This window comes from Salvelinus fontinalis, chromosome 4 (genome assembly GCF_029448725.1).
Source record: "Salvelinus fontinalis isolate EN_2023a chromosome 4, ASM2944872v1, whole genome shotgun sequence".
Taxonomy (NCBI): domain Eukaryota; kingdom Metazoa; phylum Chordata; class Actinopteri; order Salmoniformes; family Salmonidae; genus Salvelinus; species Salvelinus fontinalis.
Window position 1 is genome coordinate 39,098,326 of NC_074668.1, and position 65,485 is coordinate 39,163,810.

General features: G+C 43.6%; 2 protein-coding genes and 1 non-coding gene across 4 annotated transcripts; all 3 read right to left on the reverse strand.

Moving 5' to 3' along the window:
• Positions 1-13,378: 13,378 nt before the first annotated feature.
• Positions 13,379-29,753, reverse strand: LOC129853740 (calcium-activated potassium channel subunit alpha-1-like). The gene is made up of 28 exons (XM_055920101.1): positions 29,526-29,753; positions 28,779-29,074; positions 28,530-28,625; positions 28,378-28,439; positions 28,169-28,259; positions 27,950-28,061; positions 26,425-26,503; positions 25,875-25,950; positions 25,275-25,445; positions 24,693-24,784; positions 24,335-24,445; positions 24,121-24,226; positions 23,559-23,641; positions 23,328-23,397; positions 23,065-23,220; positions 22,695-22,804; positions 22,502-22,570; positions 21,481-21,567; positions 21,280-21,365; positions 20,775-20,841; positions 19,952-20,087; positions 18,591-18,815; positions 17,866-18,136; positions 16,786-16,884; positions 16,367-16,497; positions 15,641-15,835; positions 13,693-13,796; positions 13,379-13,623 (listed from the first exon to the last, which is right to left on the reverse strand). The coding sequence occupies exons 2-28, from the start codon at positions 29,058-29,060 to the stop codon at positions 13,494-13,496; spliced, it is 3,297 nt and encodes a 1,098-aa protein (XP_055776076.1). The 5' UTR covers positions 29,061-29,074; positions 29,526-29,753; the 3' UTR covers positions 13,379-13,493.
• Positions 29,754-30,516: 763 nt separating this feature from the next.
• Positions 30,517-49,442, reverse strand: LOC129853741 (cytotoxic granule associated RNA binding protein TIA1-like). Of its 2 annotated transcripts, XM_055920102.1 has the most exons (12): positions 49,181-49,442; positions 47,573-47,669; positions 38,852-38,950; positions 37,891-37,945; positions 37,547-37,634; positions 37,283-37,358; positions 37,020-37,128; positions 36,706-36,801; positions 36,527-36,611; positions 36,263-36,404; positions 36,024-36,175; positions 30,517-31,835 (listed from the first exon to the last, which is right to left on the reverse strand). In XM_055920102.1, exons 1-12 carry the CDS (start codon positions 49,216-49,218, stop codon positions 31,697-31,699), a joined length of 1,176 nt encoding a protein of 391 aa, XP_055776077.1. In that variant the 5' UTR covers positions 49,219-49,442; the 3' UTR covers positions 30,517-31,696. The 2 variants fall into 2 exon arrangements, with proteins under 2 accessions (XP_055776077.1, XP_055776078.1); XM_055920103.1 differs by lacking the exon at positions 49,181-49,442 and having other exon boundaries at positions 38,857-38,950; positions 47,573-47,663.
• Positions 49,443-49,794: 352 nt separating this feature from the next.
• On the reverse strand, positions 49,795-49,865 carry trnag-ccc (transfer RNA glycine (anticodon CCC)). Its single transcript has one exon. It is a non-coding gene; the product is annotated as a tRNA-Gly (tRNA).
• Between the last annotated feature and the right edge of the window lie 15,620 nt (positions 49,866-65,485).

Consider the following 65,485-nt stretch of genomic DNA (forward strand, 5'->3'; position numbering starts at 1 on the left):
ATCTGACCAGAAATCAAAGCCTTGCATATTGAACATTTTTGAGGATTGAAAATAGTAGAAAATGTTTATATGGCTTCATTTTTCAGAAGAATTGACTCTTAGCTTTCATTTGACACCCAATTTGACATGGTCCTATGAACTTCACGTTGTTGCTCGTGGGTAATTTTACATGGAAATACCCTATATCATCCCCATCTATTTTCCTTCCTCCAAATGAAATGTCTCTCTCTCCATCTCTCCACTCCACCTTTATTCTCTCTGTCTCTTTCTCTCTCTCTTTCTCCAGTTTTTCCTCTGTCCCCTGCTCGCCTCCCTGCCGGAGCTTTTGTTTTTTAACAGATTAATTATTGACTTAAACAGGGCCAATTAATCAGCAAGTAATGGGGCTGCTGGGAGGCCCGTGAGAGAGAGACCATGCACACACAGCCCTCCTCAATCACTCCCACATTAACACCACAGAGATGGGGGAGGGAGGGATGGCGAGGAGAGTAAAGGGAGGGTGAAAAGAGAAAGTGAGGGGTAGGGGACATTAAAAATAGAGAGAGGGATGGAGTCTGGTAAAAGTTGGAAGCTCAGTTGGTAGAGCATGGCACTTGTAAGCATGGCACACGCATGACGAAATTGCTTTAATGGCGCCGGAGAGGATGGTAGACGTTTCACGGGCTCCTGACCAATTGTGATATTTTGTGTGTTTTTTTTGTACTGATCCTAACTTTTTTTTTTTTTTACATAATGTTTCGTCCATTGTTTCATATGACCGAAAAGAGCGTCTGGACATCAAAAGAGTAATTACTAACCTCGATTTGGATGAGGAATTCCGATTTCAAAGAATCGGAGGCGAGGGTCATACTGCTCATCCCAGACCAGGCCCAAATCCCTGTCCCTCGGTGGAGCCGGCGCTATAGGGATATCTAACGAGAATGCAACAGCGAGTGGATAAGTTGCCATTACCCTCTGTTCTATTGGTGAACGTGCAATCACTGGACAATGAACAGGATGAGCTCCGATCAAGACTATCCTATCAACGTGATCTGAAGAACTCTCATATCCTATGTTTCACAGAGTCGTGGCTGAACAAGAACATGGAAAATATAAACCTAGTTGGTTTTTCTATACATAGGCAGGACAAAACAGCTCCATCCGAAAAGCAGAGGGGGGTAAATCTAGCTGGGTTTTCTATACATCGGCAGGACAGAACAGCTCCGTCCGATAAGCAGAGGGGAGGGGGGTGTGTTTCTTTGACAACAACAGTTGGTGCGCAATCTCTAACATTAACCCTCTACAGTCTAAACCCTGTCTAAGACCCTTTAAGCTACACTATGCACATGGACACCCCTTCACATTATTGAATTCGGCTATTTCAGCCACACTCGTTGCTGACACCCGAGTGCGCTCCAAGCTCATCAGTAAGCTCGGGGCCATGGGTTTGAACCCCACCCTGTGAAACTGGGTCTTGGACTTTCTGAAGAGCCGACCTCAGGTGGCAAAGGTAGGCAGCAACACCTCGCCACGCTGATCCTCAACACAGGGGCCCCACAAGGGTCTGTGCTCAGCCCCCTCCTGTACTCCCTGTTCACCCATGACTGCGTGGCCAAACACGTCTCCAACTCAATCATCAAGTTAGCTGACAACACAACAGTGGTAGGCCTGATTACCATCAGCGATGAGACATTCTACAGGGAGGAGGTGGAAGCCCTGGCAATGTGGTGCCAGTAAAATAACCTGTCCCTCAAAGTCAACAAAACGAAGGAACTAATCGTGGACTTCAGAAGGCAGCAGAGACAGCACGCCCCCATCGACATAGACTGGGCTGCAGTGGAGAGGGTGAAAAGCTATACGTTTCTCGGCATGCACATCACTGACAACCTAAAATTGTCTATTCAAACAGACAGTGTGGTTCACAGGTGCAACAGCTCCAATCTCAAGAGGCTGAATAAATTCAGCTTGTCCCCTAAGACCCTCACATACTTCTACAGATGCACCATTTTTTAATGTATTTATTTATTTAACCTTAATTTAACTAGGCAAATCAGTTAAGAACAAATTCTTATTTACAATGACAGCCTACCGAGGAACAGTGGGTGCAACTGCCTTGTTCAGGGGCAGAATGATAGATTTTTACCTTGTCAGCTCGGGGATTCGATTCAGAAACCTTCCGGTTACTGGCTCAACGCTCTAACCACTAGGCTACCTGCCGCCCCAAAATTGAGAGGATTGAGAGCATCCTGTCGGTCTGTATCACCCAAGCCACAACCTGTTCACCCCGCTACCATCTAGAAGGCAGAGACAGTAGAGGTGCATCAAAGCTGGGACTGAAAGACTGAAACACAGCTTCAACCTACAGGCCATCAGACTGTTATCAGTCCAATACCCTGCACTGAAACTAAGTCACTGTTATCACCCGGTACTCTACCCTGCACCTTAGAGACTGCTGCCCTGTGTCATTGAACACTGGTCAGTTTAATAATGTTTCCATACTGTTTTACCCACTTCATATGCATTTGTATTCTAGTCAAGGCTCATCCTATATAACTACTGCTGTACACACCTGTTCTATTCATATACTGTCTGTACACACCATTATATACATACAGTGCATTTCAGAAAGTATTCAGACCCTTTGAATTTTCCACATTTTGTTACGTTACAGCCGTATTCTAAAATGTATTAAATAGTTTCCCCCCCCCCCTAATCAATCTACACACAATACCCTATAATGACAAAGCAAAAGCAGGTTTTTAGATTTTTTTTCCAAATATATACAAAATTAAAAACTGAAATATCTTTGGCATCAACTACAGCCTCAAGTCTTTTGGGTATGACACTACAAGCTTGGCACACCTGTATTTGGGGAGTTTCTCCCATTCTTCTCTGCAGATCCTCTCAAGCTCTGTCAGGTTAGCTGGGGAGCGTCGCTGCACAGCCATTTTCAGGTCTCTCCAGAGATGTTTGACCGGGTTCAAGTCTGGGCTCTGGCTGGGCCACTCCTGCATTCAGAGACTTGTCCCGAAGCCACTCCTGAATTGTCTTGGCTGTTTGCTTAGGGTCGTTGTCCTGTTTGAAGGTGAACCTTCGCCCCAGTCAGAGATACTGAGCACTCCGGAGCAGGTTTTCACCAAGGATCTCTCTGTACTTTGCTCCGTTCATCTTTCCCTCGATCCTGACTAGTCTCCCAGTCCCTGACGCTGAAAAACATCCCCACAGCATGATGCTGCCACCACCATGCTTCACCCTAGGGATGGTGCCAGGTTTCCTCCAGACGTGACGCTTGGCATTCAGGTCAAGGAGTTAAATCTTGCTTTCATCAGAACAGAGAACAGAGTTTCTCATGGTCTAAGAGTCCTTTAGGTGCTTTTTGGCAAACTCAACGCGGGCTGCCATGTGCCTTTAACTGAGAAGTGGCTTCCGTCTGGCCACTCTACCATAAAGGCCTGATTGGTGGAGTGCTGCAGAGTTGGTTGTCCTTCTGGAAGGTTCTCTCATCTCCACAGAGGAACTCTGGAGCTCTGTCAGAGTGACCATCGGGTTCATGGTCACCTCCCTGACCAAGGCCCTTCTCCCCCGATTGCTCAGTTTGGCCGGGTGGCCAGCTCTAGGAAGAGTCTTCGTGGTTCCAAACTTCTTCCATTTAAGAATGATGGAATCCACTGTGTTCTTGGGGATCTTCAATGCTGCAGACATTTTTTGGTACCCTTCCCTAGATCTGTGCCTCGACACAATCCTGTCTCGGAGCTCTACTGACAATTCCTTTGACCTCATGGCTTGTTTTTTTCTTTAACATTCACTGTCAGCTGTGGGACATTATATTAACAGGTGTGTGCCTTTCCAAATCATGTCCAATCAATTGAATTAACCACAGATGGACTCCAATCAAGTTGTAGAAACATCTCAAGGATTGTCCATAGCTTATGCCTACCCATACCATAACCTCACCATGGGGCACTCTGTTCACAACGTTGACATCAGCAAATCGCTCGCCCACACAACGCCATACACGCTGTCTGCCATCTGCCCGGTACAGTTGAAGCCGTAATTCATCCGTGAAGAGCACACTTCTCCAGCATGCCAGAGACAATCAAAGGTGAGCATTTGCCCACTGGTCGGTTACGACGCTGAACTGCAGTCAGTTTTAATCAGCTTCTTGATATGCCACACCTGTCAGGTAGGTGGATTATCTTGACAAAGGAGAAATGCTCACTAACAGGGATGTAAACACATTTTTGCACAACATTTGACAGAAATAAGCTTTTGTGCATATGGAACATTTCTGGGATGTTTATATTTTTGTTCAGTATATTTAAATTCTGGACTCTTGACATTTCTCGTTCTGATATTTCTTAATATTTGTTTTTTATTCTGGGGGGATTTGTGTGTGTTGTTTTGTATTGTTAGATAATACTGCACTGTTGGAAGTAGAAACATAAGCATTTCGCAGCATCTGCGATAACATCTGCAAAATATGTGTACGCAACCAACAACACTTGATTTGATACATAGACCACACATAACACACATACATAGACCACACATAACACACATACATAGACCACACATACAGGAAGTGAATTGAAAACTGCCCTTGTTTAATTTTCAGAGAATTTTCCAATTCTTACTGAATTGTTTGAATTGATAACTGTATTTACCGTAACCCTGATCACATAAATCACATAGGGACCACACAAGACCATGTAGACAGGATGGCTTGTCAGATAACACTGCCAGCCTGTGGCGGAGGGCATTTGTGTGTGTGTGTGGTCTGATCTGATCTGATCTTGTCTGGTGTCCAGTCAGACAGACAGGGTTCTCTCTCTGTGTGTCTGACTGGGTCCCAGTGTTTCGTGTCTGGGTCAGATGAGATCACACACCCGGCTGTGTCAAACACCCAAACACAGCATGCCAGGGATCAGGACGACATCACAACAGCACAGATAACAACTTCTCTGAGCCCTCCACTCAGACTTACACACCAGTCAACACACAGCCCGGAGCAACACGACTTACAGCTAGGCCAGCAGCTTTCCCAAACTAGCCTGGTTTGAAAATGGGGTTGCGAGAGAAACTAGCTTGGTTTATAGAACCTGGGTTACGTCAGTAACCTCCGGTAGCCGCTAGATGCGGTTGAAATAAACAGAGAGGTCTCTGTTTTCTTCCAACAAACGTGGCTCTATCTTTTGAACCGTTCAAGATACAAACTGTTATGACCCCATCACTGACCCCTGAATATTATGACCTCATCTGTTTCCCTCTAAAATGTCCATAAGCCTCATTAGAACAGAGTGGACAAGACAAGGCACTAAATCAGACTGGGGGGAAAAGAACATCATCAATGATGATGTTCTTTTCTACACAGAAGATCATACAACATTATTGCCTGCGGATCTTCGGAACTTCCCAATCGCTTTCTGATGCATTTCAGTCACTTCAAAGCATACTTGAAGTACTGTCAGACTGATTTGAAAATGTACTGTCAAATCAAAATTGTATTAGTCACAAGCGCTGAATACATCAGGTGTTGACCTTACAGTGAAATGCTTACTTACGAGTCCCTAACCAACAATGCAGTTTAAAAGAAAGAGAGAAATATGAATAAGAATAAGAAATAAAAGAAACAAGTAATTAAAGAGCAGCAGTAAAATAACAACAGTAAGACTATATACAGGGGGGTACCGTGGTAGGTACAGAGTCAATGTGCGAGGGCACCGGTTAGTTAAGGTAATTGAGGTAATATGTACATGTAAGTACAGTTATTAAAGTGACTATGCATAGATGATAACAACAGAGAGTAGCAGCGGTGTAAAACAGGGGGAGGGGGGGGGGCAATGCAAATAGTCTGGGTAGCCATTTGATTAGATGTTCAGGAGCCTTGTGGCTTGGGGGTAGAAGCTGTTAAGAAGCCTCTTGGACCTAGACTTGGCCGCTTGCCGTGCGATAGCAGGGAGAACAGTCTATGACTTGGGTGGCTGGAGTCTTTGACCATTTTTAGGGCCTTCCTCTGACACCGCCTGGTATAGAGGTCCTGGATGGCAAGAAGCTTTGTGTTCTTGGGCACAGGGACTATGGTGGTCTGCTTAAAACATGTAGGTATTACATACTTGGACAGGGAGAGGTTGAAAATGTCAGTGAAGACACTTGCCAGTTGGTCAGCGCATACTCGCAGTACATGTCCTGGTAATCCGTCTGGCCCTGCGGCCTTGTTGACCTGTTTAACTTCTTATGGCTGGGAGCTCACTCAGGCGCGCCCCCGTGAGAGGTAGTTGTGTTCCTTCTCCTTTCTAAAGACAAAGGAATTCTCCGGTTGAAATATTATTGAAGATTTATGTTAAAAACATCCTAAAGATTGATTCTATACATCGTTTGACATGTTTCTACGAACTGTAATGGAATTTTTTGACTTTTCGTCTGGACTAAGTGAGCCTGCGCGTCGTGAATTTGGATTTTTGAACTAAACGCGCAAACAAAAAGGAGGTATTTGGACATAAATGATGGACTTTATCGAACTAAACAAACATTTATTGTGGAACTGGGATTCCTGGGAATGCATTCTGATGAAGATCATCAAAGGTAAGTGAATATTTCTAATACTATTTCTGACTTCTGTTTACTTCACAACATGGCGGGTACCTGTATGGCTTGTTTTGGTGTCTGAGTGCCGTACTCAGATTATTGCATGGTGTGCTTTTTCTGTAAAGTGTTTTTGAAATCTGACACAACGGTTGCATTAAGGAGAAGTTTCTCTAAAGTTCCATGCATAACACTTGTATTTTCATCAACATTTATGATGAGTATTTCTGTAAATTGATGTGGCTCTCTGCAAAATCACCGGATGTTTTGGAGGCAAAACATTACTGAACATAACGCGCTAATGTAAACTAAGATTTTTGGATATAAATATGAACTTTATCGAACAAAACATACATGTATTGTGTAACATGAAGTCCTATGAGTGTCATCTGATGAAGATCATCAAAGGTTAGTGATTAATTTTATCTCTAGTTCTGCTTTTTGTGACTCCTCTCTTTGGCTGGAAAAATGGCTGTGTTTTTCTGTGACTAGGTACTGACCTAACATAATCAGATGGTGTGCTTTCGTCGTAAAGCCTTTTTGAAATCGCACACTGTGTTGGGATAAACAACAAGTTTATCTTTAAAATGGTGTAAAAAACTTTTACACCATTTTTTTTTTACACCAAGGAATTTTAATTATGAGATTTCTGTTGTTTGAATTTGGCGCCCTGCACTTTCACTGGCTGTTGTCAAGTCAGTCTCGTCAACGGGATCTCAGCCGATCTCAGCCGGTGCTCTCATGCGTGTTTCTGCGTTATTTACAGTAGTTTAGCTGGTAGGCTCGTGTCACTGGGCAGCTCTCGGCTGTGCTTCCCTTTGTAGTCTGTAATGGTTTGCACGCCCTGCCACATCTGTCGAGCGTCAGAGCCAGTGTAGTACGATTCGATCTTAGTCCTGTGTTGATGCTTTGCCTGTTTGATGGTTCGTCGGAGGGCATTTCTTATAAGCTTCCGGGTTAGATTCCCGCTCCTTGAAAGAAGCAGCTCTAGCCTTTAGCTCAGTGTGGATGTTGCCTGTAATCCATGGCTTCTGGTTGGGGTATGTACGTACGGTCACTGTGGGGACGACGTAATCGATGCACTTATTGATGAAGCGAATGACTGATATGGTGTACTCCTCAATGCCATCGGAGGAATCCCGGAACATATTCCAGTCTGTGCTAGCAAAACAGTCCTGTAGCTTAGCATCTGCTTCATCTGACCACTTTTTTATTGATCGAGTCACTAGTGCTACTCTGGCCCCTTTTCTCCGCCTTCTCTTCACGCAAATGACGGGGATCTGGGCCTGTTCCCGAGAAAGCAGTATGTCATTCACGTCGGGCTCGTCGGACTTGTTAAAAGGTAAAAAAGGATTCGGACAGTTCGTGGTGAGTAATCGCAGTTCTGATGTCCAGAAGTTATTTTCGGTCATAAGAGACGGTAGCAGCAACATTATGTACAAAATAAGCTAAAAGAATAAGTTACCATCAACGCAAAGAAACGAACAAAAAAAACTATTGGATAGTAACACATAACACGTCAACCTTCTTCTCCGGCGCCATTGATTACATCACTTTTTTTGCATGGTGGGGTCGCACAATTGTTTTATATCAAAATGGGGTCGCGGGTCAAACATTTTTGGGAACCCCTGATCTCGGCCTACTTTATTGTCCCACAAAGAGAAATTGGTTTGCGACAGTTTAAAAAAGACATGATAACAGCAAATACATATCAGAGTGAGTATTTAACAGAACTCATTGCCATGACCGAAAGCTTGAAGGTTAGTATGGCTAAAATCTTAATTTGAGCCGGTTTGCTACAGAAAGAAAATAGTCCTGCAGCAACAGAATATTCAAATTATTATGTAGATTAAAATGAATGGACATTTTTGTAGGGGTTGCTAGATTTTTTTGTTAGGGCAAATCAAGACTGAAATTTCAAAGTGCAAATTACAAACTTTTGAAACCTTTTTAAAACTACTTTTGCAGGAAAATTCTGGCCAACAATAGAGTGATCAAATTAAAATCCTACATCTGTATGCTACTTTTCATGAAAGATAACTTCTAGGGTCAGTTTCCTGGAGCCAGATGAAGCCAGGCTATAGAACTGTCAATGGAGCTCCCCATTAAGCTTGCTTTTTAGTCCAGGAGTATAGGCCTAATCTCAGCCTGACAAACCGGTCCCTAGTGCCTGATTGCATCTTGCATACTGAATACATGGTATTTTGGGTGAATATGTCAATAATGATCACAGTATCTCATGTATTACTGGGGAAGGGTCATACAAGATGCACCGTTGCTCTCATCTCACTTTGACTATGTCAGGCACACATTATTCTGTGAGATTTACTTATCTGAGCCACGTTGGTAAAGTCTTTACAAATACCACCGACATGTGTCAATCACTGGAATTGGACTATCAGGCAACTGCATGTCAAATAATAATCCTTCCGCCAAGATACCGTCACGCTGGAGTAAAATAGCCACTTAATATGCTGTCCATCAATCTCTATCTCCGTCTATCCTCTACTCCTCTCATCCTCCTCTCTCTCTCCCAGACAGTCCATGACAACCAGCAGATGAAATAGCCTCTGAAAAGTTTTTCTTTTTCCTGCTGATTCAGTCTAAGGACTGCCACAGAAATACAAATAGGCCTAGCTAGTAGAAGTTCACATCACACACTTTCTCATCACTCACACTCCTAATGCACTTCTGTCAGACTCAGCAGTAACTCTGTCTGTACAAGGGACGATCAACGCCTTGATAATCAATCAAAACCCTGAACCACAACCCAGGACAAGAAAGGGCTGTGAAAACTAGAATACTAAACTCTGTGTATTCAACTGCAGCAAAGCAAAGCAAGCCTGTCGAGCCTCAGCTACAGTTTATATGCAAAACACCTCCTCTCCAAAACTCAGAGATCTTTGTGTCTGGTGGAGACTGTCTGTAGTGTTTTGTTATGGACAGGGGCTGGAGACAAGGTTAAACTTGAGAGAGAACTCTAAAGACAAAGAGACACAGAGAGAATGAATGACACAGAGCCTTCGTTCATGGAGCTATTGTCCTTGGTGCAGCTCTCGCTCATGTGCCCTTCCCACTTTGGCCTCTGTGTGTGTGTGTGTGTGTGTGTGTGTGTGTGTGTGTGTGTGTGTGTGTGTGTGTGTGTGTGTGTGTGTGTGTGTGTGTGTGTGTGTGTGTGTGTGTGTGTGTGTGTGTGTGTGTGTGTGTGTGTGTGTGTGTGTGTGTGTAGCAGAGTGAGATGTGTGTGTGGGTGAGCTCTGTGGGTGATACCTTATCTGTCCTCATGCTCAGTTATCCATCCGTCCTCTTTCTCCCCGTCCCCTCTTTCTCCCTGTTCTCCCTGTCAACCCCCCCCTCGCTCTGTGTTCCCTCTATTCTGAGTTATGACAGGGTTGAACGAATATACAATATCTCTTCATACATCTTCATTAACAGACACACAAACAGCACACTTTCCTTCCCTGTCTGTCCCCCCTCTCTGTGTGTGTCAGTCAGTCAGTCAGGGATTGTTATGTGAGTACAGACATAGTCTAGATGTGTATATTCATTTCCCCGTTGACAGAATGCTTGACTCAGTGTACTCCTGTCCTGGCTGCCTGGGCCTCATGCCCTCTACGCTGACAGACGTAGGAGGTATGTATCCCAAATGGCACCCTATTCCCTAAATAGTGACTACTTCTGGGCCCTGGTCAAAAGTAGTGTACTAGATAACGAATAGGGTGCCATTTGTGACGCTCCCACAGACCACAGGCAGCGAAACGTCTCCTCATCTCTCTATATCTCTCCGTGTCCAGCCAGCCGTCACTCTCTGCCACACACTGTGTGTGTGTGTATGTGTGTGACGTGCCAATGTACACTGTGTGACTGTTTTTTGTTGTGTCACTCACTGCGGCAGTAGGAAATGGAGCTGAGAAGACTGATCCCGTCTCCTGATAGGGGGTGACTGACAGGACAGGACAGGACGAGGGGGGTAGAGGAGGTGATGTGGCGCCCCTGGCAGACTGATTGGGCAGGTAGCAACATGTGGGCTTCATTCCCATAATCCACCTGGAGATCTGAGCTCTGACTGCTCCACTTACACACACACATGCAGACAAAACCAAGGTCTTCACGTCACTGTGTCCAACCACAAAACGCTCAGACAACACAAAACACACTGAAAACATCCAGGCAGAGAATATCCATATAGAACACCTAGACAACATCCAATAGAACATTCACTTTAACTAAAGACTACTAGAGGCTCCAGAGAACAGAGCACATGAATGCAATGCTAACATTAAGTATATTGCCTAGAGAACACAGAATACTCAAGAGCAGCACTTCATAAGCCAGTGTGGTTTTCTGTAAGGCAGAGAGGCCATGTCCTTCCAGCTGCTCCAGTAGTGTTATAACTAAAGGTAGAGAGACTGAAGTTGGAGAGACTGAAGGTGGAAAGAATGATGTGTGCAGGGGAAAGAGGGGGAAGGCAACAGCAGGAAGCAAGCTCCTCTCTAGTCCCCCCGGCCCGCTCCATTCCCCCCTCTCACAACTGTGTGTGTGGGTAATGTCGAGTGACACGTGTAAGCGGGCGCTGTCAGCCCTGTGTATGTCACCCTGAGTGGCAGTGCTACTGAGGTCCAGAGACAGGCAGGCAGGCAGGCAGGCACACATAACACACACACACACACACACACACACACACACACACACACACACACACACACACACACACACACACACACACACACACACACACAGAGAGAGAGAGAGAGACACCATTCTATACTATCATTTCACTGGGATATACACTCTTAGAAAAAAAGGTGCTATCTAGAACCTTAAAGGGTGCTTCAGCTGTCCCCATAAGGGAACCCTTCAAATAAAAATGTTTGGTTCCAGGTAGAACCCTTTTGGGTTCCATATAGAACCATTTATACAGAAGGGTTCTACCTGGAACCAAAAAGGGTTTCCTATGGGGAAAGCCAAAGAACCTTTTTGGAATCCTGCTATATGTATCTGCTATACATTACACACACCACCAATACATTCACACCCACGCCACCCTGTTTTCCTATTCAACATAGACACACACTCCTAGACACTCTGCAAATACAAATGAACTCAAAAATGCATAGGCACACTCACAAATGAAAACCCACTGCTCACACAAACTCACACTCACAGCACTCTCTCGCAGGTACACACTTGCATGCTACATGGACCCGTAACATAGCTGGGACCGTTCTGTTGCTGCATGGACCTTGCTACATGGACCCGTAACATAGCTGGGACCGTTCTGTTGCTGCATGGACCTTGCTACATGGACCCGTAACATAGCTGGGACCGTTCTGTTGCTGCATGGACCTTGCTACATGGACCCGTAACATAGCTGGGACCGTTCTGTTGCTGCATGGCTGAGCAGTGTGTGTCAATGTTTCTTTCTGACGACTGTGTGTTCTGGGAACAGCATCTGTGTTGTCATCGGCCACTCTCTCACACTCTTTTCTCTTTCCCTTTTATCACCGTCCAGCTCTCTCTCTCTATATATATATCTCAGTCTCTCTGTTTCAGCACAGTACAGCCATAAAACTGTCAACAGCTCATCTAGAGCAGAGTGAGGAAAAACTCAAGCATGAAGCACTGTCAGAAATATCCCCTTTCTGGCATGGATTTGCACATCTCATTTTTCTGAGTGACAAAGTATATAAACATGCTTGGAGGAGCTGGGGCTGGCTTGGCAAGTGATCCTCACTACTCTGGTTTAGTTGGGTGGAGGAGTAGGGATTTGAACATTACTGTTTGATCTACAGGGTCCACAATCTCTTCTGGTGGTGATGAACGATGAGTCAAGTCAGATGGAGGGATTTTCATTTGCAACGCTATAGTCTATGATAATTTGGGGTTAGCCAGAGGCAGCTTTTGTCCTACATACACGTAAAGTTCTCTGAAGACTGTGTGTGTGTGTGTTTTTGCAGACAGACAGGCGTGTGTGTGTGTGAGCCCAGACAGGAAGTGGGTCAGCCTGAGCGGAGCGGCAGACGACTGGTGTCCTTCAGCGTCTCATTTTCTCCTCCTCCCGGGCAGGCAGGCAGTGGTGACAGGTGACTGATGGGGTGACACACACCTGTCAGTGCTTAGTTTCCCCGCACTGACAGACACTGACAGGAACGCCACCACCACAAACACATACACTGACTGGGACGCCACGAGACAAACACACAGCCCTTGAACCAACTCAAGTACAGCACAGTGTGTGTATAGAAAAACTTGCCGCAGTTCACCGAAGTTTAAATATAGTTCTATTTTTGCATGTTGACTTAAACAAACCATAAACAAACAAACCATTGGGGTGGCAGGTAGCCTAGTGGTTAGAGCGTTGGACTAGTAACCGAAAGATTGCAAGATCAAATCCCCGAGCTGACAAGGCAAAAATCTGTCGTTCTGCCCCTGAACAAGGCAGTTAACCCACTGTTCCTAGGCCGTCATTGAAAATAAGAATTTGTTCTTAACTGACTTGCCTAGTTAAATAACATAAATAAAAATAACAGTATAGGAATAATAAACCAGACATGTCAACCTAAAGCTACATTATAAAAACATGTCACCATCCCTATGCAAACAATAATAGCCATTGTCAAACACTGCCATGTCTCCTACTGTACGGCATTGATATTCATAACCAGTACAGTATAGAAGAAACACTCACAATACAGGTTGTAAATCATCTCTCTCCTAAACTACCACCATTGTGCCCTTGAGCAAGGCACTCCCAGTGTGTCGTGTGTTTGCTTGTTGGTGTGGTTGGGTACTGTGTCAGCAAAAAGAAGAATTTCCATTCAAAGATGTATAAAGACTTTATTAAGAGATTTACGTCAATCAAATTGATCGTGTTCCGTTTGGAGTAATTCATCTTGTGGTGTCCAAGCAGAGGGCGGGGGTGTAGCGGAGGTTCATAGGCGGTGACTGATGGTCTTGGCTCTCCTCAGGGTGAGCAGGTGACTCTGGTGGAAGGGTACGGAGCAGAAGACTCTGTCTGAAGGCAACAACGGGAGCTCTGCTGACGGGTTGGTGATTACAAACCTGCAGAGACAGTGGTACAGTAAGTGTGTGCCAACAGCAGAGGGAAGAGCAGCAGCATAGGTAATGTACCTCTTCATGGAGGGGTTAGGAGGGTCCAGCAGGCGATACAGCCCAAAACACAGGATCTCCAACGAGTCCAGAGCCTGGCAGAACAACTCCTTGAAGTCCTCACACTGCATAGGATATGGATGATAGGGAATCACTAGGACATTTGTGTAGGTTGGCCTGTTTCTAGAACCGATGCACTGTGGGTTAGTGTGTGTGTCTATATGCACTGAGAGTACAAAGCATTAGGAACCCCTTCCTAATTTTGAGTTGCGGGGGGCATGGACTCTACGAGGTGTCGAAAGCATTCCACAGGGATGCTGGCCCATGTCGACTCCAATACTTCCCACATTTGTGTCAAGTTGGCTGGATGTTCTTTTGGGTGGTGCGCCATTCTTGATCCACACGGGAAACGGTTGAGCCCTCTACTACTAAACCCCAGTTCAAAGGCACTCTTTTGTCTTAGCCATTTTTTTATTTAACTAGGCAAGTCATTCCCTCTCTGAATGGCCCACATGCACAAACAATTTCTCCATTGTCTCAAGGCTTACAAAATACTACTTTAACCTGTCTCCTCTCCTTAATCGACACTGATTGAAGTGGATTTAAGTGACATCAATAAGGAATCATAGCTTTCACCTGGATTTACCAGGTCAATCTATGTCAGAGAAAGAGCAACTGTTCCTAATGTTTTGTACACTCAGTGTAGATGTGTGTCCATATATGTGTATACTGCATGACCAAAAGTATGTGGACCCCTGCTCGTTGAACATCTCATTCCAAAATCATGGGCATTAACATGGACTTGGTCCCCCCTTTGCTGCTATAACATCCTCTTCTCTTCTGGGAAGGCTTTCCACTAGATGTTGGAACATTGCTGCGGGGACTTGCTTCCATTCAGCCACATGAACATTAATGAGGTCGGGCACTGATTTTGGGCGATTAGGCTTGGCTCACAGTCGGCGTTCCAATTCATCCCAAAGGTGTTCGATGGGGTTGAGGTCAGGGCTCTGTGCAGGCCAGTCAAGTTCTTCCAAACCAATCTCGACAAACCATTTCTGTATGGACCTCGCTTTGTGCACGGGGGTATTGTCATGCTGAAACAGTAAAGGGCCTTCCCTAAACTGTTGCCACAAAGTTGGATGCACAGATTCGTCTAGAATGTCATTGTACGCTGAAGCGTTAACATTTTCCTTCACTGGACCCAAGGGGCCTCCTCACGACTCAGGATAAGACCCAGATGTGGATAGTACGATTCTCGGAATATTTATTATAACAAAGGGGGGCGGCAAAAGGCAGGTTGTTGGCAGGCAGAGGTTTGTAAACCAGGTCAGAGTTAGGCAGGTACAGGACGGCAGGCGGGCACAGGGTCAGGACAGGCAGAAGGTCAGAACCGGGAAGACTAAAAAACAACAGGAAACACGCTGGTATGACCTGACAAGACAAGACAAACTGCTAACAGACAAATAGAAAATGCAGGTATAAATACAGGAGACAAGGAGACAGGAGACAGACGATGGGGAAAATGGGGGGTACCTGGTGGGGGGTGGAGACAAGCACAAGACAGATGAAACAGATCAGGGGGTGACAGGCCTAGCCAAACCATGAACCGAAGCAGTCCCGTTCTCGTGTGAGCTTGTGTGACCTACCACTTTGTGCCTGAGCCGTTGTTGTTCCTAAACATTACCACTTCACAATATCAGCACTTACAGTTGACCAGGGCAGCTCTAGCAGGGCACAAATTTGACAAACTTACATGTTGGAAAGGTGGCACGTTGAAAGTCATTGACTTCTTCAGTACGGGCCATTCTACTGCCAATGTTTGGCTATGGATATTGCATGGCTGTGTGCTCGATTTTATACACCTGTCAGCAATGGGTGCAGTTGAAATCGCCAAATCCACTAATTTGAAGTGTCCACATACTTTTGTATATATAGTGTATGTCTGTGTGTGTTAGTAGTAGAAACTCACAGCGAGGCTGCAGAGGGGCTCATCTTGCAGTGCCAGCTGTGCCAGTTTGGAGCGTTGGCGCAGCGCCCACATCTTCACGGACATCTCCCCTCCCCGCAGCTGGTTGTCCTCTGCCAGCTGGGCCTCCAGTAAGGGGGTGTCGCCACCCGTCACCAGCGTACAGATCAGACCAGGCACGTTGGCGTTGAAGTACGTCTACACACCACACAGACAGACAACAGACAGGCAACCACTCAGAGGTAAGGTTAGGTTAGATCAGGTTAGTTATTGGTTATGTTCGCTAACCCTCAGCTCACAGTGACACCGTGTGTTCTACCCAAGGCCAATAACTATAGAAATAGAGTTCCCCCACCCTGTTAAAATATACAGGCAGTTTTTCAGGTTAGTTGACTGGTTAGCTAGCTATCTTGGAGAGGCTATCAATCGTCCACCATCTTGGGTGCTCCAAATGCATGATCTTATAGCATTAAGAAGAGAAGAATGGATAAAGTAAAACATAAGTGGTATCATGTGTCCGAAAGGTAATATTACTTTCAAGCCATGAATTATAGCACTATTATAAGCAACTAAGTAGTACAACTATTGATGAATTACTATTGCTATGGATTGAATGCTTTCCAAAGGGCTATGGCTATGCCTATGGAGAGCTGGTCAAAAATAGTGCACTATAAAGGAAATAGGGTGCAACTTAGTAGTCGACCGTTGTGTTCTGTTCTGTCTACTCACGGCTGCCACGAGAGAGTCCAGTAGGTCGACAGAGAATACGGAGCCTACAGAGAAGGCCTGGCTCAGGGTCAGGCTGGAGGAGTCCTCTTGGCTGTCCGCCTCATTCACAAAGCACACGTTAGAGCTGTTCACTGGGGGAGAAAGGGACTAGTTAGTAGCCTAATTACAGTACAGTCAGTATAGAGGTCAGTGAAAGTTTCTGATTGGTCTACAAGTTTTCGTTTAAACGGGATCGCTGTGAATAATAATACTGTACTTTTTTATTTATTTAAAAAAAAAACATTTGTCACCATTCACCTATAACTACATGGTATTTGCTGGTTTTCTCTGACCATGTGACCAGACCAGGAATGTCAGAAAAATAATCCTGTCCCTGTATTGATGTAGCAAAGCACTAGGGATTGAAATAGGCACAATACCCAGCTCTACCAGCAGAGGGACAGTGGTGCCGGCGCTGTGTGCAGGGGTGACCTCAGCCTTCTCGGGTATCGTAGGGACGTGGGAAAAGTCTAGTGGGTCTGCACAACACAACACATAGCACACTGTTACAATGGCACACGCTGAACACGGCAACTACAGCATAAATCAGTGATACACATCTATACCCTTTTGACTTTACATTTTGGTCATTTTAGCAGACGCTCTTATAGTCAGTCAGTGTTATCAACTAAGGTAAAACCTTCAAACGAATGGGATTCCCAAAAGCATTTGCATAACATGATTGGTAAAACAGTGATTATTTTGTCACTAAACACGTGAACATTTCAGGTATTAGTGTGTATTACTAGGACATTATGCACCAATGTCCCCTACAAAAAAATAACCCAACCTCAACACACACACACTCCTGTAGTACAGATAAACAGTCATTGATTGGCAGCCCAGGCGGGTCGGTCCAGCCACTGTATGGCTCCAGTGAGACAGCATGCCTTAATTATGGATTAATTGTGTCATTAGCACATTCTGCTGTTGGCGACACATTGAGCCTGTCAAGGTTAATTACTGGAACATGTTTATTTTCTGTCAGCTTCTATGGCAGGCTGTCGCATACACACACACACACACACACACACACACACACACACACACACACACACACACACACACACAGAAACGCTGAGGTTCACACACATACACGCCATTCGCTCACACAATTCCCGGAACACTTCTGCTCAGCCTTCAGGACTTTCCCTCAGCCCCTGTCTGTCTGTCTGACCACAATCTGTATGGTGCTCATACCATGGACATGACACACACTCTTCAGACAATAGACACACACTCTTCACAGACAATATACACACACACACACACACACACACACACACACACACACACACACACACACACACACACACACACAATCTCTCCTCTCACACTGACAGTCCAGCCTCGAGCCAAGCCAACTAATCGAATATTAAAGCAGCCAACAAACATTTAACAGTAACATTCTCCCAGCCCCTGAACATTCTCCATGAACCTCTCTGGTCCCTCTCACTGACCGTGGCTCGGACCACGGTTATGACCACCAAACCCATGACCAAGCTCCAGCCCCTGTCCGTGGCCGTGACGTTGAGTGTGACTGAGTGTGCAGCGTGGGCCTGGCTCGGGGCTGAAGCGGATGTGGTAGAGGTTGACACAGAAGTGGATGGTCTCCTTATCCTGCATGGAGGGCTCAATGTCGCTGGAGCTGGACAGAGAGCTGAGGACCACCACCATGGCACAGCGCTGCACCCTCAACGCACGCAGGTCTGCCCCACACAGAGGAGAGCCCTGGGGGAGAGAGTGGGGAGGAGGGAGACGGAATGAGAATAGGGATGGGGTGAGGGGACAGGGGGAGTCAGGCAAGGCTAGAGGACTGATACGTTCTATAGTCCTATACACCTCTTCTACCTAGTTAGTCTCTTTGCTAGGTATTCTAGCGAATAGAGTATCCTGACCTGTGGAGGCTGGTGGGAGAAGCTACAGGAAGACGGGCCCATTGTAATGACTGGAATGGAATTAATGGAATGGTATCAAGCACATCAAACATATGGACCCCCCCCCCCATTCCATTTATTCCATTCCAGCCATTGTAATAAGCCTGTCCTCCTATAGCTCATACCACCAGCCTCCTCTGATCCTGACCTATGCCTGTCGTGTATGTCAGCAAAAAGTCAAGTTTCTGTAGAATAATGGATAGATTTCAGATCTATGATAGAGTATTCCCACATGTCCAGAGACTCACAGGCAGGAAGTAGATGTTGGGGAAGTAGTGTATGTTGGCCCACTCCCTGCTGAAGTAGTGTGGGTCTCCCAGGAAGACGACCGTCCTCAGCTCTGGGGCCGTCAGGCTGCTGGCCCTCAGCGGCATCATGAAGTCCCCCAGGCCCAGCAGGCTGGAGCCCCCGTCCCCAAAGACACACACCACCACGTGGTCCTGCAGTGCCAGGGTACTGGCACTCTGTCTGGTCTGAGGAGGATACACACACAAATGCATGACTGGTGATGTTTATTATGTTATTATTACATGCATGTACTCTAGCTGGCTAGGTACAAGTAAGCTAGTGCCAGTGTGTGAGACAGTGAGTGCTATTAGTACTTTTTGAGGACGGTTCGGTTTCGGTTCGATTCTTAGAAAATTATCACGGTTTTTGATTTTAGCTTTAAAAAAATAAAACATTTTGAAAAATGTACATTCCAAAGCCTAATATAGTGAACATTTAATTGTCAAAACATTGAAAATATTCCATTGTCTCCGTCAGGTCCACATTGGGTAGACATCAACGGAAAAATATTAAATTATTTCATAGTAATTTCAGTTGGGTAACTTACTATTTTATTTGTTGACTTGATTATTTTGAAAGTGATCATCTCACCTCTGTTCAGTCAGTAGCAGCCATTCAGCCAGCCAGACAACATAATCTCTGTGCACCCCAAACTGTACTGTCTTTAGTCATTCTATTCAGCTAGTCTAGCCTGCCTAAATATGCTGCAGAGCTGTCTGATCAAATCATTTTGCTACTTCTTCAAAGTAGCAACACACACTTTCAGGAATCAATCAAATCAAATGTATTTATAAAGCCATTTTTACATCAGCAGATGTCACAAAGTCCTATACAGAAACCCAGCCTAAAACCCCAAACCGCAAGCAATGCAGATGTAGAAGCACTGTTTCTATCCCTCTCTCTCTTCTTGTTGTGTTGTGTACGTTCCTCTCTCATGCAGTCTAGGCGGTCTGTGTGTATCTTACCAAACATAGCAAGCGTAAAAGTGTCCGAGACAGAAATAACAGGCGCAATGGATTATGGTCATTGTAGTTAATTAACATGTTGCTGCGCTGAACTAGGTTGAATATTTGCTTAATGAAAACTACAACTCCCTTCAGCCCAGAGTTGCACATAGTTCTTGACTTGATTTCTCTCGTGAATTATTTGATTTCTCTCTAGAGAAACGGCACGTTGGGCTCACACAAAAAATAAACTAAATGGAATTCAAGTAATTGAACCGACGTCGGTCAATTAGTTGTTTAATAACCGGAAGAAAAAATATATGTTAATCGCTCACCATTAGTGCCTAATTGCCTATCTGTCCATGTCCCAGTCTTACCAGTGAGATGTCCTTCAGGGGAACAGGTGGGCACCAGTGGAACAGTCCTGTAGAGTCCAGCCCCACCTCCTGCTGCTCCTCCTGCTGCTGCTGCTCCCACACACACTCCCTCTCTCGAAGAGTCTCTCCCTCTGGGCTACAGCAGAGGACACACACACACACACAAACAAACAAGCACAAGCCTCAGAGAGTGGAGGGAATAAAGGGTGGAGGGAGAGAAGACAGGAGAGGCACACACAGACTCATGCATGCAGACATATTACATACACACTGTCCAACCACTCTGGATGTCAAGAGCACAAAAGGGAAAATGAAAGGTATTCACTTGGGTAGTGGAATCACAGATAAAAAGGGTGGTGACGAGACCGGATAGACGGAGAGAGATAAAGAAAGAGAGGGAGACAGGAGTGAGAGGGATGGTGGGGAAGAGAGAGGAAAGAGAGACACAGAGATGGAAAGAGAGAGAGAGCAGGGAACTACAATTTATTTAATCTGTATTCTGCTCACTAACTCACCTTCTGACCGTGCTCTCTCCTCCCCCCTCTCTCCTCCTCCCTCTCTGTCCTCTGACAGGATCTCCCAATATTAATGCCCAGAATGGGTTGAGTGAGGCAGCTGGGGAGCCGGCCCATTAATCAGCCTGTCAATCCCAGCCTGCTATTCCACTGTGCTCAGCTGTCCAGGACATAGCCTGCCCGCCAGCCCGCACCAGGCAGCCTCCACTAATGACAGTGCGATATATCGTGGTGAGTTTTAAATTAAGTATTTGTCTCAGCATGTTCAAAACAAACATATTCCTGTGTAGAAGGCTGTGATTTCTCACCTGAAGGGCAGAACTCCCAGTGATGGACGTCTGAAGCCTAGACTCATGGCGGAGGTGTTAGATGAGACTGATGGGACACACACACACACACACGCACGCACATGACACACACACACACACAGATGAGAAACACACGGGTGAGAGACAGTCTTGCGGGTCAGACACACCCATAGGTGACAGACAGGCTCATAAGAGACATAGAAGGGTGACAGACAGCCATTCTGAGTCTCTGCTAAGCGTGAAAATGTGTAATGAGGCGAACAGGACAGACAGAGGCGCTTGGTGCTTTCTACTAACATAGGTCCTAAAGAAAAGACAGATTTTTCAGCCCAGTGGAGAAAAGTGTGATGAGGACTCCCCCTAGTGGAGGAGTTAGAGACTGCACCATCTCTGCACCTCTCAACATGCCGTCTCAGTTGCTTTGCTTCTTGTGAAACTGAGGTTAGTACTAAAAAGGTCTGCGAGTGTAAAAGGTCGTGTCTTGGTCATTGCATTGTTGCCGTACCATCTTTCTGCTCAGGGCACCTGCAGGGTCTCATCCTGGGCAAATCCTTGATGTCTCTGTGACACACAGAGCAGTACATACTTGCCCTGACAAACACACAGGTGAGCAAAAATGACTAAGGTGAATACTCCCACTCCCTACATACAGAAGTATTTGAGTCAAGGCTCTAGTTTATGAACTAATATTAGAGTGGCACAGTACCTTCTGGCATCACTGGCATTGCTGGCTATGAGGAAACCCAGAGTCCACAGCTTTATTTTGATGTGACTGGGAGGATTCACCAACACACTGAGAAACAACAAAACAACTTTACCAGGCAGGCCGCAGCCCATCCACAGAACTACAGTTAATGTGTAAAATAATCAAATACCTGTAAGCATTATAAAAATGACTGTCTACTACTACTACTACTGCCGCCTCTACCACTGCTACAACTACCACAGATAGAACAATGAAACAGATATTTTACTGTATAAATATGAAGCATCTGCTTGGCATTTCCACTCACTACTAAATATGGTAGTTTTTTAAAATTGCGTTGTTTAGAAGGACTGCAAAGGCGAATTGAGTTATTGCATATGCGCACTTCACTAAGTAGGCGTTCCCTAACGGAAATATGCAGATAATGCTAGAACGTGCCAATAGGATCTCGCTAGCTCGTGCTTGGCTCTACCCCCCTCCTTGCATGTTCTGCCCACTATGGCTCATTTTCTCCCATTGGAAACAACTGGCTGTGGTCGATCTTGGTTTAGTTCTGAAAATCTTTGCTGCTGCTGCTACTACTACTACTACTACTACTACTGCTACTACAGGAAGAGTGGAGATCCTTAATAAATACAAATACTACTGCTGCTACTGATACTACTACTACTTCTACTGCTCCTGCTACTACAGGAAGAGTGGGGATCCTTAATAAATACAAATACTACTACTACTACTACTACTACTACTACTACTACTACTACTACAGGAAGAGTGGGGACCCTTAATAAATACAAATACTACTGCTCCTACTGATACTACTACTACTGTTACTACTACTACTACTACAGGAAGAGTGGAGATCCTTAATAAATACAAATACTACTGCTACTACTACTACTGTTACTACTGCTGCTACTACTACTGTTACTACTACTACTACTACTACTACTACTAAAGGAAGAGTGGAGATCCTTAATAAATACAAATACTACTACTGCTACTGCTACTAGTTACTTACTTGAAATCTTGGTCTCCGCTCTGATACTCAATCCCAATCAACAGCAACCTCAGCTTCAGGAAACATAGCCTGACACACAGGCACACAGGCAGACAGGCACACAGGCAAACAGTCAGGCAGACAGGGAGAGATCATGTTTGTTTGTAGTAATAGAACACTGATATGTCTCTCTGTAGCAGACTGACAAACTGACTTGCTGGCCTGAGCGAAGGACATCCCTATGAAGGAGGGGGACAGGTGCTCTGTGTAGATCTCATTGTAGAGGCCCTCTCTGTACAGGTTCTGCCAGGTGTCTCCATCCTGCTGTAAAACAAAATGGCAACAGATATTCAGTAGCAACAGAGATACCTGATAAAAAGTACAGCACTGTGATGGAGTCTAGTATAACAGTTAAAGCTCCTGACTTCAAACCACATACTCCCTGGCGACAGGGGTTGGCGCCATGTCTCTCGGCCAAGCCTGTCTGTGCCCCCATCTCCCTCTCTGCTCTCCCACCCTGCTTTCAAAAATACATTCAAATACTTAGTAAGGGATCAGAATAGTGCACTTTATTGTTGACGTACCTCGATCTCACTCTGCATGGTGAACAGGTTGGTCAACAGCGTGGAGAGGCCAGGCACCAGGCAGCTCTGAGACATGAAACCCAGTTTGAGCTCTGCCAGGCAGATCACTGCATCACCTCGACTCCAGTCCCAGTTAGGCACGTTCTGCAGGAATGCCTTGGGAGCACACACATAAGTGCATACACACACATGACACATCATCTAGCAACAATAGCCATACTTGTTTGTAAGATGTATATAGGCATCGGGGACAGGCAGCCTACCTTACTGTTGTGCTTCAGCATCTGAACTATAATCCTGGTGTTGGGACAATACTGTTTGATGGCGATCACCCTGACAGAGGACAAACACACTCTTAAAACATGTTGTTTTGTCTTATTATTTATCTTCAGCTGTGTGTCAGAAGGGATAACAAGGTAGAGAGCAGGTGAACGTGTGTGTGTGCGCACGTGTGCCTGTCTAGCTATGTGTGCATGCACCTGAGCCCTCCCTACCTCATGAGATTGGCAGCGTCCTCCTTATGCTGGTCTGAGGTGAACCTGTCACAGATGATCAGGCAAGCTCCTGCTTTATGCATCTACACACAGAGGATAGCATCAAGCCAGTACTACCATGTACCACAGTCACTAAACCATCATTACTCTGCATCCCTGTGTACCTCCTGTACCCTTCCCAGTTGTACGTGGTAAGCAGAGGCTAGCCAGTAACTTCTAGCCACTGTGGTGACGTGTTACCTTCCTGAGATCTAAGAGCCAACAGTCGCTCCAGGAGGAACAAGCTAGCTTCTTGCTCGAGATTCCACAACTGTGTACAGCTGGCTTGGAGTACAAATGCTAATGTTAGCATCCGACTGCTAGATGGTAGTATGTCCAGTAGCACACTCAGTCAAGTCGAAGAGTTTGTCCGGACAGAAATGATTACAAAACCATTGTGTGGTGTCCCCACTATTGGTGTGTGTTATAATATGTGTGCACACTAACTTGTTGTATCAAAACAGTAGCGTCAAATGTGTTGTACGTCCGTTATCCAAACTGAGTTTGTACTTGGCTCCAGTACCTTAACTCTTTCCAGGTCTCTCCTCTGCATCACTGAGCCCTGGTAGAAGGTGACCTTCAGGAACCACCTCAGGAAGAACGCCTCCAGCTCCTGGTTAGGACGGAAGCTGGCAAAGTCAGAGATAGCAGTGTCTGAAACGGGACCCTAATCCCTATGTGGTGCACAACATTTGACGAGGGCCAAGGTTGGGCTCAAAGGTAACGCTGTGACTCACTTTCCCAGGAAGAGCACCTTGACGTCGACCTCCCCCCTGTCCTCATGTAGAAAATCTTTCATGAAGGCAGAGGCGCTGCTCAGAGTGATGTGACCACACACCACCACATGGCTAGCGCGCACGCGCGCACACACACACACACACACATACACACACACACACACACAGGGAGGAACATTAACATAGATCGTTCTTGTTCTAAGAAGCATTATATCAGATATACGGAGGATTTAGTCATTTTTGTTTAGGTCCAGTTTATATTATCATGTTGTGTGACATAAAGATGTACCTTGTAGCTGCTACTACACCAACTGTTTTATTTTGGTCATCTCCCATAAACTGTAGAAAGATGACTCACGTCTTGCCTGAGACACCCGTGAAGCTACCATCAAACCTCTTCCTGTTGATGATGATCTGAACCACCTCTGGGACAAAGTTGGCAAACAGACCCTGAGACAGAGAGACATGATGTGTATCTAAATCACATCCTCAATGGACCACTGACAGTGACTGCATCCCAAATGGCACCATATTCCCTATGAAGTGCACTATTTTTGACCAGAACCCTATGGGCCCTGTTCAAAAGTAGTGCACTATATAAGGCAGGGATGGGCAACTTTGAAAAAAAATCTGTAGTTTGCGGGTCTGCGTACCTACATCCATACCCAGATATGCAGTCAGAGCCAGTCCTAGCCTTTTGGGTGTCCTAAGCAAAATCCCCAAAATGTTAGCTGACATGGGCTAATTTGTTTATTTTTGGAAATTTATCCACAGGCCTACAAAATGGGGGGCCACGGGCCGTATCCCTGATATAGGGGGATTGGGTGCCATTCGGGAAGCAGACAGTAGCTTTCATGGATTGGATTTCCATAGCACTTTCCTATGCTTTAAGACTCTTTACATTGTATGGGGGGAGTCAATACTGTCTTATGAGATTTACCAGTCCAATAAAGATGAAGATGATGACGAAGAGGCGTCCCAGGGTCGTCGTCAACTCCACGTCACCATAGCCCACCGTTGACATGGTAACAACCAGGAAGTAAACACACTCAAAGTAGTGGAGAGGTTGGGGGTTGGAGAAGTCCAGCCAGGGGTCACCTGAGTTCTCCAGCTGCAGCAAGACCAGGTCTCATGAGAGAGATTGGTTAAAGTTGAGATCTGCATAAGGTGAAACAGTGCCACTGGTCGCCCCAGGCCATTTGTTATAGTTTTGTTTATGAAACGGAGGAGATGAGCATCCAGCATTGTGGTAAAAAAAATAATATTGCGCGTTCAATGATGTCCAACATCATTTTTGTTGTTGAAGTATTGTCTTTGTTGTTATATCGCAAACAAACATTGCAGTTTCACCGCTACGGATTCCAGCTTTAATGTTAGCAGAATTACTCATTTTAGTATTAGATGAATTACTCATAAAAACACATTTACAACATTAGTACAATAGTGCCTCAACTGTCTATCAAAATGGTTTGCTTATTTCTCTATGAATGTAAAGAGTGTGGAGAGAACCAAGACATGAATGCAAATGACACAAACACACCAGGTGGATGAAACCAGCTGAGGTCAGCAGTGTGCCTGTTAGGATGGCAACCAGGCGGGAGAGTTTCAGAGTGGTGCTGGGAATACAGAGTGACAGAACATGTGAGCTGGGGCTGAGAGAATGTGAGTGAGAGAATGTGTGTGAGAGAGAGAGTGAGAAAGTGCAATTGTATTAACAGGCAGACATACATTTAAAACAAGTCACATTGCTTGTATCTCATACATGCTGAAAATGTGAAAGTCAATGGAATCATCATCCTACTTTTCATCCCTGTTCCGGCCTCTATTTGATGCACATTTGATGGAAATTGCACATTGTAAATATGGTACTGGAACGGATCCTGTATATAGTATTCTTACTTACTTTATCATTTTCTTCTTATTTATAGATCGTTTGTGTTTTTGTTGTACCTTATTTTTAGTATTACATCGTTATTGATTACTGCATTGTTGGGGTTAGAGCTTGCAAGAAAGACATTTCACTGTACTTGTGCATGTGACATTTAAACTTTAAACTTGATGTAGATGTACCGTATGTGTTGCTGTGTTACCTGTTGCTGTTGAAGACGTTGAGAATCTGCAGAACGACTGGTAACTCCAGTATGTGCAGAGCTCTGATGAACCTCAGACCTGGGCCAGATATACAAAATAATACATTAGCTTATAGGGTTGCAAAATTCCAGTAAATTCCATTAAATCTTCCAAATGGTGTTTCTGGAAAACCTGGGAATTATAGGAAAGTTACCAAAATCTTGCAACACTAACTTTTAGGAAAGTTACCAAAATCTTGCAACACTCAGTTTGAAGAAGAAAAAATACAATAATAATAATAAAAAGCTTATATTGGTTATTAAAACCAATATTGGGAGAGATTTTGAACATCGCATCCCATGTTGCTTTAAATTACCCATAACTTTGATGGCGTATAAGTGTGTAGGCCAACTGTATGTGGGTCGTTCCACCAATTCGGTGCCTTTAGAGAAGTGTAACTTGGTAAAAAAAAAAAAAAAACGTTTCATTTCAACTAATTTTAACATTTTGTCATAATGCCTATATTCAACAAGTGTTCCCATCTCAAGAGGTTAAATAAAAAAAAAAAAACAATACTATAGTAAGTGCCAAATAAAGTTACAGGGTTGACTGTAACCGGTTGCCGATTTCATCATTAATCAGCCATAAATCCCATTGTGACAGGGCGAATGGAAGCTTGTTGTGTGCAACAGGGAGTGGAAATTGAATGCAAGCTTCACAAAAAAAAGGTAATTGTAAAAAAAAAAAAATAATCTAGCCTATCTATGGGTAACTGGATTGACATGTTATGCTCGACCAACTCATTATTTTACCACAAAATGGACAAAAAGAGTAGAACCAGCTAACCTCCTTTTACACTATGTTTTGACTATTAGATGTTCAAAGTTTCTTTTGAAAAAAATATTGTAAAAGGAATTATTTCACCAAATTAAAATGAGAGTTCAGTTCACGTAACAGGGTTGACCTTAAAATGAGGGGCCAACGTAAATGAATCACTAATGACATTAAATAAATAATCATCTTCAGAGATTACATTGTCAAGCAAACAAAATAACTAGGGCTTTACGGCGGTGAAAACTTGGGAGAAATGTTGGGGTTAAGTGGGTTAGAATCTTCCTAGAAGTGACAGAGGGTGCAAAGCGGGAATGGTCAAAATGCTGAATTTTGGCACTTTAGCAAGTATGTCAGAGGAGGCTGGTGGGGGGAGCTATAAGTGGACAGGCTAATGGTGATGGCTGGAATGGAATAATGGAAAGGTATCAAACATAGAGAAACCATATGTTTGATTCTATTCCATTGTTCCTTTCCAGCCATTACAATGAGCCTGTCCTCATATAGCTCATCCCACCAGCCTCCTCTGGTCTTTATTTATATTAAAAAAATGGATTAATTGAATTCTCCATGTGGTCTATTTTAAAGGGCACTTCATGTAATATACAGTAACATGCTTTCAAAATGCAATATTGGTTAAATACAATTTATAGTTAAAATATCAGAGGCACAAAAGGCACTATTTGTGGAATGACCCATGTATGAGTGTCTTACCCAGCCAGGCTCGACGGGAAAACAGGGTAACTAAGGATGGAGTGATGGTGAAAAAATCCACCAGGGATCTCAAGTCAACCCAAACCGTCAGCTTATCCTGGGCCGCCAAAAACTGGTGAACAATGACACACAGGAAAGACAGAGTAATGCACACTGCTTTGTCTAAACCCAAAATGTGTGACATTATTTTGTATGTGTCCTATTGGCTAACTGCCTCACCCTGAGCCCAAAATACAGAAGGTGGCAGATGTTGAAGCTCAAATCAATGAGGAAAGCTATGCTGTATTCTTTCATGCAGGACTCTACTGGGCTGAGAGGAGTAGGAGAAGACATTTTAGTTTCCCTCTGGCTCTTTGTCTTGGACCTTTCTAGTGAACAAACAAAACTTTGTTTTGATCCCATCACCATCATATCATGATGCAACTCACTCAGTAGAGAGGATGATATAGGTCAGGATGGAGCCAATGTTGAAACAGAATATCAGCACCATCTGTTGAGGAAGGAAAGCGTGAGAAACACAATAGCAGGACTGAAGAAGAAAAAACATAAGAGTACTCTTCCTGCATGTCTTGTGACTTACTAGGACTTTGCCAGGCAGATGTTGAGCCGATATCACAGAGAACGCCCATTCCTTCAAGGCATTCCTCAGATTGAAATCTGTCTGCACACTAATGCTCTGTAACATCACAATAACAAGACAAGCCTCTACCTGTTCATAGGCCGGCACAGTACACACCAGATTGACATGTGGTCACACTGTAGATGTAGGCTTACATAACTCTCCCTTCTTCATCCCTCTACTCTCTTCCTCTCCACCTTTTCCCCTCACCTGTCTGTGTGCCCAGCGCTGTCGTCGGGGTCTGAAAATCCCAATGCTATTGAACCCTCTGTGAGCAACCTTCCAGAGCAGTAGGGCCAGCAGCCCCCCCAGGAAGACAGACAGGGAGGAGAGGAGGAAGGCCCACCACAGCCTGTGCCCCCGGTAGAGGCAGTGGGTGTGGGAAATGGGAGTGTAAGTGTGGGGGATCTTCATGGCCATGGGGATGTGCCAGTGAATGTGCGGGGCAAAGGTGGGCGGGGTGGTGTAGGTGTAAATGGAGGCAGTCACCATCAGTTTTGCATTTCCTTTTGAGGCCAAGAAAAACGTGTTAGTCTAACTTGGCCTGTGTTATAGTGGAATTAATGGTTGTTCCATCTACTAGCTAGCTGTCAGTTACATTGTGGTATCCCTATGATGGCATCACATCATTGGTAAAGAAAATAAACCATTACATTACATACAAGTGTCAGTAAACTCCCTAATCAGCAGATGCCAATTTGTATGTTTTTGTGAACGACATAATGGCTAACTAACGTTACTGTAGGCTACAAACGTTAGCTAGTTAGCTAACGATAGGTAGCTGGCTATTACACAGATAGCTAATTTAGCTAGCTCGAATAGGATTCTGTGGCTAAAAGTCTAATTTTAAGGTCCCACATAACTACAAGATATGAAGTATTTAGCTGCAAAATCTGCTAACAATCCTAAATTGACAAGAATTGTAATTCAATTTGTGATCATCAGATAGCTAGCTACCTGAAAGGCAAAGCTTGTCTTCGTCAAACCAGCCCGCGAGGATCGGTGGGCGTGGTTCATAACAAGGGTTCCGAATGATGATTGGTGGACAGTACAACCAAATATGAATCGTAGTATGCAAAACAGGCAATGTGGTTAGTAGAGCCAAGCCCGAGCTAGTGAGATCCTTTTGGCGCGTTCTAGCATATTTGCACACGCATACTTTGTGAAGTGCGTGTGTGAAATAACTCGTTGTAGTTCTTTCGCTCCAAACCTTTGACAGAGTAAAGTCTACAAAACGTAGTCCACTCTGCCAAAGTTTAGGAGAGCAAGAACGACAACGAGTTTTCACATAACATATTTTAGTTTTGGTAACTGAAAACTGTATTGAGATAAGAGAACATTAGCACATTGTCGCCCAAAATCTCTCACGCTCCATCTTGGTTTCACCAGTTACCATGGCCACAAAGGGTGTGTTCGTAAATTCACTCTGGAGTGCGCTCTGGGCGTTCGTGTCCGTTCGTACATTCAGGGCGTTTCGCTCTCGGAGCGCACACTGGATGCTCTGGCCAAGGAGTATGGTTTATCCGATGAGAGAACTCACTATTTTGCTCGCCTTAGCAGAGCTGGTTAGGCTATTACCATGTAATGTTTGCTGCTGGCAACAATTTAATAACGTTTGTTTTTTGCCGACGTTTAATGACACTGGTCATATTCGATAGGTGTCGCTGGTTCGGTGTTTGTATATTCATCAGTTGTTCTGCGCTCTGGCACACTGATGAGAGTGCTCTGAAATCAGTAGATCGCCTGAGTGAATTTACAAAGCCACCCAGTCTGTCGCTATATCCTAAAAATGTATTTAAACAAAAATGAGCTGTTTTGTCTTCATTTAGGCTTCGGTTAGTCATAAGGTTAGCCGTGTGGCTAAGGTTCGGTTTAAAATCACATTTTATGAATATAAATTGTAGAAATATTTTTCCAATCTTCACTGAATCACATTGGACACAGAAAATTGTTTATTTTGCACATCAGCATTTTAATTGGACAATGCAAGAACAAATATAGTAGCAGAAACATTACCAAACCCCCAGAGGAGAACTCTTTTCAAAACTAAAAAAGGTCAGAAATTGTCTGTAGACTGCCTAATCTGAATGATATTGTGTCCGTTCAAAGCAATCAATTCTAAGGCAACATAATGGGTCTGGTATTAAAACATGTCCACATATCTGATTAGCATTTCTGGTTCAGGTTTTTCCATAAAAAATACTGATCTTACTTCATAGAAAATGGCAGAAAACTAAATTTATGCACAGAATTAGTATTCAAAGTCAAAATTGAGTGAATTTATGCACTGCATAGCAATGCCCTTTTCCCTTCCCAGAAGTCCATGCATCACTGTGCCAGTTACCATGGGTATGCACTTGATAGTGTTGCTACTAACAATGTTTAATTTCTTCAGTTACCAAAACAAAAAGAAAGCGCCAAACTCCCATTGTGAACATTTGCATTTTCCTTTATACAGTTTGAAATATATGTATGGTTATTTACACATGAAGCAAGTTGAGGCCTTCCAAAAGAAATACAGGGGAAAAATTTAATGCAAAAAGAAATTCTTGGAATATTTTTTTTTAAATGGAATACTGTGCAATATGTCTGCCCTTACAGAAAAAAAAGCAGTGGCATCTATCCCTGCAATTGGTTTAATTGAAATCAAAATGAGAGAAGAAAAATAGATCCATTTTGATTACTTCCATTACTTTTTACATGATTCATTGCATCAAACTCAAAATGGAACATTTATCTTAAAAAAAAAAAAATCACAACCAAGTTATGTTGACTGTTCAAGAGTCCTTATGAAAATGGTAGCAGTTGGAGACACTAAACAAACCAACAAATGCGCAAATCCAAGTGTCTCCTTAACAATTATATTACATTTACAGTTCACTTAAAATGGTACCGTCCTGCCCATGTAGTCTGTCTAACACAAGGGCAGCATAATACCTGTGTAGTTTATTCCAGTTCTCCATGGCTCCCCTTAACCTCCATGAAATCAGTTTCATTGGCTTTAGTAGAGGTCAACTTCCACTTCAAATTCCATGTACCAACAAGTCTTAGTCTGCCACAAGTGGATGGGATATAACACAGATCCCGGTGATGCTCCAGTAGCCAGTAAAGAGTTGACTATCCCCCTATCAGTGTGTGGGGTATCCAGTGGCTCCCATACCGGCCTGGTTTGCTAACGTACTCCCATTCAATCCCTGTGTAGCTTCCATAACCCCACCGTTACTGAGGGCACTCACACCTGTCCACCCAGCACTGGCCGGTAAGTGACTGCAAACGGGAAAGAGAGAAAACGCCAGCAGGTTAGAAAAGAGGCGGCGACAGGGGCAAGACAGAGGCTTTGTCTCAAATGGTACCCTATTCCCTTTATAGTACACAACATTTGTCCAGGGACCAGGTAAAAAGTGTGTGCCATTTGGGCCATTTGGGACACAACCATAGAGCACACCAAACTGAGCAAGAGCCAGCTGAGGAAAGGATGAAAGAACAAAGGTCAGGGTGTCAGAGGATAAACCAAAATCTAAGACAGCAGAGAATATGGTAGGAATTGAAAATGGTAGGAATTGAAAATGGTAACAGGGCGAAGATATGGTACTTGTGGGTATGCGGACAGAGCATAGGCTCGGTGTATAGAATTAGTCACAATCCACTGCGGTGGAGATTTACTTAAAATAAATACATGTCTTTTGACTCCTCACATCCCAAATAAAGCTGCTGAAATTGGTCAATGTTGCAGAGCGCGGCTGAAGCAGGACCATCTGCATTTAAATTTGGCCGTGGAGTTGAATTTCACACTTTTTCCCTGAATCCTGTACCACTGCAAAGGGAAAAACATTTATAATTGCATGCCTAAACCCCATTCATGACTTTTGTTATTCCTAGTCAAATCTTTAGCAACATCCATTATGCAACAAATACCTGAATGGAAAAGTTAGCAATTTGGTCAGTCAGCACATTGTGTATTGAAAACAGTAACAGATAAGCTCAATATAGTAACAAGTAGGAGAACATGTAGCTCAGGCTGAGATTTATTTTAGGATTAAACTTCAACTATTGTTCATGGTAGCCTACTATATCATAATATTTTCATGGGCTCTCAAACAAAATCAGACATTTACATACAAATAAAATGTAAGCACAGTGCCACTGTAAAATATTCACATCCCTTGATTTATTTCACACTGTTGTTACAACCTTAATTCAAAATGGATTCAATGGATTACTTTTTTTACCCATCTACACACAATACACCATAATGACAAGTTGAAAACATGTTTTTAGAATTTTTTGCAATGTATAGAAAATGAAAATGAATGAAAATATTGCATTTACATAAGTATTCACACCCCTTTGCTATGACACTTCAAACAGATAGAATTGTGATGAGGCCTATATCCGGGGAAGGGTATAAAGCAATTTCTACAGTGTTGAAAGTTTCCAAGAGCACAGTGGTCTCCATTATTGGGAAAATGAAAAAAAAACAGACTCTGGCTAGAGTTCGCCGTCTGACCAAACGGTCAAGGACCTTAGTCTGGGAGGTAACCAAGAACCCAATGACGACTGACAGAACTACAAATCTCATTGGCTGAGATGGAAGAACCTGCCACGACAACAGTCTCCACAGCACTTCCCCAATCTGGGCTTTATGGGAGTAACCCGACAGAAGCCAGTCCAGAGAAAAATGCACGACTGGAGATTGCAAAAAGGCATGTGAAGAGAGATCATAAACCCGACAGAAGACTTTGTGGTCTGAAGAGACAAAAATTGGCCTGAATGCAAAGCGTGATGTCTGGAGAAAACCAGGCAGAGCTCATTACCCGTCTCACACCATCAATACCGTGAAGGGTGGTGGGGGCAGCATCATGTAATGGGGGACACTTTTCAGCGGCAGGACCTGGGAGCAGGTCTGTTGAAGGAAAACTTCAAAGTTGTGAAAATTCTGGTGCACGTTTAATGTGAACAGAGGCTGTAGCCGCTTTAAGTTAAAACTAAGTGTTCAAGTAGGCTTCCGTGGCTATTTGATTATAATGTAAGCCTACCATAAACAAACAATGGAAAATGCATCCCATAACATTTTAACATGGAAATAGCTGTTCTATTGTTCAGCCTATAGTAGCAGCCAATGAGTGGTGTTCAATGTAGACCTACATCCTATAACCTTGGGGGGAAAAAACATGCACGGCTAGACATTAAACCTGTTCATCCACTATTCCTTCAGACAAGGTGGTGACTGAAAATGTGTTTGATGCAAGAAACCACTTTACAAAATAAAACGCATCATTATTTCCATACCATTATTACAGAGAATCAGACAAATTATGCCATCCTCTGCCAAATTGGCAACTTAGCTTTTTCAAGCCGGTCTCAAAATACAACACTGACCCATTAAGACAAAATAAAAGTCCTTTACCTGACTCGTTTTTCAAAGATGACTAGAAACGGACGTTTTGTGCTCTCGTAGGAAGCAATAAATATCCCATTGCTGACTACATATTATCTAGAACTTGGCTAATAACTCACTAACAAAGGATATGAACAAATGTGCACGTCGCTACATGTAGCTCTCGCTTTGATCTCAAAAAAGGGCATTTACTCACGACCGCACATGCTGTTAACAGTCCAGTTCCAAGAGAACGGCACAGATCCATATATGGCAATAATCTATTTTCATATAGCCCTACTGCAGAAGATTGGTTATGGCGCAGCGGCCTGTGTAGATTACGGGCCTGAGTTGTGCCTGTTAATGCAATAGAATCCTACTCCAATGTGTTCGGCCAACAACAAAATCTCTTGCATAGTTCGCTTTGTTTCAGTATGTTGCATTGAAAGTGGCTAATAACGTTGATTCGATCACAATTCCCACAGTAAAGGGAAATGTTGAGTGTTAACAGGGAAAACTCCCTAAAGTTGAGTTAAGTTTAATCTGGTGCTTTTTTGTGCAGGCAGATATTTTTTCTGTGCGGCAGTCCCGGGGGAGGGAACATCAACTGGAAAGGATAGAGGGAACATTAATGGAACCAAATACAGGCAAATCGCCGATGAGAACCTGCTTCAGAGTGCAAACAACTTTTAACTGTGGCGAAGATTTGTTCCAACGGGACAATGACCCTAAGCATATAGCCAAAGCAACTTTGGAATGGTTTCAGAACAAGAATGTTATTGAGTGGCCCAGCCAAAGCCCAGACTTGAATCCCATTGAAAATCTGTTGAATGACTTGAAGATTGCGGTTCACCGCTGCTCCCCATCTAACTTAAGCGCTTGAGAAAATCTGCAAGGAATGGGCAAAAGACATACCCAAGACAACTCAGCTGTAATTGATGCCAAAGGTGTTTCTACAAAGTATAGACTCAGGGGTGTGAACACTTATGTAAATTGGATTTCTGTATTTCAATGAATTAGCTTATTTTTCATATTTAAACAAAAGAAGAATTTGCATAAACATTATAGGGTATTGTGTGTAGATGGTTGAGAGAAAAGGCGAATTCAATTTTGAACTCAGGCTGTAACATAATGTGGAATAAGTCAAGGGGTATGAATACTTCATGAAAGCAATATATAATTGCAATTTCTATACAAGGACTTCTATTTCCAAAACTAAAACTTTCAACAAATGAATGGTTCATTAGATTAGATTTTAAAAAACAATCATATTACATAACTGCTGTGATATACTCTGTTTCTGTTGCTATACAAGCAGTTAAAACAGGATTATTGTCTTATGCAGCACTCAACCCCCATTATCAATTTGAGACAAGAAAATAACTAGTGATATTTCAAATGTAGCTATAATCTAAACAAATTCATACTACACCCCATTTCTAGTAGCAATGTACTTAAACTCTTCAGGAGAAAAAATGATATTCAAATTTGGATGGCAAATGAAAGTTCATACAGCAACAACAAAACAAAAAATATGCATGAAGTAACAAAAGATGACATGGCACAACAAAAAAATGAATAAAGTGGATGTAACAATGGCACAATAAAATGATGTATCCCTCTGCACTGGGAGAAGCTTCAGAGGGCAGGAGGTCCCGTTTGTGTTTCAACAATCCCACTTTACTCACTGTCTGGGACTATTTAGTTCATTGAGTAGACACTCATATCGGGGACAAGCCCAATTCAACCCAGAACTGTGGCCATTTTGAAAGTCCAAAAAGGGGCATTCATTAGTGCTCTTCTTTTTTTTTTTTATGGATGAAAATGCTGTTATCTTGACCAATAAATCAAATCAACTATATTTTTTTAATGTGTTTTGTCATTGTCCTCGTAAGCTGGATACGGTGGAGAGGGGAGGTTGAAGGACATTATGGCTCCTTCCTTCTCCTGGCCAGAGCTGCAGGCAACTGAGCTGGAGCCTAGCTGCCCTTGGGAAGCCCAAGGAAACTCAAAAGACTCAGCTGCAGCCCTGGTTGCTGGAAGAGAAGGGAGCCCTACTGATGTCCTTATGTACTTACTTAAAACCCTGCTGGTTCCAGGCCTGGGCCTGGCCGTAAACCCCATAGGTGGGTACCTGCCACCCATTGGGGACGTACTGGCCAATCTGCTGGGCATTGCCGTACCACTGGGCATACTGGCCGTAGGGCTGGGCCGCAAAGCCCACTTTGTTCTGTCATAGAGGAGAGATGACAACAGTGTAAGAGTGTGTGTTTAAGTGGTGTCGATAAGGGGGAAGCCTCTGGATGTGGTTTCATACCTGGGGAACTTGTTGCACCTGCTGCATAGGACTCATCATGTCTGTGGTCTCTTTACCCCAATAACACTTCACCATATGGCCCTCTATCGAAGTCCCATTCACAGACACAATGGCATGGGCTGCTCCCTCGTGAGAGGTAAACCTGCACAAAGGAGAGGCGTCAAAATACCGATTGCAAGGTACCGAGAAACATACGCAGAAATTATATTTCACGGATACTAAATGTTTGTCAGAGGTCTGTTTAGTGATTTGATCATGACATACCGCACAAAAGAGTATCCTTTGTCTGGGAACACACGGATTTCCATGATTTGTCCAAAGGGGGAGAATGTCTGTCTCATCAATTGTTCTAGAAAAAAGGAGGGAGACACGTCAAAGACCTGTGTTTGTTTCTCTCACACACACACACTAGAAAGTGACCACTTCAATAACAGACTACTGACCTGTTAGACCGGTGCCGACTCCTCCACAGTACACAGTGCAGTTACTGGGGCTGGACTGGTTCACAACCTCATCAAAGGACAGATGCTTCGTGTTTGCTTTTGGAAACAGCGGAATTTAGAGTGACTAAATGCATTGCCATTCAACAAAAGAGGATCCGAGGGACATAAAATATAGTAAAATGTATATAATTTTTTATCTGCACTTAACCAGTTTTAGAGGACAAAATAGATGTACAAAAAATTATGGTAAGATAAAACCAACCATTTCTACTCAATGGCAAATTGGCTGGAAAGCCTATCTTGTCTGGACTCACTTTCATAGGTGGTTTTAGGAGCAGGGGGCTTTCTAGTGGCCCAGTTGGTCCTGATCTGTCTTCCACCTAGCCATTGACCACCCATCTGCTGAATGGCGTTCTCTGCATCCTGTTGGTAGCAACAGATATATTAAATCACATGACCCAGCGACACACCCAAATACCAAAGGATAATGTTATGACTACATATACAGGAACCCCTTCAGTTATGAGTTATGACTAAATCCTCTATGGAAGTGATTTCATCCAGCTATAACGCTTACCCACTTGTTGAAGAAAGAGACAAAGCCATAGCCTTTAGACTTCCCTGTCGCCACATCTTTGACCACGCGAGCATCCCTGAGGAGAAACACACTATTTACTCAATATGAAGGAGTAATGTAACCATACAAACTACTGTCTGATATGTCCTAAAGAGTAATGTGTTATATCAAGCCATCCAATGTATTATTATTATTATTAACTCATGAGTGACTTACTAATCTTGTGAGATCGACAGAGCACATAAACATTAATGAGGTACTTACGATATCCTCCCAAATGGACCAAAGGCCGCTTTTACATCATCTGTGGTGATTTCGGGGCTGAGGTCTCCGACAAAGACATGGAAATGATCTGTTGGGAGGACAGGAGATATGACTACTGTGACTCCTTGCTGAAAGCAGCACTTTCTGAAGAAATCAAGAATTGCCTTGTTTTTATTTTGAGGGGGGAGGGGCTTTATGGTCTTCCACACCATAGAGATATGGAAGTCTCCAGATAACAGCATCTGCTAATTGACTAAAATGTCAATTTAAAATTACCACATTCTCAGAGGAACCCTCACTAAGGTTTTCTATGGAACTGACTGAAAAGGTAGCTAGGCACTTACTGCTTGTGTCTTTTTTCTGACTGCTTGGCGTTGTGGCCCAGTTGACTTTAACCTCCTAAAGAGAGAAGGGAAGAGAGAAAACAAGCCAGGTAGGGTACGTTTATGTCATTTAGATACAGTATTACTACCTCAGTTTGTGTGGTGCTTTGTGTGTGAAAGAAATGAGCCAGCCATGACCAAACACAGTGTGAATCTCTGAATGCAGTGATGAGCAGAAAACAGAACACCTGAGCACTCAAACTGGAACATAAACAACGGAATAAAAGGTCCAAGTAACAAAGGACTTACAAACCAGTGACATTATCAACTTGTATTACTCTTCAAATGGTCCTTCATTACCTGTTGAGGATAACATAATTTGCACTGAATATATTTCTGCTGAGGTTAGGACCTATATTTGTTTTGAAGCTGTGGGTCTGGAAAAAGTACTTGTAATTGTAATTGTTTTAGTTGGCTATTGCACAGCTACTGTGGATTCCTTTGGATAAGGAAAGGGCCCATTTCCCTTGAAAAGATAGTGTTTTTCCAAAATAAAACAGTGATCGGTCAAGAACATATTTTAAATCTCTAAGCTATAGTCAAATCAACCACTAAGAGAGAATGCACTTGATGTCCATACAACAGACCTAGCCCACTCCATATCTGAAGAAACGGAATCAGACATTATACATGGACATGTCAGGTAATCAGCATTGCAACCAACTATGCAGGTTAGGTCATTATTTTAAATCAGATCACACATCTATTAGTCTCATTTACTCTGGGGATGTACTTACTGCTGGACGGGAAATCGAAATAAGCCATCCTCACTTTACAAAGCAATTCATAACTTTGCCATTTCAACTTCGGTGAGATAGTCGCTGCCGACTCAGATAATGCTCTCAAATTTAGGCCTACTGGTTGGTCAAACTTCTGCAACAACCCACCCATCCCAACTCACCCTTTAGATACGATAGCTTACCTTACCCATAATTTTACGTCCATTCATGGCAGCCAGTGATGCGGCAGCATGCCTGTGCTCATAGAACTCCACAAAGCAGTATGGGTCATTGCCTGCAGTCTGTAAGAGGACAACAAGAGTTAGGCTACAAAGAGTCCAAAGCATTGTCTGTCAACCACATGTACATATCAGACAGTTAACATCACCATAAACATCTTTCGATTCAGAGTGAACGTTTTAACAAAATTGGGATAGTTAACAAAAAATCCCTAACCGAAAACAAATGCTGTAAGGTTAAATATACACCTTTCAAATTATTTTCCACAAATATAAAGCACTCTGCACGTCCGATGTTAAGTTGGGAAAATGTCCTGTATGGCAATACATTTTGGCAGTGAAATGTAAACTTTGTGACGTGGAACAGAGGCACAGTAATGGTAGCAATATTTAACCATCTGAAAAGGGTGAGAGCCAAACCGTTGCAAGCAGCAGCACAGGCCCCCAACAGACAAGACAGCTTCGCACAAAATAAGTGCGATAAGGTACGGAGTGAGAATATCACAGCTCTGACTACATAAATGATTGCAGTTCAAATGCAGCCATTGTCAATGGTTGAGGGTGTTGGCTTCAATACCCGATGGCATATCTAGAACAAGACTACAACATGGAATGTGGAAAAACCATGATGGCCTGGGTAGAGAAACCATATCACGATTGCTCTGCAAGAACAAAGCGTGAGCTCTCAAACTCCATAGGTGGCATTAAGAAGAGATTGTTGGACATCTGAACATGCTGTCATACATCATTGCAATGAGTCAATTACATTGATGACCAATTATATTGATGAGAAGTGGGACTTGGATTCGCTTGTACTGACCACTAAAAACATTGAGAAGCACACAGCCATAGAGATAAGGACACATTGTGCCATTCTAGCATCTGTAAAATCACGGGCAGTGCCATTGAGGTCATAGACCATAGGAAACCCCACCCAGTTGACTACTTTGCAGGGGTTGGAACCGAAATGATCATTGTCCCCCCCCCCCATTACACTGTTACGACCAGCAAAATAAAAATTCTGAACTAGTTCGAACCCAAAAAAAGCACTGGTTTATATCATTCCCTTGTAAACATGTTTTTTTTTTTTACATTTAGTTCGACATTAAATTACTTCAATCCGTGAGGATAGAACAGCTTGCTATATAGCAGGTAAGCTATTTTATCTGTGTAGGAAAAGTAGTTAAAAGCTAAATTGTATTTTGCCAAAAGAGAATGGTTTAATCATATTGAAAGACAAATGCACTGTGCTGCCAGTCACTATAAACAGACCAGTTTAGGGCGTGATATGAGACATTTTGTGGGTGGAAAGAAAGCGAGAGGGTGGAGGAGGCTTGGCGAGCTGGGCATCTTGCTATGAGATGCCTGGGCATCTTGCTATGAGATGCCTGGGCATCTTGCTATGAGATGCCTGGGCATCTTGCTATGAGATGCCTGGGCATCTTGCTATGAGATGCCTGGGCATCTTGCTATGAGATGCCTGGGCATCTTGCTATGAGATGCCTGGGCATCTTGCTATGAGATGCCTGGGCATCTTGCTATGAGATGCCTGGGCATCTTGCTATGAGATGCCTGGGCATCTTGCTATGAGATGCCTGGGCATCTTGCTATGAGATGCCTGGGCATCTTGCTATGAGATGCCTGGGCATCTTGCTATGAGATGCCTGGGCATCTTGCTATGAGATGCCTGGGCATCTTGCTATGAGATGCCTGGGCATCTTGCTATGAGATGCCTGGGCATCTTGTTATGAGATGCCTGGGCATCTTGTTATGAGATGCCTGGGCATCTTGTTATGAGATGCCTGGGCATCTTGTTATGAGATGCCTGGGCATCTTGTTATGAGATGCCTGGGCATCTTGTTATGAGATGCCTGGGCATCTTGTTATGAGGCCCATAGAATTATACCTAAGGAGGAGCGGCTTGTATGGGAGAACTTTGAATGTCTGATGGCTTAACGTTGGACCAGACAAACAATAGGTAACTAACAAGTTTATGTGTGCCGAGCAACACGAGTTAAAAACACATCTTACCTTCTTGTAGTTAGTAAATCCAATGTGAAATGTGATATAGTATCATTAACTAGGATTAAACATTTTAAACAATTCTCTAATTAAACATCTCCCTAATTTCTGGATCACACTTGTAACATAAGTAGGGAAAGTAGCCTACAAACACACTGACAAAGATCGAGCTGGAAGGCAGGTGCTGGAATATGTTTGAGTGACGGAGTGAAGGCTTTGCATAGGTGCTTTGTTGCGATTTTTGTGGGTCTGGGAGGAGAAAAGAAATGCCCGAAACCATAAAAGAACATTATTAACCGGTTCCCATACTTTTAAAATAACAGTTCTGTTCCGGGAACAGTATAGATCACACTTTCGTTTGATTCTGTCCCTAAAATGATTGTTATTTTCTGGTATTCGGTCTGGTTCCGTGAACCAGTTCCAAACCCTGTTACTTTGACTACTTTAAAATGGAGGAAGCATGGTGGAAGCCCTCCATAGAGCCCCACGGTGGAGGGAGGTGTCATAACACCCATAAAACCTAGCAGTCAAACAGGGAAATATTTCCAATCGTTTTCCCACCACTCATTTTTCCCATAGATTTAATAAACGCTTAAAATAAGGACTGTGTTTTGAGTAGGCTTACCCTGGCGTGCCGTTTTGATAATCATGTACATCTCAGACAAGGTGACTTATCAATATAATTTGGCTCTATTTACTTTGATCCCAAAATGCTATTTAGCATCAAAGTAGACATCATGCAAGACTACAAATCCCTGCAAGCTCCTGCACGTCATCTCTAGCTGGCACCTTTGCTAACAGGTACATTTAAAGAAATGCAACCAATTTAATAATTACTATTACCTTTGCCTTGTTCGGAAGTCTCGTCCATATCATTTGTAGTTCTTTACAATAGCCACATTAGCAGCTAATTAGCCTTTAATTTTTTGGGAGGTAAATACGGGTGAGTATATTGATAAGCCACCTTGTCCGGAGAAAGATGTACATAAACTCAGCAAAAGAAACGTCCCTTTTTCAGGACCCTGTCATTCAACGATAATTTGTAAAACCCAAATATCTTCACAGATCTTCATTGTAAAGGGTTTAAACACTGTTTCCCATGCTTGTTCAATGAACCATACACCATTAATGAACATGCACCTGTGGAACGGTTGTTAAGACACTAACAGCTGACAGACGGTAGGCAATTAAGGTCACAGTTATGAAAACTTAGGGTACTAAAGAGGCCTTTCTACAGACTCTGAAAAACACCAAAAAGAAAGAAACCCTGCTCATCTGCGTGAACGTGCCTTAGGCATGCTGCAAGGAGGCATGAGGTCTGCAGATGTGGCCAGGGCAATAAATTGCATTGTAAGCCTAAGACAACGCTACAAGGAGACAGGACGGACAGCTGATTGTCCTCGCAGTGGCAGACCACGTGTAACAACACCTGCACAGGATCGGAACATCCGAACATCACACCTGCGGGACAAGTACAGGATGGCAACAGTTACACCAGGAACGCACAATCCCTCCATCGGTGCTCAAGCCACAATAGGCTGAGAGAGGCTGGACTGAGGGCTTGTAGGCTTGTTGCAAGGCAGGTCCTCACCAGACATCACCGGCAACAACGTAGGCACAAACCCACCGTCGCTGGATCAGACAGGACTGGCAAAAAGTGCTCTTCACTGACGAGTTGCGGTTTTATCTCACCAGGGGTGATGGTCGGATTCGCGTTTATCGTCGAAGGAATGAGCATTAGACTGAGGCCTGTACTCTGGAGCGGGATCGATTTGGAGGGTCCGTCATAGTCTGGGGCGGTGTCTCACAGCATCATCGGACTGAGCTTGTTGTCATTGCAGGCAATCTCAACGCTGTGCGTTACAGGGAAGACATCCTCCTCCCTCATGTGGCACCCTTCCTGCAGGCTCATCCTGACATGACCCTCCAGCCATACTGCTCATTCTGTGCGTGATATCCTGCAAGACAAGAATGTCAGTGTTCTGCCATGGCCAGCAAAGTGCCCGTATCTCAATTCCATTGAGCATGTCTGGGACCTGTTGGATAGGAGGGTGAGGGCCAGGGCCATTCCCCCCAGAAATGTCCGGGAACTTGCAGGTGCCTTGGTGGAAGAGTGGGGTAACATCTCACAGCAAGAACTGGCAAATCTGGTGCAGTCCATGAGGAGATGCACTGCAGTACTTAATGCAGCTGGTGGCCACACCAGATACTGACGTTTACTTTTGATTTTGACCCCCCTTTGTTCAGGAACACATTATTCAATCTGTTAGTCACATGTCTGTGGAACTTGTTCAGTTTGTGTCTTAGTTGTTCAATCTTGTTATGTTCATACAAATATTTACACGTTAAGATTACTGAAAATAAACGCCGTTGACAGTGAGAGGATGTTTTTTTTTTTTGCTGAGTTTAGTCATCAAAACATCACGCCAGGGTAAGCCTAGACAAAACACAGCCCTTAAGTGTTTCTAAAATCCCTTATTGGAAAAATTAAATGGTTGAAAAACTATTGGAATCATTTCCCTGTTTGACTGCTAGGTTATGGGTATCATGACTCACACTGTCATACTTATGGCACTGCCCATGCCAAAACAGCCTTTTGGCCACTAGAGGCCTCTATCATTCTCTAAGCACACAGCAGAGAACCTAAAATGGAATAACCTTTTAACGTGCAAGTTCCAAATATCTCTAACAGTTCCCCAGCGAGATTCTTTATGCGATGTCATAATGCACTCACTGCTCCAAAATTTGATTGTTATGCAACAGGACAGTTAACCTCCACTTCACCTAGAAGTAGCCCATTCCACTTTGGTAGACAATTTAAGTTTGGCTCATAGTAATGTTTCAGACAAACTTCCCTCTACGATGAGAGCCCAAGCACTTCCCCAGGTCAAGTATGCAAACATTTGCACAACTCCAGTCAGAACCAGCACAAAACTCTTTCCCCCTGGCGCATTTTCCAATTAGTGCCTGCATTGCTTTCATTGTCATTTTCCTTACTAATAACTTTGGACATGATTGCGTTCCTAGCTAAGCGCCTAATTATGCTATCATTAGTGTATGTATATCGTGTTGTTTCTTCTGTAGCACACTATGTATGGTGCATAATGTATTCTGCATGCACTTCTTTATAGCCACGTACACATGGTACTAATTTCATAACCTATATGGTATTATACTCAATTGCGCTCATGTAGCTAGCAAAATTCTATAAACTCTGTAAAACAATGCTAACGGCATCAGAGAAGTATTAAGTTTGTGTTATCCTTTGAAGCTGCCCTGGCCTTATGACCATGGCATGGGTTTTCTTCCCTGCCCCCTTGTGGAGCTCTTCGGTTACAGTTTCTTACAGTTATATTATTCATACTTGTGATTGTCAATGCAACTTATTTTCTATGGCAGTTACTCTACTTAAAATGGTTTTGTTATATCCTGATATTGTATCCTAGTAATTCCTCTTTATTCTGTACTTTCAGAAACCACACACAGTATTGAACATAATTTGCCAACATCATAACTGGAGTTGGACATCTGTCTTGCCTGAAGAATGAGGACATCTTTTGTATTCTAGCAACATACTGTTTGGAGAGGGAGTAAAGAGGATGAGGAGTGGGGAGGTGGGTGACATATTTTAAATATAATTGCAGAACAGCATTTGATTCATTTGTGAACTGTATGTCCCCAGTTCACCTGGCCATGCTGTTGTAAATTGACATTTACTCCTGAGGTGCTGACCTGTTGCACCCTCGACAACTACTATGATTGTTATTATTTGACCATGCAGGTCATTTATGAACATTTGAACATCTTAGCCATGTCCTATTATAATCTCCACCTGGCACAGCCAGAAGAGGACTGCCCCCCCCCCCCCCTTTCATAGCCTGGTTCCTCTCTAGGTTTCGGCCTTCCTAGGGAGTTTTTCCTAACCACCGTGCTTCTACACCTGCATTGCTTGCTGTTTGGGCTTTTAGGCTGGGTTTCTGTAGAGAATTTTGAGATATAAGCTGATGTAAGAAGGGCTATATAAATACATTTGATTTGAAAAAAACATGTTCAATAATCTTCTCACTTGTTAGCTGGTGGTGAACTATGTGGCTATTGAAGATAGCAGTCTCCATCAGATGTAAATTCTCATACCAATTGGTGGGATTTAAGAGTGCATGCCACAAAGCTGTTTATCATATCCACCTTATCCAGTACCCCCGTTATGCAATTATAGTCAAGCACATTGTCTGTTTTGATCTTTCTCTCTCCCATCAGGTGGTCCACCTTCGCTGTGGCTCCCTCTTCCCCTGTAACTCCAAGGTCTAGCGATTGGTGTCCTCCACTATGTCCCTGTCAGAAACAGCTTGAAGCACTCTGCTTCAGAGGGAGATGGCAAGAGACTTTGCACTCCAGACTGGGATTCAATGCCAACAGCAGGGCCAGGAGGGGCGAAATGGCTAGTAGCCTTCCAACTACCGCAGACCTCTAATACTTCACCACTACCAGCATCTTAAGAGGGACCTGGGACTTTGTCGGTGGTCAGGGTTCTCAATGGCCACAGGGTTGGGGGCAGCTCCTCACTGTCAGAATCTGATACCTCAGAATAACTGTCAGAATTTACAAATATCTCCTGAATTTCCACATTTGTGAGTTGTCTCCTTTTGAAAGGCATTGCTAATGCTACAGCTTAGCCCACTAGGTACATACATAACACTGAATGGTGTCACGTGAGTGTCGGGGGTGATGTGATTGGTTGCCAGTGTGGTGAAACTGATGACTTATTTACACAGATTGACTGTTTACATAATATGGTTAGAATTATTAACATGGCAAGTTAGAACTAACGCAGTAGGTTATGAAAATTAACATAGGAAGTTAAGAGAACAAGGTTAAGGAAAGAGTTAGGCTTAGTTACAGTCAACAACTGTTGCCCCCGACGCGACCACTAGATAGAGTAGTTAGGCCGACAAACATCTCCATCTAGCCACAGTGGTAGAAACGTAAACAAACCATCTGTGGCAACAAATCACCACTATCATAATACAGGCACAGACCATTTGTATCAATTAATCACTATCAGAAAATGGTTTGTGTGGTAATTTATTTACTGTTTTATTCACATTTTGAAGTACTGGTGACATATACATTATGCAAGAATCAGAATGCAATGGACACACTCACTGGTCAGTTTATTAGGTACACCCATTAGTAAGGGGTCAGACCCCCATTTGGTCGTCTGCTGCAATAGCCCATCAGTGACAAGGATCGACGAGTTGTGCGTTCCGAGATGCTTTTTCTGCACCGTTCCTTGTCTGTTCCTGGCCCACCTGTTAGCTCGTACGATTCTTGCCATTCTCCTGCGACCAATCATCAACGAGTTGTTTTCGCCCACAGGACTGCCACTGGCGATGTTTTGTTTGTCACACCATTCTCAGTAAACTATAGACACTGTCGTTCGTGAAAAGCCCAGTAGAGGGCATACGTTTCTGAGATACTGGATCAAGCGCATCTGGTACATACGATCAAACCACGCTTAGGTCACTTGTTTTTCCCCATTCTAACATTCAATTGAACAGTAACTGAATGCCTCTGCCTGCTTTATATAGCAAGCCATGGCCATGTGACTGTCTGCAGGAGCGATCCGTTTTCGTGAACGGGGTGGTGTACCCGATAAACGGTCCAGTGAGTGTATGATGTGTGCAAAATATTTTTGGGAAGGTTGGACTGATTATGATGAGCTAATGCTAAACTATTCGCTGGCTATGTGTGGAACAATGTTTGTTTACATCATTCAATCCATTCTGCGGGTCACGTAAACGTCTGTCAGACCAAAGATGCTACGTTAACAGAAGTAACTGATGGTAGACCACACACCCCTTTCAATACGCATTCTGAAAACAGACCCAACTCATCACCTCTCATCTTTGGTTGACGCAGAAAAAACAAACATTGCGGCACACACAAACTACCCGCAGTCGGATTACTTTCGATGTTTAGAAAGTATTTTACTCAATTATTTAAATCACTGGTGAGCTCACCCGTGATGTGATGAATTGTAAATAGTAACTGGTTTCTATCAGCCGAAAGCTGCTAAAAATGACCGCTTGTGTTAGCTCACCACTCAGAGATAGTACTACATTTCCAGATTGGGATGAGAATTGTGTTATGCTGCTTCTACTTCTGTGAATGTCTGAACATTGCATCCAAAAATAAACTGCTCACATTGAGGACATAACGTTGTAAAGACTTTGTGCTAAATATGTCAGTAAGACAAACATTATGGCCAGCTCGAACGCTAACTGTTGAGTTAATCGTAACTAACTTTCTAATGACGTGTTCTAATTACACTGGTTTGAGTATATGCTGCAGGGACTACTGTAGAATGATCACACCTGTGTGTTCATACACATCAAAGGGGTAACTACGTTACTGAGTGGGTGGGGGACAGCAGTAGATATAACTTCATTGCCTCCCTAGCGGTCATATGGAATAGGACGCAATCTGACCATATTTTGCATTGTTAATTCACATGGAATTTAATACATTTTTCATATCATTTTAATGGAAAAAATAAAAATGGCATTTTAAACATTAAGCAAACATTACATTTGTCACATCCCTAATATCAAAATCATACAAATCACAATCTCTCACTTGGGTCCAGGACCCAGGGATACTCACATCAACAATCATTTTACAGCTCTTGCAGGGGCCGATCTGTGTGAAAACCTGTAGGATGAGGGGCTCAGTGACATCCCTGGACAGGTTCCCTACATACCTGGAGTAGAAGGGAAAAGACAAGCACTTGTGACCAGAAAGTTACAACTTCCAGCAAGTTTACTTTGTCCAGGGAAGCAAAGGTTTAGGGTGATATGCAGTGGTGTACAGTACTTAAGTAAAAATACTTTAAAAAGTACTACTTAAGTAGTTTTAGAAATCTGCACTTTACAATTTTTGACAACTTTTACTCCACTACATTCCTAAAGAAAAGAATGTCCTTTTTACTCCTTACATTTTTGCTGACACCCAAAAGTACTCGTTACATTTTGAATGCTTAGCAGGATACGACAATTGTCTAATTCAAGCCCTCAACAAGACAACATCCCTGGTTATCCCTACTGCCTCTGATCTGGCAGATTCACGACACACAAATGCTTCATTTGTAAATGATGTCTGACTTCTGTACCGTTGGTTATCCGTAAATTTAAAAAATAAGAAAATTGTGCGGTCTGGGTTGCTTAATATAAGGAATTTGAAATGATTAAAACTTACTTTTTGATACTTAAGTATATTTAGAACCGAATACTTAGAATTTTACTGAAGTACTATTTTACTGGGTGACTTTCACTTGAGTAAAAGTATAAATACCTTAATATAAAGTTACTCAAGTATGACAATTGGGTAATTTGGTGTTATGGCTGCACTTAGCTACACTAGCTAGACAGTTACACTGAGTTATATAAGTTAACCTTCTCTAACACTTGTTTGAAGCATGGTTTTTCAAGTTCTGGCCTTCCCACTAAACTGAAAGCTACTTGTTGTCTGACTGTCGTTGACGTGGCCATCTTCCTCCCCAGAGGCTTGTAGAAAGGCATGCATTTTATTTTAGAAAATAACAGTGGCGGCCTCGATTTAGCAGCGGCAGTACACCACTGTTAAATGCATATCCCTTCGCTAGTTAGGCCACCTAGCAAGCCATCATATTTTAAACTAACAATCAGTCCATAACATACGGATAAAATGCAATACTAGGAAAACTGACTAACGTCACAGGTTCGTGGATGAGACGTCTGTCTCTGCATACCGTACTTGTAATTTGCCACTCTGTTAGCCAACAATGCTTGCTTCTCTGCCAAACCGGTACATGTAACTAGTAACACAGTAGTTAGTACCTAGCTAGAATTTCTGAAATGGACAAGTGAACCATGGCTACACTTAACTCACTGCCACGTTATTTTTATGATCAAGTAATGAACTAACTAGTTAACACGATATCTAGCTAACCAATGTATTTGGTGAGACAACGTAACGTTAGTTAGCGAGCTAGTAGCTAACGTTACCTAGCTTGTTTGCCTAGCTATGTGTTCTGAGAAGGCTCGAGCGATGGACTGACATGATTGATTTGCACCATCAACTTTCTCTTAGTTAATGGTCACACCGTGACAGTCGACAAGATGAGTACATATACGTTTTTAAATGCTGGAATATACTTTCATTGTAGCCCCATTTGAAGTAGCTAGCTAACGTTACTGGATTGATATGGCTAACTAGCCCATGTTAGCTACTTACAGGGTTTTGGGCTGTTCGTCGTCCATCATCATCATCATGTTTTCGTAGGTCGTGCCCTGAGTGAGTAATCCTTGTAGCTATGGTATTTTGAGTAATGCACACACACTTTCTAAATATGTGATATTTGGGATAATGCTCATGTAGACTTAAACAAGTTATAAAAAGGCGCATAAATCAACCCAGTCGCTGACCGCACACCAACAATTAGCTTGTATGAACAATGGTTGTACAACCGAAGAGGAAGATGGCGGTAAATCAGGGGATGTCCACCACCATCGCATGCGCAATGAATGGACCATAATTAAATAATTTGTTTCGCATTTCAGCAGCAGCAGGCGTCAGTCAATAAACCACTAATACTAATCATATTTCAAAACAATCTCTGCGATTAATCTTTAGTTTTAGAATAATGACGACATTTTAATGAACAAAAAGAACACGCGTCTGGGAAACCCACGTGACTGATCATAATTTGGCAACATTTAGCTCGGACCTTTGGAAATGTTTGCTTTGCTTTCGTGCGTAATAAAAGCAAACACATAGGTAACGTTTGACAAATTCCTCAATCCATACCTTTTTCAAACGGATAAGGAGTTTGGCGAGAGAAAAAAATGTGCGCCGCCCGGGAATCGAACCCGGGTCGAAAGAATGGGAATCTTCCATGATACCATTACACCAGCGGCGCAGGTATTTTGTTATGAACATCCAAGGATGATAATGATGAGATACATGATTTCATAATTCAATTGATTACATATGTGTTTGTTGCATATTAGCTTTTATTTATTGTAAAACATTGTAGAAAAAACAAACAGGAAGGAATATACCTATGCATAAGATTAAATAGGCCTATACTTCAGAATAAATATGCCTACCCCATATAAAAACGTACAGAATGTTTTTTTAATTTCAGTCAGTCTAGTCTAGTTAAATAAAGGTTAAATAACAAATAAAAATAAATTGATAAGTGTGTGAATTGGACAATTCTCCTGTCCTGTTAAGCATAAAAAATGTAACGAATACTTTTGGGTGTCATGGAAAATGTATGGAGTAAAAACTAAATTATTTTCTTTAGGAATGTAGTGAAGTAGAAGTTGTCAAAAATATAAATAGTAAAGTACAGTTACTATCACGTTTGAAGGTAAGACCCGGGTGCAGACAATGTTGAAGTAACAAAAGTTTATTAATTAGAACACGGGCAGGCAAAGGTCAGGCAGAGGTCAGTAATCCAGAGTAATGGGGCAAAGGTACAGGTTCTAATTACAGGTACAGGTGACAGATGTCCCTAGCGGAGACCCAGCACCTCTCCTTCGGGCCATAATCCTCCTAGTCAACCAGGTACTGGAATCCCCTGCCCCGGGGTCGAACCTTCAGGAGACGCCTCACCATGTACGCCGGTTGGCCGTCGAAGAGATGGGGGAGAGGGGTGGGCCTGGAAACAGGTAGGAAGTAGAAGGAGGGTATGGGGCTACAGAGGACAAACAGCAGAGGGGCTAATGATCTTGGAGCAGAGGGGAAAGGTCTCGGCTACCGGAGGTGTAGCCGTGTGGCTATAGCAGCGTGCCAGCGCATCTGGCTTGACCTTCTTTGATACCAGTCGGGGCTGCGGAAGCGAAGTGGTCCGGGACTTACTGAACCCCTCCCAGAGGTCCTGGTACTACGCGGGGCTGGCGGAGAGATCCGTGGGAAATTCCAAGCACCCAGGAAGACATCCCGAGGCAGGCAGAGCTAGCTTCAGGCAATGAGTGTGGCAGAACGGACTCCAGCCCACGATGGCACCAGTAGACCAGTCAATAGAGGGATTGTGTCACCGGAGCCAAGAGAATCCCAATACCACAGGAACCTGTGGAGACTCACCAGCAGGAATTGGATTGTCTCGCTGTGGTTCCCCGACACTCGTAGGTTGACTTGGTGGTCTGGTGGGTGACCCGGCCTATAGAGCGCCCGTCCAGTGCTTTAACACCCATGGGAATGGAGAGGGGTTGAGTGGGGATGCCCAGCTCTGATGCCAGAGTAACGTCCATAAGACTCGATAAGTACCTAGAGAGACTTGGACTGGTTGCCCCACCGCAGGATGGCGGTTCCGGACCGTGGACCGTCGTTGGAGGTTCCGGACCGTGGACCGTCGTTGGAGGTTCCGGATTGTGGACCGTCGCCGGAGGTTCCGGACTGTGGACCGTCGCCGGAGGTTCCGGACTGTGGACCGTCGCCGGAGGTTCCGGACTGTGGACCGTCGCCCGGAAGCTCAGGACTGGGAACTGTCGCCGGAAGCTCTGGAATGGGAACTGTCGCCGGAAGCTCTGGACTGGGGATCGCCGCCGGAAGCCTGGTACGTGGGACTGGCACTGGTGGTACCGGGCTGGTGACACGCACCTCAGGGCGAGTGCGGGGTGGAGGCACAGGACGTACTGGACTGTAGAGGCGCACTGGAGGCCTGATGCGTGGGGCCGGTACAGGTGGCACCGGGCTGGTGACACGCACCTCAGGGCGAGTGCGGGGAGGAGGCACAGGACGTACTGGACTGTGGAGGCGCACTGGAGGTCTGGAGCGTAGAGCTGGCACAAGGCGTCCTGGACAAATGACCACCTTCGCACGGCAAGTGCGGGAAGCTGGCACAGGACGCACTGGGCTGTGAAGGCGCACTGGGAACACAGTGCGTAGAGCCGGCGCAGGATGTACTGGACCCTGGAGGCGTACTGGAGACCAGGAGCGCTGAGCCGGCACAACCCGTCCTGTACAGATACCCACTTTAGCATGACATGTGCGAGGAGCTAGCACAGAACGCACCGGGCTGTGAATGCGCAAAACATGGTGCCTGACCGGTAACACGTTCCCCACGGTGAGTACGGGGGGTTGGCTCGGGTTCAAAGCCTGGCTCCGCCAACCACCCCGTGTGCCCCCCCCCCCCCCCCCCCTCAAAAAAAATGTTGAGGCTGCCTCTCGGGCTTCCGTCGTGGCCGCGAACCCCGGTGTCGTCGTTGTTGCACCTTCGCTGCTTCCGTCTGCTTCCACGGCAGGCCTTCGTATTTCTCCAAGACTTCCTTCCAAGTCCAGGATCTTCTCTCCTCAACCTCCTCCAAAGACCAGGATGTCCTCCCGGGCACGCTGCTTGGTCCAGTTGTGGTGGGATCTTCTGTCACGATCGTTAGAATGATTGGACCAAGGCTCAGCGTGCGTAGAGTTTTAATCAATGAAACTCACCAAAACAAATACAGAAAACAAACGAACCGTGAAGTAATTGCAGTGAAAACAGGCACTACACAAAAACAAGATCCCACAAAGCACAAAGGGGAAATGGCTGCCTAAATATGATCCCCAATCAGAGACATCGATAAACAGCTGCCTCTGATTGGGAACCATACCAGGCCAACATAGAGATATAATCACCTAGATGACCCACCCTAATCACACCCCGACCTAACCAACATAGAGAATAAAAAGCTCTCTATGGTCAGGGCGTGACAGTACTTCTCAGGCAAGATGAACCGTAGGCCTATCCTTACTGCAGATATGAACAGCAATATATGATTTTAACAACAACGATGTGTTACTAAACTAACGCTGTATTATAGCACAAAGTATGCGAAAACATGGTCCTGGTGGTTTTTTTTTAGTTCTTATTCATTCTTGTTATATAAGGAGGCCATTGTGCTGATGTCTCAGTTCTCTGGAGCAAGATTCTCTCACTCATGAAGGTGGGCTCTGGCTTCAATCGCCTGGCTGTGTAGATGCTGAAGATCACTCCAGGGACCAGGAATGCACAACACCATCCCAGACACAGCCAGAATGTCACGACTTTCACCGAAGTCGGTTCCTCTCTTGTTCGGGCGTTGTTCGGCAGTCGACGTCACCGGTCTTCTAGCCATTGCCGATCCATTTTTCATGTTCCATTTGTTTTGTCTTGTTTTCACACACACATTTGGTTTCAATTCCCTAATTACATGTTGTATATGTTCCCTCTGATTCCCCCATGTCCTTGTCGGGAATTGTTTATTGCAAGTACGTGTGCTATGTTTGACTGGTGCGCTACGGGTTTTGTGCCCATGTGTTTGTTGTTTTTGTATGCCGGTAGTTATGTATATTAAACGTCTCCGGCTATTTACCAAGTTCTACTCTCCCGCGTTTGACTTCCCTGCCATCAGTTATGCACCCCTTACACAGAATGCATTCTTCATGCAGAGAGAGAGAAAAACCTAGAGATTAAGACAAGTACAGACAGAGAGAGTGAGAGAGAGGTGAGTTACATGCTCAGATTGATTAGACAAAAGAGAGAAAAACGGACAGAGAGAGGGAGATCAGATGACGTGGTATGTTTGGGATATAGTAATAGGGAAATCTCTCACCCGTGGATCAATCACATTGAGATAGACTGCTGTATACACATTGTCCAGAGACACAGCAAGTCAATGGCAATCCAAGACCTCATATAAGATCTATAAATCTTATAAGTACAGTCAGTGTCAAGTATTAAGTTGGTCTAGTTTATATTGTTCTCCATGGAAAGTACTCTGCATAGAAAAATTATATAATATAGGCTGATGTTTTGTGTCCTGTATGTAGGCTACTGTACATATGTACATTGACAGCTATTGTATGGAGATGATAATTAACCAATCCATCAGAGCAGTATGTTACTTGTCATGTCACTTGCTCAATGTACCCTCTTTAAAACCAAACAAATGGGATATCCTCACATCTATTGACACCCTACCAGCATGACATTATGGAGAACATTCCTCTGTCTTAAGAATCATGGCATTGGAACAACTGTCCATTACACCTTACTATTGCATAAGCTTTGGGGAAGGGTTATCTTTAGAGAAAAGTTGTCTCTTATACATTTACATTTACATTTAAGTCATTTAGCAGACGCTCTTATCCAGAGCGACTTACAAATTGGTGCATTCACCTAATGACATCCAGTGGAACAGCCACTTTACAATAGTGCATCTAAATCTTTTAAGGGGGGGGGGGGGGGGGGGGGGCAGAAGGATTGCTTTATCCTATCCTAGGTATTCCTTGAAGAGGTGGGGTTTCAGGTGTCTCCGGAAGGTGGTGATTGACTCCGCTGTCCTGGCGTCGTGAGGGAGTTTGTTCCACCATTGGGGTGCCAGAGCAGCGAACAGTTTTGACTGGGCTGAGCGGGAACTGTACTTCCTCAGTGGTAGGGAGGCGAGCAGGCCAGAGGTGGATGAACGCAGTGCCCTTGTTTGGGTGTAGGGCCTGATCAGAGCCTGAAGGTACTGAGGTGCCGTTCCCCTCAAAGCTCCGTAGGCAAGCACCATGGTCTTGTAGCGGATGCGAGCTTCAACTGGAAGCCAGTGGAGAGAGCGGAGGAGCGGGGTGACGTGAGAGAACTTGGGAAGGTTGAACACCAGACGGGCTGCGGCGTTCTGGATGAGTTGTAGGGGTTTGATGGCACAGGCAGGGAGCCCAGCCAACAGCGAGTTGCAGTAATCCAGACGGGAGATGACAAGTGCCTGGATTAGGACCTGCGCCGCTTCCTGTGTGAGGCAGGGTCGTACTCTGCGGATGTTGTAGAGCATGAACCTACAGGAACGGGCCACCGCCTTGATGTTAGTTGAGAACGACAGGGTGTTGTCCAGGATCACGCCAAGGTTCTTAGCGCTCTGGGAGGAGGACACAATGGAGTTGTCAACCGTGATGGCGAGATCATGGAACGGGCAGTCCTTCCCCGGGAGGAAGAGCAGCTCCGTCTTGCCGAGGTTCAGCTTGAGGTGGTGATCCGTCATCCACACTGATATGTCTGCCAGACATGCAGAGATGCGATTCGCCACCTGGTCATCAGAAGGGGGAAAGGAGAAGATTAATTGTGTGTCGTCTGCATAGCAATGATAGGAGAGACCATGTGAGGTTATGACAGAGCCAAGTGACTTGGTGTATAGCGAGAATAGGAGAGGGCCTAGAACAGAGCCCTGGGGGACACCAGTGGTGAGAGCGCGTGGTGAGGAGACAGATTCTCGCCACGCCACCTGGTAGGAGCGACCTGTCAGGTAGGACGCAATCCAAGCGTGGGCCGCGCCGGAGATGCCCAACTCGGAGAGGGTGGAGAGGAGGATCTGATGGTTCACAGTATCGAAGGCAGCCGATAGGTCTAGAAGGATGAGAGCAGAGGAGAGAGAGTTAGCTTTAGCAGTGCGGAGCGCCTCCGTGATACAGAGAAGAGCAGTCTCAGTTGAGTGACTAGTCTTGAAACCTGACTGATTTGGATCAAGAAGGTCATTCTGAGAGAGATAGCAGGAGAGCTGGCCAAGGACGGCACGTTCAAGAGTTTTGGAGAGAAAAGAAAGAAGGGATACTGGTCTGTAGTTGTTGACATCGGAGGGATCGAGTGTAGGTTTTTTCAGAAGGGGTGCAACTCTCGCTCTCTTGAAGACGGAAGGGACGTAGCCAGCGGTCAGGGATGAGTTGATGAGCGAGGTGAGGTAAGGGAGAAGGTCTCCGGAAATGGTCTGGAGAAGAGAGGAGGGGATAGGGTCAAGCGGGCAGGTTGTTGGGCGGCCGGCCGTCACAAGACGCGAGATTTCATCTGGAGAGAGAGGGGAGAAAGAGGTCAAAGCACAGGGTAGGGCAGTGTGAGCAGAACCAGCGGTGTCGTTTGACTTAGCAAACGAGGATCGGATGTCGTCGACCTTCTTTTCAAAATGGTTGACGAAGTCGTCTGCAGAGAGGGAGGAGGGGGGGGGGAGGGGGGCGGAGGATTCAGGAGGGAGGAGAAGGTGGCAAAGAGCTTCCTAGGGTTAGAGGCAGATGCTTGGAATTTAGAGTGGTAGAAAGTGGCTTTAGCAGCAGAGACAGAAGAGGAAAATGTAGAGAGGAGGGAGTGAAAGGATGCCAGGTCCGCAGGGAGGCGAGTTTTCCTCCATTTCCGCTCGGCTGCCCGGAGCCCTGTTCTGTGAGCTCGCAATGAGTCGTCGAGCCACGGAGCGGGAGGGGAGGACCGAGCCGGCCTGGAGGATAGGGGACATAGAGAGTCAAAGGATGCAGAAAGGGAGGAGAGGAGGGTTGAGGAGGCAGAATCAGGAGATAGGTTGGAGAAGGTTTGGGCAGAGGGAAGAGATGATAGGATGGAAGAGGAGAGAGTAGCGGGGGAGAGAGAGCGAAGGTTGGGACGGCGCGATACCATCCGAGTAGGGGCAGTGTGGGAAGTGTTGGATGAGAGCGAGAGGGAAAAGGATACAAGGTAGTGGTCGGAGACTTGGAGGGGAGTTGCAATGAGGTTAGTGGACTGCCTTAAGTGATTTGGTTCTGGGTGCTGAGATTAGAGACAAGGGAAGAGCATGCAGAAGCAACTAACCAATATTTATATTGTATTGTATATGGTGTCCGAATGTAATACTCAGAGGCAGCACCATGGTGTCTGAAATACTTCCTGTGCATGACTTTTGTTGTGTTTATTATAATATTGAGGCCCTGTATGTTAACACCATCACAAGTTCGTAAAGTTTGTGTGGAAGAGGAGGAAAAATGTTTGTTATTCATCCATAATGATAAGCCACCAAGTTTAGATAACCTAGATGGGAAACTATTGAGAATAGCAGCGGACTATATTGCCACCCCTATTTACCATGTCTTTAACCAAAGCCTAAAGGAGTGTGTGTGTCCACAGGCGTGGAAGGAAGCTAATGTAATTCTACTGTCTAAAAATAGTAAAGCACTCTTAGCTGGCTCTTACAGACGCCAAATCAGTTTGCTCTTAGTAACTGATGGAGTGAATTGTGTTTGAACAAATGCAATGCTATTTTTTAAAGAACAAGTTAATAACTGACTTTCAGCATGCATATAGGGAAGGACACTCAACTTGTACTGCACTGAATCAGATAACTAATGATTGGCTAAAATAATGGATAATAAGATGATAGGTGGAGCTGTACTGTTTCAGTGTAGCCTTGCTGTTATTGATCATCATTTGTTATTGAAAACACTCACTTGTTATGGCTTTACATCACCTGCCATCACATGGTTGGATAGTTACTTTTCCAATATAACTCAGAGAGTATTCTTCAATGGAAGCTTTTCTAACATTATATATGTACAGTGCGGTATTCCTCAGGGCAGTTTCCTTGGGCTGTTACTCTTCTCTATTTTTACAAATTATTTGCCACCAGAAATTAAAATGACTATGTATGCTGATGATTGCACACTCTACACATCAGCACCTACAGCCGGTGAGCTCACTGAGACTCTTAGCAAGGAGTTACAGTCAGTGTCAGAATGGGTAATTAACAATAAACTGGTCTTAAATAGTACCAGTCAAAGTACCAGTCAAAAGTTTGGACGCACCTACTCATTCCAGGGTTTTTCTTTATTTTTACTATTTTCTACATTGTAGAATAATAGTGAAGACATCAAAACTATGACATAACATATATGGAATCATGTAGTAACCAAAAAAGTGTGAAACAAATCAAAATATATTTTAGATTTTAGATTCTATATTGTGCACTACTTTTAACCAAATCCCTATCAACATTTGTGACTGTAAAGGAAATAGGGTGCCATTCGGGATGCATCCTAATTGTAAGGTAGTTCCCGACCAAGTGCATAGTAGAGAACAGTGAGAGTACAAAGGAAAATAATTTAATATTGGTTAGTCTTACGTTTCCCACAATGTAAGGGATTTGGTAGTGGAGTGTGACTTGTCTGGCTCAAACTTTTCATGGTTTTGTCTACATTAACATAGTGTGAGAGAAATGAGCTGTTAATAGAGGGATCATCATATTCAAATAATCACATTTAAGGCTGTTAAAAACAGTTTTTAATGCAATTTAATAGTGGCACTCTAATAAGGAATTGAAAACCTACCTGATCTTGTACTTGAATCTGTGCCTGAAATTCACTACTCGATTAAGGTACCTTACAGATAATTGTATGTGTGGGGTACAGAGATTGGATAGTCATTCCAGAATTATGTCTATAAAAAAATGTCTATAAACCAAATTCCCAATTTGATATTATGGGGTATTGTGTGTAGATCACAGACACAAAATCAAAATTGAGTCGATTTTAAATTCAGGCTGTAACACAACAAAATTTGGAAAAAGTTAAGGCGTGTGAATACTTTCTGAAGGCACTGTACCTGACCAATATTGAAAACTGCACATTTGTGGCCTGCTGGAGGTCATTTTGAAGGGCGCTGGCAGTGCACCTCCTTGCACAAAGGCGGAGGTAGCGGTCCTGCTGCTGGGTTGTTGCCCTCCTACGGCCTCCTCCACGTCTCCTGATGTACTGGCCTGTCTCCTGGTAGCGCCTCCATGCTCTGGACACTACGCTGACAGACACAGCAAACCTTTTTGCCACAGCTCGCATTGATGTGCCATCCTGGATGAACTGCACTACCTGAGCCACTTGTGTGGGTTGTAGACTCCGTCTCATGCTACCACTAGAGTGAGAGCACCGCCAGCATTCAAAAGTGACCAAAACATCAGCCAGGAAGCATAGGAACTGAGAAGTGGTCTGTGGTCACCACCTGCAGAATCACTCCTTTTTTGGGGGTGTCTTGCTAATTGCCTATACTTTCCACCTTTTGTCTATTCCATTTGCACAAAAGCATGTAAAATGTATTGTCAATCAGTGTTGCTTCCTAAGTGGACAGTTTGATTTCACAGAAGTGTGATTGACTTGGAGTTACATTGTGTTGTTTAAGTGTTCCCTTTATTTTTTTGAGCAGTGTATTTAAAACTTAGGATGCTTAATAAGTGACAAAACAACAAATAGATAAATAACTTCATGCATTGCAACTTATAAAATAAAGGTTAAATAAAATGTAAAAAAAATAGAAAAGTACAGTATATTGTTCATTGTGCTATGGTTCTTCAATAAAAAAAACATACAGTATATTATTCATTGTGCTATGGGTCTTCAATAGACTTACTGTATAATGTTCATTGTGCTATGGGTCTTCAATAGACTTACTGTATATTGTTCATTGTGCTATGGGTCTTCAATAGACTTATTGTATATTGTTCATTGTGCTATGGTTCTTCAATAAAAACATACAGTGTATTGTTCATTGTGCTATGGTTCTTCAATAAACTTACTGTATATTGTTCATTGTGCTATGGTTCTTCAATAAAAACATACAGTGTATTGTTTATTGTGCTATGGGTCTTCAATAGACTTACTGTATATTGTTCATTGTGCTATGGTTCTTCAATAAAAACATACAGTGTATTGTTTATTGTGCTATGGTTCTTCAATGGAGACTTACCGTATATTGTTTATTGTGCTATGGTTCTTCAATGGAGACTTACCGTATATTGTTTATTGTGCTATGGTTCTTCGATACTTACTGTATATTGTTCGTTGTGCTATGGTTCTTCGAGACTTACTGTATATTGTTCGTTGTGCTATGGTTCTTCAAAAGAAACTCACAGTATATTGTTCATTGTGCTTTGGTTCCAAGCTGTTTAATGGCACATTCAACTTAGTGTATGTAAACTCCTGACCCACTGGAATTGTGAGACAGTGAATTATAAGTGAAATAATCTGTTATCAATTGTTGGAAAAATGATTTGTGTCATGCACAAAGTAGATGTCCTAACCGACTTGCCAAAACTATAGTTTGTTTACAAGACATTTGTGGAGTGGTTAAAAAACAAGTTTTAATGACTCCAACCTAAGTGTATGTAAACTTCCGACTTCAACTGTATAGTCACCCTTTCAAGCTGCTACTAGCTTTCATGGTTCCTAAGGCCAAAACTGAAATAGGATAAATATAATTTTCCTATAACGCTCCTTGGTCTGGGAACGAGCTGCAAAAGACTTTAAAACTGGAGGAGAGGGTATCAAATGTTGTTTAAAGCTCTGATTGAGAAATGTTTTTGAATTGTATTTTGCTCTTTGTATATACTGTACACACTGACTACTTCCTGCAGACCTCTTGGCCAGGTCCCTCTCGCAAAAGAGGTTTCTAACCACAAATGGTATTTTCCTGGTTAAATTAAGGTAAAAAAATACAAAATAACACACACAGATTTGCTGCTCCTATACATTATATACCAGCAGTAATTGCCCATCGTAGTTGAAGTTCAGCAGGCCCCGTCTGCCATTGTCAGGTATTATTTCAAGCCATTTAGGTTAACTGACCAATTCTGAGCACTCTGATTGAATCCATCCAAGAACTACAATAAATGAGAGAAGCACACAGGCACATAAATAACGGTCATAGGCAATATAGTTCATTCAATGCCAATATACTGTAATGAAAGGTAGGCTACAGTAGTAACAGTGCCTTAGATACACTGGGGGATTTTTTTTTTTTTTTTACAGAAAACAAAATATGACACAATGTCAAATTGAGCAACACTTTGCTAGCATTGAGGAAGTCCTCCAGATCAAATAGCTGCTCCATGCGCATGCTAGGGAACAATGACTCATCTCGTACAGCCACTGAAACAAAGAGCACAGACAGGGAGGTATGCATGAGTACACCCAGAAACAGTGTACAAAAGCTGTAATCCAGTTTAAAGGGCTGAGACACCTTGTGACTGTGACTGAACATCATTGTGGAATGTGGGGGCAGTAAAACAGAAAAGTACAGATGCTCTTAGAGCAGCAATGGAGAGGTCACTGGTATATTGCTGAGGTGCTGGGCTGAATTTAGTGGGTATTAAAGCTGGTCTCTTCAACTGCTGTTGAAGTTTTGACTGATGTTGTTGAGGCTGCTGAAAATATCCTTCTGCTGGTCTAAGAACTGTGATAGAAACAACAGCAGGGGACAGAATCATTTGAATTAGTTGGGATGTGTATTTATTAATTTACCTATGGGTAAATAGGTTTTTACAATAGCCAAGTACCTAAAGATTCCCTATGCACAGATATTTCCCATTCGCCATCACTCACCTCAAAGATCTGTCCATGGGTCCAGCTCTGGCAGCCCAGGGTGTGGGCCTTCCCCCCATAAAACAACCAGGCTGATGAAGGGCCAGCAGAACACGTCATGTCAGAAGAGGACAGGATATGTAACCTGTGGGAAGATGCAGAACAGGGCCCGTATTCCTAAAGCATCTCATATTAGGAATGCTGACCTAGGATCCGTTTTTCAATTTACATCACAATGAATATGATTACATGGACGGGGGACTTGATCCAAGATCAGCACTCCTGCTTTTTGGCGCTTTATGAATATGCGCCCTGATTTTCTAAATCAGTTGTACTTTGCTTATGCTTTGAACAGGCCAATTGCCGTGTGTTCCAGTTGAGCATCTGGGTACGTGGAGTAAATGGTAGGGTAGAAGATCGCATTCCCAGAGAGTGAGCAGCCACCATCAGAAGCACCATGACCAGCGTCACCATGCTGTGTCACCACCACTGCCCACCTGCAGAGCGCGCCAGAGAGCACACAGACGTCAATCCACATCGTTGATATGTAGCAAAAAGTATGTCAACGTCATTATTTGATAAGTGATGGAAAAATGTGTGTGCCACTATAGGGAAAGACAAGGGAGACAGATGTATACAGAAGTCTGTGGGTAAACACTATCATAATTGTTTTTGTTTGTTTAAGTGACACATGAAAAAGTGCTACTGAATTACTAGGCTACTCATCACTACAACACAAAACCTGCTGGTTTTACTACTTGATTGCTATTGAGATGTGTAGTAAACCAGTAGTGATTTATGTAGTAATTTAAGTAGTAAGTGATAAATTGGGACGTTTCACTACTGGTGAACACTACATATTTCCTATTCAAATCACTACATAATTCTCCCTTAAATGACTACTGTGTAACTACTGAGCTTTTGGGTATATACACCACATAAAACCTACACAACTCTTACATGTTCACTATTGAATTACTACACAATGCTTACATTACTGCTGAATGCCTACTCAGTCCCTATTGAATTACTACACAATGCTTACATTACTGCTGAATGCCTACTCAGTCCCTATTGAATTACTACACAATGCTTACATTACTGCTGAATGCCTACTCAGTCCCTATTGAATTACTACTGTAGTGTTCTGTCGCTACTGAATTGCTCCTGATCCTTTTTCCATTTTATACATAAACCCCTTTGAATTCCTATTGGAAACTGAAACATTTACAACTGTTTGCCTATTCAAAATCACTATTGACATCTTGTTTCAATACTGCGTCACTACTAGACAAGTGCACATGTAATTCCCTCATGTTTTCTAACTGTAGTTATATCGACAAACAATAAGCTTGTACAAACTCGTTTGGAATTTTTGTATTTATAAAATTATTCACATATTAAATGACCTATTTACACATTTTTGTTAATCCCATTGAGGTCTTCATTCAGCTTTGACTAAACTATCTTCAGAATCAATTTTTGTTGCAGCCACATTTCTCCACAACATAACCTTTTAGAAAATAAAGACAAACACAAGAGACAACCAATTATAAGCCATTATCATGCATTTGCTAACAGAGGTCACATAAGACAAGACAGATAAGGTGAACGTTGTTTAACAGCAATGACCTCCAGTTTTCTTATTTGGAGGGCCTCCTTGGCAACAGGTAGGTAACTATTGCATTTTATCAGTGGCAATTTGAATTCAGAGCTACGATAAGATCCTGAGGTCCATTATCGTGCCATTCATCCACCGCCGTTCACCTTATGTTTCAGTATGATAATGCACGGCCCCATGTCGCAAGGGTCTGTACACAATTCCTGGAAGCTGAAAATGTCCCAGTTCTTCCATGGCTGCATAATCAGACATGTCACCCATCGACGTGTACGACAGCGTGTTCCAGTTCCCGTCAATATCCAGCAACTTCGCACAGGCATTGAAGAGGAATGGGACAACATTTCACAGGCCACAAACAGCCTGATCAACTCTATGCGAAGGAGATGTGTCACGCTGAATGAGGCAAATGCTGGTCACACCAAATACTGACTGGTTTTCTGATCACACCCCTACTTTTTTTTTTTAAAGGTATCTTTGACCAACAGATGCATATGTGTATTCCCAGTCATGTGAAATCCATAGATTAGGACCTAAGGAATTTATTTACATTGACAGATTTCTTTTTATGAGTTGTAAAAGCTGTCAAATCTTTGAAATTGTTACATGTTGTTTAATTTTGTTCAGTATACATTTCAATGGGACTAGCAAATAGCTAGGTTTAACACAAAACATCTATGACAATGGCTAACAGCTAAGACCATTTTGGATAGCAATCTTTTTGATGTTGTAAAAAGTTAGATAAAAACGGCTTTACAATGACATGGGAGTATTCATAAAACAAAGGAAAGTTAAACTTAAAAATGGGCTATGAAAGACAGGATGACGAAGAATGAAAGATGATTACAGTCGGGATTGTCAAAAACTAGCTAACAACAACCAACTACTTCCTATTTTGCCTTCTGCCTTTGTAAAAAGCCAGTTTAGTTTGGCTGTAGTGTTGTGACTACTTATTTAGAACCAACATCAAGTAGTAAAATCTCATCCTGCTAACTATTGAAAAGCCTGAAAGGTAAAGGAGTAGTGTTGTGACTACTTATATACTACCAACTTCAAGTAGTAAATACAGTTGAAGTCGAAAGTTTACAAACACTTAGGTTGGAGTCATTAAAACTCGTTTTTCAACCACTAAACAAATTTCTTGTTAACAAACTATAGTTTTGGCAAGTCGGTTAGGACATCTACTTTGTGCATGACACAAGTAATTTTTCCAACAATTGTTTACAGACAGATTATTTCACTTATAACTCATTGTATCACAATTCCAGTGGGTCAGAAGTTTACATACACTAAGTTGACTGTGCCATTAAACAGCTTGGAAAACTCCAGAAAATTATGTCATAGCTTTAGAAGCTTCTGATAGGCTAATTGACATCATTTGAGTCAATTGGAGTTGTACCTGTGGATGTATTTCAAGGCCTACCTTCAAACTCAGCGCCTCTTTGCTTGACATGGGAAAATCAAAAGAAATTGGCCAAGACCTCAGAAATAAAATTGCAGACCTCAACAAGTCTGGTTCATACTTGGGAGCAATTTCCAAACGTCTGAAGGTACCACGTTCCTCTGTACAAACAATAGTATGCAAGTACAAACACCATGGGACCACATAGCCGTCATACCGCCCAGGAAGGAGACACGTTCTGTCTCCTAGAGATGAAGTACTTTGGTGCGAAATGTGCAAATCAATCCCAGAACAATAGCAAAGGACCTTGTGGAGATGCTGGAGGAAACAGGTACAAAAGTATCTATATCCACAGTAAAACGAGTCCTATATCAACATAACCTGAAAGGCCGCTCAGCAAGGAAGAAGCCACTGCTCCAAAACTGCCATAAAAAAAAGCCAGACTACGGTTTGCAACTGCACATGGGGACAAAGATCGTACTTTTTGGAGAAATGTTGTCTGGTCTGATGAAACAAAAATAGAACTGTTTGGCCATAATGACCATCATTATGTTTGGAGGAAAAAAGGGGAGGCTTGCAAGCCGAAGAACACCATCCCAACTGTGAAGCACGGGGTGGCAGCATCATGTTGTGGGGGTGCTTTGCTGCAGGAGGGTCTGGTGCACTTCACAAAAGATGGCATCATGAGGGAGGAAAATTATGTGGATATATTGAAGCAACATCAAGACATCAGTCAGGAAGTTAAAGTTTGGTCGCAACTGGGTCTTCCAAATGGAAAATGACCCCAAGCATACTTCCAAAGTTGTGGCAAAACGGCTTAAGGACGACAAAGTCAAGGTATTGGAGGGGCCATCACAAAGCCCTGACCTCAATCCTATAGAAAATGTGTGGGCAGAACTGGAAAAGCGTGTGTGAGCAAGGAGGCCTACAAACCTGACTCAGTTGCACCAGCTCTGTCGGGAGGAATGGGACAAAAATCACCCAACTTATTGTGGGAAGCTGTGGAAGGCTACCTGAAACGTTTGACCCAAGTTAAACAATTTAAAGGCAATGCTGCCAGAAACTAATTGAGTGTATGTAAACTTCTGACCCACTGCGAATGTGATGAAAGAAATAAAAGTTGAAAAATCACTATCATTCTGACATTTCATTCTTACAATAAAGTGATCCTGACTTAAGACAGGTAATTTTTACTAGGATTAAATGTCAGGAATTGTGAAACTGAGTTTAAATGTATTTGGCTAAGGTGTATGTAAACTTCTGACTTCAACTGTATACCAAATAATGAAGAGGAAGGTCACTCTCACCTGCTATTGTGGTTGGAAGGTTAGGTTCCCCTAGATTAGAAGACACCCACTGAGCAAAAACGTCAATTCAGCATCTATTCCAAGTTGGTTAACGTAATGTAATTTAATTTAAATAACGTTGATTCAACCAATGT

Bases quoted from the DNA above. Each gene is read 5' to 3' on its own strand.
- LOC129853741 (XM_055920102.1), bottom strand. From the start codon at position 49,218: ATGATGATGATGATGGACGACGAACAGCCCAAAACCCT. The intron at 36,802-37,019 runs GTGAGTCCAGAC...TGTTTCCAAAAG, and splicing joins TCCTAAAACCACCTATGAAA to CAAACACGAAGCATCTGTCC. The intron at 31,836-36,023 runs GTAAGTACATAA...TCCCGTTTGCAG, and splicing joins TGGAACCAGCAGGGTTTTAA to TCACTTACCGGCCAGTGCTG.
- LOC129853740 (XM_055920101.1), bottom strand. From the start codon at position 29,060: ATGGTGACTGCCTCCATTTACACCTACACCACCCCGCCCACCTTTGCC. The intron at 21,568-22,501 runs GTAAGTAACTAG...GTTGTTTCTCAG, and splicing joins AGCGGAGACCAAGATTTCAA to TGTGTTGGTGAATCCTCCCA. The intron at 13,797-15,640 runs GTGAGTTTCTAC...TATCCTATGCAG, and splicing joins AGCCCCTCTGCAGCCTCGCT to TGTGAGGACTTCAAGGAGTT.